Below are 72,089 nucleotides of genomic sequence, written 5' to 3'. Positions count from 1 at the left end.
CATAATTTTTCATCATTCAAGTTATTAACAGTCTCTATCATCTCAACAAACTTAGCTAACTGAACAAATTTTAAATTTAAATGACTAGATTAATCTTAGATGTATTTAGAATATTTAAAATCATAAAAATAATTAGATGTTCAATAAATTTCATGTGACAATGCACAATTAAAACCAACCTAGATACATCTTAACCCCGAATCTATCAAGCACCAAGAGGGATCAAATCTCTCGAGGTGAAAACCTTTCCTTAGGTTTTGCACTCAAAAAAGAGGTGTGCACCTCGAGAGATTTGATCCCTCTTGGTGCTTGATAGATCCGGGATTAAGATAAATCTTTATAAGCCAACCCTTTTCTCAACATCCTTCATGTAATAGTAGTGTATTATAACATAATAAAGTGTTGAGGAGGATTTTTGGTTTGTTGTGTTGTGGATTGATTGTGTTCTACTATAACCCATTATGCATCTATGCTAATGTCCAATTTTTGCAGCTTCATATATACCTATTGGACATATGGTCTAAATTTTCTAAGGACTTGTTATTTTATTATAGCATCATGCAAGGCTACAACTTAGTCGGCTACAACTTGGTCATCTGCAACTTGCATCTACACAAACTTCCTTGTTTGTTCTATCAAGACTAGAGCTACTTATGATTCTTCCTCGAATGTAAGGAAACAAGTTAACAACTCAAAACCTAAAGACATCTAGAAGGAGAAAAATTTACCTCGTTATGAACAACTAGTGGGTAATTCTATTTGGTGTAATTTTCCTTAAATACCAATAATGAGTCAACTAACATTCACAATAACAACTATTCTCTCTCTATCAATTAACTACTAAATTTTTTCTACTTTTCAAAAAAATAAATAAAATGAAACATTAACTAATAATTAACACATAAATTTTAATATACTTAATTAATATTACTAATTACAATGTGTCACATTGTCCATCGACCTATTGCATTTCCAAAGATTATAAATTTAAATATACATTTTCATATTATCATATTACTTAATACTTATGATATTGATTAATATATTATAGAATACTTAATCTTGCAAATGATCAACTTTGTTGATCTAAGTCTTTTGGTTGTGAAGCTAGTTCATTTTATGATTTCACTTGCAAAAATATGAAAAACCATGAAAGGATATTCATTAAAATCAAATATATTTTAAATATATTTACTAAAATCAAATATATTTAAATTTATAAAAGTGCATTAATAAATAAATACTCATTAAAATTAAACATGTTTTGAATTTATAAATTTTAATGATATTTTTATATATATTATTAGAAAAATATTGATATTAAATATAGTGAGAAATATTTAGGTTATTGTTAGTGAGGATCCACAAGTAGCAAGCTACCTAATAAACCATTTTATTTTGGAAATCTAACCAATATACTATAAGTGAAAGGTTCTAAATATCATATTCGCATTATCAACACTTATGCTCCATATTCTGGTCGGAAGGACTTTTGGGATCACATCGACAATAGTGGGATTTTGGATCTGAATTCTTTGATTCTGGCAGGGGGTTTGAACATGACAATGGGACTGGATGAGATTTTGGGAGAAAAGGCCATGGCGGATGCTCTAGAAACATATATAATGGGGATTTTGAATTCATATTCACTTAGAGACATCACTCCCTATCTGATCGTTCCCACCTGGTGGAACGAACACTCTAGGTCTAAAGGCATATCCAAAAGATTGGACAAATTCTTTGTCAAGGAGGCTCTGGCTCGCAGTCTAAAGGACATTTAATCACAGGTCATTACCTATTCTTTTTTTTTTTTTTTTTTTTTTTTTTTTTTTTTTTCTGATCACCTCCTAATTATTTTTTCGTGGAAGGGGGATATTGGGCGACGAGAATTTAAATTTAACCATTCATGGTTGAAATTAAAAGATTTAGAAGAGCATGTAGAGACATATGGAATATGCCACTATCTCCCTGGTCATGGGATTGTGTGGATTTTATATGCCTCAAACTGAGAGCACTAAAGAAGGAGCTTCGTAATTAGGTAAAGAAAAAAAGACAGAGAATACACAGGCGTTGATAGACATCGAAGATGTTCTGCACTATCTAAATGACCATAGTGACCCTTTATTTTTCTCTGACCAACACAAAGCGAAAATTATGGAATTAAAAGCAAGGAAGAGACATTTTTTCTTAATGCGGGAATAAGAATGGCGTATGAAAATAAGGGCTATATGGGTGGTTGCAGGAGATAAGAATACAATTTTTTTCCATAATCATGTGTCCAAAAGGAGGAAGGACAATGCCATCAGGGGTACTAGGGATGATGGTCATTATATATCCTCACAACCAGACATCGAATGGGAAGTTGTTAGTTACTTTAGTAGTCTTTTCAAAGAAAGAAGACAAGTCTTCCATCTCAGATGGAGTTCATACACCATATGCCTCATATGTTTTTTGTAGAAGACAATGAGCTATTGGGGAGGCTGATATCGAAGGATGAGATGTCTATGGTTTTACGCACATAATCCAAGGAAAAATTCTAGGTCCTGATGGTCGGGGGGTAGAATTGTTCATACATTTCCTGGAGTTGATGATTCTAGACCTCTTGGTAGTAGTAGAGGAATCTCGGACTCAATGCTACGTCTCTGGTGCCATCAACGCAACATGTATAACACTTATCCCCAAGAAGCATAATCCCTCTTCTTTTGCATATTATAGGCCCATATCACTTTGTAATTTTATTTATAAAATTATATCTAAATTAATTGCTAATAGGCTTAAAAAGTATTTTTCCATGCACATTTCACGGAACAACTTGGCTTCCTAGAAGGGAAACATATACAGGATGTCATTGCAATTACATGAGAATGCATACACTCCATTAAGGTTTGAAAGATGAAGGAATGCATGATGAATATCGACTTGGTCAAAGCCTTCGATAGTGTTGATTGGGAATTCATGTGGATGATGCTCCACAAGATTGGGCTTGGAATCCAGAATATTGGATGGATAATGGCATGTGTCACTACCACAAATTTTGCAGTTATCCTCAGTGGTTTCCCTTTGTCATTTTTTAAGGTTTCTAGGGTTTTGGGACAAGGATGTGTGTTGTCCCCCCTCCTCTTTCTACTTGTCATAGATGGATTGAGTAGGAATATGGTTGATGCAAGGTTCAAAGGTTTGATTAAGGGAGTGCGGCTGACGAGACACATCTCCATCACACACTTGATGTTCATGGATGATTTACTTTTAGGTGGTGAGGCAAATACAGAATAATGGTTACAACTACACTCGATACTCTCCCACTTTGGGGAGGCTTCTTCTAGGCTATTTATGAACAAGCGGAAAATAGTGTTGATCACGGGTGATAGGGAGGACTTGGTGATCAAGGAGATATGCAACAAATTTGAGATATCATGCATTCATATTGATGAAGATTTTGTTTACCTTGGCTTCAAATTAAAACCAAACAATTATGGAATCAGGGACTGGGACTAGTTGATCTATAATTTCTGCAAGAAGTTGGCAATATGGTCATATATATGGTTATCTATAGGCGGGCAACTGATATTGATCAAATTTGTGCTACAAAGTATCTCATTATTTTGGATGCATTTATTAATGCTACCAATGGAGATCATCCACATATTAGATTCCATCCTGGCTATATTTCTATGGTCTGACCATAATTAGTTGGGTAAATACACTTGGTAAGACGTCATCAATATCTAGACTGGTGGAAGTTGTAGGATGGGGGATTTTAGATACAAAAACTTTTAACAAGGAACTGATAATCAAGAATCTATGGAGGGTGTTATCCAGTAACAACATTTGGACATAAATTATTAGTTTGAAATGTATGAATTTTCAAGATTATGACCTATAGATCAAGGAAGGAGCGATTATAAAGTAGCGTTATTCATTCATCTAGTTGAGTATGATGAAACACAAACATTGGCTTCTTTTGAGCCTTCATTGGGGAATTGGAAATGGATCTCAGATCGAGGTTGGTCTAGATGCGCACAAAGGATTTGTGGGAAACCATACATTAGCAGTTCCTCTTCTCCACCACCTTCATGAAAAGGGTATCTTCTTCCTTAATCAAATTTACACAGCTCACAATTGTTTTACCATTTTTCATTCTTGGCTCAGGGCAGACGAGATTGGATTAACTGGTATATTAGAAGTGGAGTGGGAGAATTACATCACACAACTATGTGTTATGGGTATCTCTATCTCCGACCAGGAAGATAAACTGTTGTGGGATGATCAGGTTAAAAAGGGGTAGTTAGTGGCGATGGAGATATATCATAGACTTTATTTGGTCCTAGATGACACCAAAAATAGGTCCTGGTTTCAAAAATATTGGTATTAGGAGATAACCCAGAAGTTAAAATGGTTTTGTTGGTTGTCTCTACACGAAAAAATTCTCACATGGGAGAAACTTCTTTGCAGGGGTTTCATTGGTCCTGGCATTTCCCCTATGTGTATGGATGATGTTGAGGACATGAGACACTTATTTCTAATTTGTCCCTTCGCATCAACAGTTTGGACTGGGATTTTAGATACTTTAAATGTTGATTCAATTTGGATGCAGAGTTTGCAGGAGGAATTTCTTGACCACTGGTTCGGCACAGAAAAATAACATTTCACTTTGCCTTTCTACATAATCTTGGGCATTTGGAGGTGCATGAATTCCAAGATATTTTATCATAAAGTGGATGATGTTAGGAATATAGTGATAAAGATCATGGAAATGATTATGAAGAGATTAGTCTGAGGAAGAAGAAACAGATCAAGAGATCGATTAGACTATGGTACATTTGGAGGAAATTCCAAGTTGGATTCTTTGACGGTGCATGTTCTCAAAGGAAGTGTGGATATGGTGCTTTCATTGTTATAGAGCCTGACAGATACTACCATTTTTGGTAGGAGGTTGGAATTGGTACCAATATTTGTGCATAAATCATTTCTTTATGGGGCATACTAATCTATGCCAAATGGTTGGCTATTGATGTTTTACATGTGCATGGAGATTCAAAGGGCGTCATACACTGGGTCTTCGAGCATTCTCAGTTTCAACCACCATTGCTTTCTAATTGGATGTGTTGCATGCATACTCTAGAAAATACTTTCCACAAAATATACTTCATGAACATCTATAGGGAGCATAATCAGGTTGCAAACTTCCTATAAAAGAGAGGTGTAGTGAAGCATCTAGGTGATATGAAATTAAAAACTTGAAGGTTTCTTGAAAAAGTTTGCAAGCTAGTTTATTCCTTGTGGCCAATGGATCAATTTACAAAAGCACATAAACTTAAATATTTTAGTTAAATTTTGTAGAAATAACCAGAGAAAAATAGACCGAAAGTAGCATCACACAAACAACAATTTTATGATGGATTTTACCCCTCCTGGGCTACGTCTCCGAGTCCATCTTCCAATGTTGGCAATTTCTATTATATGCTAAAAATGTAAATTATATCAACATACAATGCTCAAATCACAAAAATAATGTTGCGATTGTGTCTAGAACACCCAAAAACCCCTGTGCAGTCTCTTATTGGGCTAAAAAATAAGTTAGGCCTCTTTCTCCATTTCTTTGCAATATGTCCTGCAAATGGGTAAAACTGGCTAACCAAGCAATGATCTCATCCTTTTGTAGGTCCGCTGAGCTAAATTTTCGCGTGTTTTTGGAGCAACTTCAGCCGCAATAGGTTCAAATTTTTGGATGCATAATCGTGCCAAAATTTTTTTCTCCTGTTCCTCTGGCCTTAGTCATATGGTTAACTATATGGTTGGCAGTTGGGCACGGGAGGGTGACTCGTGCCCCCCCCACTCGAATATCTGCGAATGGTCACAATGGAGGCCATGTGGCTAAGGGCTGGGCCATGTGCCCGCCCCTCCGGTCGGGGCCCTCTGCCTGTGGTTCCGCCCGCAGGTTGTGGGAGTTAATATGACCCGGGGGCTAGAATAATCGCCCGCCCCCACCTCCAATGTCGATTGGTTGGATGGGTGTCGAAAAACCAGGGCTAGGGCCATGTGCCCCGCCCCCTCTGCAAATGTTCCAACCACTTGTAATTAAATATAATCGCCAACCTTGATGTAATAAGAACCAAACGTGTGTCTTGGCAGTAAGACTGGGGTTCGACCATTTTAACTTCTTAGGTATCTCCTACTACCAAGATTTTTTAAACGAGGACCTATTTTTGGTGTCATCTAGGACCAAATAAAGTTTATGATATATCTCCATCGCCACTAACTGCCTCTTTTTAACCTGATCGTCCCACAACAATTTATCTTCCTGGTCGGAGATAGAGATACCTCAGAAGGAAAAAAGTCTAGGCCCAAATGGTCGGGGGGTAGAATTGTTCATACATTTCCTGGAGTTGATGATTCTGGACCTCTTGGTAGTAGTAGAGGAATCTAGGACTCAATGCTACATCTCTGGTGTCGTCAACGCCATTTATAACACTTATCCCCAAGAATCAGAATCCATCTTCTTTTGCATATTATAGGCCCATATCACTTTGTAATTCTATTTATAAGATTATATCTAAATTAATTGCTAACAGGCTTAAAAAGTATTTTTCCATGCACATTTCGCAAAAACAACTTGGCTTCCTAGAAGGGAGACATACACAGGACGTCATTGCAATTGCACAGTAATGCGTACACTCCATTAAGGTTCGAAATATGAAGGCATGCATGATGAATATCGACTTGGTCAAAGCCTTCGAAAATGTTGATTGGGAATTCATGTGGATGATACTCCACAAGATTGGGCTTGGAATCCAGAATATTGGATGGATAATGGCATGTGTCACCACCACAAATTTTTTAGTTATCATTAATGGTTTCCCTTTGTCATTTTTAAGGCTTCCAGGGGGTTGGGACAAGGATGTGTGTTGTCCCCCCTCCTTTTTCTACTTGTCATAGATAGATTGAGTAGGAATATGGTTGATGCAAGGTTTAGAGGTTTGATTAAGGGAGTGCGGCTAACGAGACACATCTCCATCACACACTTGATGTTCATGGATGATTTACTTTTAGGTGGTGAGGCAAATACTGAATAATGGTTACAACTACACTCGATACTCTCCTCCTTTGGGGAGGCTCCTAAGCTCTTTATGAACAAGTAGAAAATAGTGTTGATTACGGGTGATAGGGAGGACTTGCTGATCAAGGAAATATGCAACACTTTTAGATAACTTCCATTCATATTGATGAAGATTTTGTTTACCTTGGCTTCAAATTAAAACCAAACAATTATGGAATCAGGGACTGGGACTGGTTGATATATAATTTCTGCAAGAAGTTGGCAGTATGGTCATATATATGGTTATCTATATGCGAACAACTGATATTGATCAAATCTATGCTATTAAGTATCTCATTATTTTGGATGCATTTATTCATGCTACCAATGGAGATCATCCACAAATTAGATGTTATCTTGGTTAGATTTCTATGGTCCGACCATAATCAGTTGGGGAAAATACACTTGGTAAGTATGTCACCAATATCTAGACCTATGGAAGTTGTAGGATGGGGAATTTTGGATACAAAAACTTTGACAGGGAACTGATAATCAAGAATCTATGAAGGGCATTGTTCGGTAACAACATTTGGACATAAATTATTAGTTGGAAATATATGAATTTTCAGGATTATGACATATAGATCAAGGAAGGAGCGATTATAAAGCAACGTTATTCATTCATCCACTGGAGTATGATGAAACATAAGCATTGGCTTCTTGGGAGCCTTCATTGGGGAATTGGGAATGGATCTCAGATTGAGGTTGGTATGGATGCCCACAAAGGATTTGTGGGAAACCATATATTATCAATTCCTCTTCTCCGCCACCTCCATGAAAAGGGTATCTTCTTCCTTAATCAAATTTACACTGCTCACAATTGTTTTACCATTTTTCATTCTTGGCTCAGGGCAGACGAGATTGGATTAACTGGTATATTAGAAGTGGAGTGGAAGAATTACATCACACAACTATGTGTTATGGGTATCTCTATCTTCGACCAGGAAGATAAACTGTTGTGGGATGATCAGGTTAAAAAGGGGTAGCTAGTGGCGATGGAGATATATCATAGAATTTATTTGGTCCCAAATAACACCAAAAATAGGTCCTAGTTTCAAAAATCTTGGTATTAGTTAGCTATACATGTTTCACACTTGTCAAAGCATGTAGTGGTGCTGCAATGAGTGAGAAGTTAGTTATAAATTTTCTCCAGTATTGGGCTTCTCCCAAAAATCTCCTAAGATCTATTACATTGTTTGGTTTAGGCCAATTCACAATGACTTCAACATTTTAGGGATCAATCTTCAATTCACCCCCTCCTACAATATGACCCAAATTAAACAAAGAGGTTTTCCCAAATTCACAATTAGACATCTTCAAATACAATTTCTCTTTCTTTAAGATATCTAAAACTTGGTTCACATGCTTGACATGCTCTTCGCGAGTCTTACTGAAAATCAAAATAACATCTAAGTAGACTATGACAACATCATCAAGGAATGGTCTCAACACATCATTCGTAACTCTCATGAATGTTCCAGGTGCATTGCAGAACCCAAACGACATAACTAACCATTCAAACAAACCTCGTTTTATCTTGAATGCAGTCTTCCAAAAATCACCTTTAGTAATCCTTATCTGGTGATAACCGCTTCTCAAATCTAACTTAGTGAAATAGACAACATCCTTTAATTGATCTAGAAAACCATCAATACAAGGAAGAGGATAGCGATTCTTTACCTTGATTCAAAGCTATAAAATCCACACACATGCACCATATACCATCCTTCTTTGGAACCAAGACAATAGGAGACTCACAAAGAGATGTGCAAGGCCTGATGACCCTTTTGTCAAGTAGCTCTTGAATTTGCTTCTTGATTTATGCATTCTCCAAAACTGACATTTTGTACATGCCAATATTTGGAAGAGGTACATCCTGCTGCAATTGAATCTTATGTTGGATTCCTCTTTTAGGAGGCAACCCTTCAGGTTCTTGAAATATCTTTTCATAAGTGTTAACAGATTCAAACAAGTCATGGTTGAGTTTGAATCACATCCTTGGAAAGCTTCAGATTCAGCAGTATCTTTAGGTTTGATCATCAACAATATAAAATTATTACTAGCATTTATAAGCCTTTTCATTTGACCAACACTTACAAGAGATAAGTTCATCTTCTTGCGATGTGCTCTAACAATATACTTAATTCCATCTTTAAAAATACCGTATTTGTTCTCATGACTATAGAATATGGATTTTCGGTCATACAAATATGGACTCCCTAAAACAATTCTGCATATGTCAAGGGGTACAACATCAAGCTCTACCTCATCAATAAAGGCTGCAATGATAGTGAATTTAAGTTTACATTTTCTTTTCACTTGTAATTTGGCACTTTCACATACCCAACCCAAAAGGTAAGGTTTAGGATGAGGTGTAGTTCTAAGTTTAGTTTCTTGACAATAGCTTCAGAAATAAGGTTGAATTTGGATCCACTATCAAACAATATATCAACTTTTGTATGTTTTGTAATGACCCTGATATGGAAAAGCTCAATTATTTCTTTATCATTTTGAGACTCAATAGGCTTATTAGAAGAACTACTGCTCGCAATATCAGCTTTACCTTTCATTCCCATGGTTGTGATTTTGATTTCATCACCTGAATCAAATCCTATATCTTGTTGATTAGTTGCAACATTGTTTTGTTTCCCCTTGTTGTTAAACTTATTTGGTCTCATTTATGGATGTAGTTTTCAACAATGGTCTTCATCATGGCCTTTTTTGAACAATATTTATAGGTAAGTTTCTCTCCCTCTTTCTTGACTGTAGAATTATTTTTTCTTTTGCCTTTAAACTTCCCCTATTGTCTCTAGATTTGGATGGCTTCTTGCTAGTCTCTTGAGGAACATTCTTTCCTCTTGCTTCTATATGAGTTGCTTGAACACATACTTCATCTAGATTGGTGGGAATAAACATAAGAATCGTATGCCTCAAATAACTATGTAATATACATATGTATTTAAGGAGAGTGTCTTGTGAAGGAAAATCTACACCAAAGAGTAAAGTTTTTCTTCTAAATTCGTGTGTGTACTTTGAACACTCTAACCTTTAGCTTGTCTAAAAAAAATTCAATCCATAATTTTTTTTTGCATCTAAGTTAATGGATAAAATTGTCTTCTTAATGTAGCTACAAAATCATTCCAATAAGAGATAATTTTACCACTTTTCTTCAAATCTTCTTGAGTTTTTTCCTCCCACTAGATGAGAGGTCCACTTTCCAAATGAAGAGAAGCAAGTTGGATTTTTGTAGCATCATCCTTAATCCTTTGAATCCTGCAATAGACTTCAATTTGACGAACCCAATTATCCAACTTTTTAGCATTTACTTCCCCATTGTACATAGGCAATTCAAACTTGACATCAAGCTTTAACAAATGAGACTTAGCATGTCCTTTTGGAGATCTAGGAGGAGTATGTGTAGGTGTTGAAAGAGGTGAAGAAGGAGATGAGGATGAAGGTGAAGATGGAGGTGAAGGAGGAGGTGGAGGTGGATACTTGCTCCCATCACCGTTATTTCCTTTTGGATGGTTTGAACTCTCTCCTTTCAAACTTGTTGTCCTTTCATTGTACAATGCTTTTACCATCTCTAACATATCATATAAAGTCTTTCTGAATACTCTCTCATCCTCAGACATCAACTCCTGTCCTTTGTCATGTGCCATGACTAGTGGAGTTCTTGGAGTTTTTGACCTCCTTGAACCAACTTGAGGATTTGGTTCTTCAAGAAAAAACAATCAAACCTTCAAAATAACCATGCTCTTATACCAAACTGATCTGAAATTAAAAACTTGAAGGTTTCTTGAAAAATTTTGCAAGCTAGTTTATGTCTTGTGGGAAATGGATCAGTTTGCAAAAACACATAAACTTAAAGATGTTAGTTAATTTTTGCATCAATAACCAAATAAAAATAGACCATAAGCAGCATCACACAAAAAACAATTTGATGACGGAGTTCGCCCCTTCTGGGCTACTCTTCGGGTCTAACTTCAAATGTTGGTCATTTCTATTATATGCTCAAAATGTAAATTACATCAACATATAATACTCAAATCACAAAAATAACATTGCCATTGTGCCCAGAACACCCAAAAACCCCTATGTAGGCTCTTCTTAGGCTCAAAAAGACTGAAAAATAACCAATTTAGGCTTCTTTCTCCATTTCTCTATTATTTGTCCTGAAAATTGGCAAAATTGGCTAACCAAGAAACGATCTCTTCCTTTGGAAGGTCCGCCGAGTGACATTTTCGCGTGTTTTCGGCATAATTTCTGTCGCAATGGGTGCAAATTTTCGAACGCATAACTACGCCAATAAGGCTTGCTCCTACTCCTCTGGTCTCAATCATATGGTTAACAATATGGATGGGATTTGGGTGTGGCAGGGTGCCACACGCCCGCTCCCGCGCGAATCTCTGCCAACTGTCACATTGGAGGCCATGTGGCCAAGTGTTGGGCCACGCACCGGCCCCTCTAGTCTGGGCCCTCCACCTGTGATTCCGCCTGCAGGTTGTGGGAGTTAATATGACTTGAGGGCTGGGTTAACCACCCGCGCCCACCTCCTTGACGCTTGGTTGTATGGGTGCTGAAAAACTAGGGGTTAGGGCTGTGTGCCCCATCCCCTTTGCCAATGTTCCAACCACTTGTAATTAAATATAACAACCAACTTTAATGTAATAAGAACGAAATGTGTGGCTTGGCGATAAGGCTGTTGATTAGTTAACGAGAGTTCGTGGGTTCAATCTCAGCGAGGTCACACGAATTACCCATTAAAAAACTCGCACAGTTCCCGAGGGCCACGTGGTGCCTCTTGATTGGACCACCTAACACCAAGGAACCAATAAAATGCGTAAACACTGCCTATATGACCTACCACGTGTCAACGCATGATTGGTTCACCTGTCCTCCATACAACCCAGTGATTTGTTGATGTCAATGTCCCGTCACCTGTACGACATGCCCAATGAACCCTAGAAGTTGATTTTTTAGTTATTTGCAAAAAACTTCAAAACGTGATAACTTTCACATATGATGTCGAATTGAGGCAATTCAAGTGTCATTGGAATCAAAACAACAAGATCTACGATTTGGCATTGGTTTCGATTGATTTTAAACAGTTTAATTTTTTGCATACTTTTTATCCCCTAGACCACAAAAAATGATCTACTTTGTTACATTTGTCCATGACTCTTTATTAAATACAAATTGCATTAATATCATTTAGGGGCACTTGGCATACTCGTTAGGTTTTTATTTTGAATTTTTATGAGCCTAATTAGTACAACTTTATGGGATTGTCTTCTATAATATATAGTTAACATATATCTCGTGGATTGATATTTGTATGTTGTTAAAGTTTGAATAACAAATATTATATTTTGATAGTTTTTAGATAGAAAAAATATATATAGACAATATATTTTGAATTTTTATGAGACTAATTAGTACAACTTTATGTGATGGTCTTCTATAATATATAGTTAAAGACATATCTCATAGATGGATATTTGTATGTTATTAAAATTTGACTAATAAGTATTATATTTTGATAGTTTTTAAATAGAAAAAAATACATAGACAATAAGAAAATATGGATGGTGTTTTAACTCATTCTAATGCATAAAGTTCAAGATCAAGAGAGTTCACTGAAGAAAAACTATACTAATGAAGTCAAATTTCAGGAATTTATACTAAAGTTACACTCAGGATACTCCAACACTAACCATACCATGTCACAACTAGATCATTGTCTAGATGCACTGATCTTTCTAGAAGCACCGTTTATGCAGTATCTGTGGCATTCACGCTTGATCGGTAGGGATCCACATATGAGCAATTGACACATCAGCATTGTTAATTCATATGCTCCGAGCTTTGGACTTGGAAAAAGTGGAGAGATTATTCTCTGGATGCACCGCGAATATAATTGATATATTGTCTCGTTCTACTTTGACCTGACAAATCGTGATAATGCCCATAAACAACTATGCATCTTAATCATTCACAACGCGCTTATTCTCAGTTATCTGCAGGAGAGAACGTGGAAAAGGCTTCTACACACGGCGCTGAATTTATCTCGATTTATGATATTCAGAATATCCTAAAATAGGAGGTCACTCTGGTTTATCCATTCTTGAATTTTGACCTCACTCTGGTAAGTTGAAATATTTTCAAAATCTACAATCCACATAAAAATAGCACATACAGATAAGAATAAGTTGTAAAAATATATTGTAATATATATATATATTTTACTTTTTATAGAATTATAAATTTAAATTGTGAATTTTTTATAATTTGATGGATAAATTTTTCAAAATATTAAATTTATATATAAAATTAAAAAATTATATTTAAACAATAAAAAAATAAAATTTCACCCAACAAAATTCACAAATCTTAACTAAAAATTCCAAAATATATAATATTGCAACCACATTAATAAAAATGACTCACATGGTACCTAAAATGAAAAAATAAAAACATACTTCGAAAGAATTTTGAACAATATTAACTAGTTTCTTAGCAGTCTGATTCAAATTATTTTTTGAACTTTTGTCAAGTCGATAAGGAGCATGTATAACGTTCTCTTCGGTGCCAAGACATCGCTTTGTTCATATTTTATAGGTATATACAATAAAAATAGTTTGGACAATTTTATTATAATGGAAAAATAATAATTTGTTAATATTTAATTGAAAAAATAATAATTTTTGAACCATTTTATTATAATTGAAAAAATAATAATTTTAAACATTTAATTGGATAAAAATTTGAAACTCATTTGAGGCTTGGTGTCATCTGTCGTAGTCTCACCATGTGGAAAAGTGTCTTACTAATTTTTGCAATGATTTCTAAAAATTGTTATAATTATACATGTTTCACTATTTTTTTACAATATTTTTGGAAACTTACTATGAATACATGTCTCACAAAAACTCGAAAACGGTCTTACTCATTTTTGCAATGATTTCTAAAAATTGTTATAATTATACATGTTTCACTAAATTTTTACAATATTTTTGGAAACTTACAAAAACTGTCAACAAATTTTATCGATATATACAATAAAAACAGTTTGGACCATTTTATTATAATTGAAATATTAATAATTTGTTAACATTTAATTGGACAAAAAATTTGAAATTGTTTGGACCATTTTGTTATAATTGAAAAAATAATAATTTATTAACATCCAATTGGACAAAAATTTGAAACTCTTATTTCAGGCTTGGTGCCATGTCCTAGTCACACCATGTCGGAAACTGTCTTACAAATTTTTTGCAATGATTTCTAAAAATTGTTATAATTAATACATGTTTCACTAATTTTTTACAATATTTTTAGAAACAGTTACAATGAATACATATCTCACAAAAACTCTCAACATATTTTATCGGTAAATACAATAAAAACAGTTTGGACCATTTTATTATAATTGAAAATATAATTTTGAAACTATTATTTCATGCTTGGTGCCATCTACCCTAGTCTCACCATGTGGAAAATTGTCTTACTAATTTTTTGCAATGATTTCTAAAAATTGTTATAATTAATACATGTGTCACTAATTTTTTACAATATTTTTGGAAACAGTTATAATGAATACATGTCTCGCAAAAACTCTCAACATATTTTATCGTTATATACAACTAGCACAACCACATTTACCAACGTGATTGATAAACGCCGTATATGAAACATATATACAACCACATTTTCCAATGTGGTTGATATAAGCCTATCGGCTTATATCAACCACATTAATAATTATTATCCGTATTTAAGATTATTAATAACTATATAAATATTAACAACCAGATTATTTATATATTTTATTATATTAATATTATAATAATAATATAAACTCATAATATATATTAATTAAGGATAAGAATAGCTCATAATAATATATTATCATTATATTATTAAAATAATATAATAATATAAAATTATAATAAAAATAATAGAAATTATATTGTATAATAATAATAATAATATATATTATAATATTATATTATTATTATGATGATGATGGTGGCGGTTAACGTTCACTGAGACCAAACTTTAGTCTATCGGACTTCAAGAAACGAATTAGTTTGATTTAAGATTATATTATTATAATAATATACAAATATAATAATAATTATTATTATAATATAATCAATATTATTATAATAATAACAATAAAGACTAATTATTTATTATTTATAATAATTAATAACTATACAAATAATAGCAACTATATTCTTATATATTTATATATTTATGATTATTATATTAATATTATTATAATAACATAAACTCATAATAATATTAGTATTATTAATTATTATTATTATTATTATTATTCGTAGGCTTTAGTTTTTTTAATATTTATCTTAGGGTTTGTATACATTGGGTTAATTGTTATCGGTATTTAGGATTATTAATAACTATATAAATATTAACAACAAGACTATTTATATATATTATTATATAAATATTATAATAATAATACAAACTCCTATATATATTAATTAATAATAAGAATAGCTCATAATAATATTAAATTATCATTATATTATTAAAATAATATAATAATATCAAATTAAAAAAAAAATAATAACAATTAGATTGTATAATAATAATAATAATAATTATAATAATATATGATTATAATATTACATTATTATTATATTATTATAATAATATACAAATATAATTATTATTATAATAATAATATAATCAATATTATTATAATAATAACAATAAAGACCAATTATTTATTATTTATGATAATTAATAACTATACAAATAATAGCAACTATTTTCTTATATATTTATGATTATTATATTAATATTATTATAATAACATAAACTCATAATAATAATATTATTATTATTATTTTAGGATTTAGTATTTTTAATAACTATATAAATATTAACAACCAGATTAATTATATATATTATTATATAAATATTATATTAATGTTATAATAATAATATAAACTCTTAATATATATTAATTAATAATAAGAATAGCTCATAATAATATTAGATTATCATTATATTATTAAAATAATATAATAATATAAAACTATAAAAAAAAATAATAACAATTATATTGTATAATAATAATAATAATATCATTGGATTATAATATTATAATAATATGATATTATTATAATAATAAAGACCAATTATTTATGATAATTAATAACTATACAAATAATAGCAACTATATATTTATATATTTATGGTTATTATATGAATATTATTATAATAATATAAACTCATAATAATAATAATAATAATAATATTATTATTATTATGATTATGATTATGATTAGGCTTTAGTATTTTTAATATTTATCTTAGGGTTTGTATACATTGGGTTTATAATATTAGTCCCTTTTGTTTATTATTACCTAAGGGTTTAATACTAAAATCCCAAGGGATTATGAACCAACAGGAATAATATTAAACAAAAAGGACTAATATTATAAACCCAAGGAACTAATAAACCCAACTCTTTAATATTATAAACCTAAGGAATTAGTGAACCCAATGGATAAATATTAAAAACCTAAGGGATCAAGAAGCACAAGGAATTGATATTACTGATGCAGGAGCATCTGACCCCCCTTAATCAAAAGAGGAATCCAAAGCGGAGAAGAGGACGACGTGGACCATTGGAGTTAAACAGGGGACAAATCTGTTTAAAGCATACTAAATGATGGAATGGATAAAGTCTCTTAAGACTTTATTAAATGTAACCTGCCACATATGTACGCATATAGAGAGATTTAGGGGTTGTTAGAGGATTGATCGGATCCTTTCAGTGATCTGATCCAATATTCCTGTAAATGATGAACCTGCGTGTTCTATATATATCGTGAGACAGTGATAGATAGATATAGTGCAATTGTAAAAGATTTGTAAGCCGAGAGAGTGTTCACAATGTAGTCGAGAGGAAGCTTGTTTCTAAGGCTGAAATGCCTTAGGGTGTAACTCAATTCTGTGTATAATATAATACATGTGTGTTTGTGGATTTCTGCGTATCTGTGTAATTATACTTTTTGAGTGATTCTGTAAATATATGCATTGAGGACTTAAATCCCGTTTGTAGAGTGTTGATCGACCATCGATCATTGGAGGATCAATGGCGATCCAATATTAAGTAAATACATCGATATATGAGTGTTTTGTGTTAATGGAGTATGGGAGAAAACCATGTTTATAAAGCAGAGTCCATCAAAAGCAAGCGAATCAAGCTAAGGAAGAATAGATGAGAGAACGCACAGGAGCCGTTGTGTAAGGGCCACGAGCTACAGGCTATATAATGAGCTCGCATGGAGGCAACGAGTTGAGGAGCAGCAGCACAGTAGGAGGAAATGCGCAAAAAAAAACTAAGTGTTGGTGGTCGTTTAGGTATATAGGCAGTGGGCGGTCCCGGCAGACCGACAGGCGGGCGAGGCAAAACGTGGAGACATGACACTTGGGTCGACCGGTGGGCAAGCCGACTCGTTCAAGAGATGAAACAGAGGTATGGTGGGTCGGCTAACATGAGTTGCAACGATTCATGGAGGGGGCGAGCCATATATATGGATGGCGTGGAGAGGTCATTTAACAATCAAGGAAAAACGCACAAGTTCAGAGCGTTCAAGGAAGGATGAAGGGAAGAAGTGCGAGCTGGTTTGAAATATGGGTGAAGGTGCAGGCAGATGAGTGCAGGGCCGAAGCACCTGAGCCGAAACAGGTTGTTCGAAGGCGTTCATGCAGGAGGTCATTCGAGGGCGTTCGTTCAGAAAGTCGTTCGAGGGCGTCGTGTAGGAAAGTCATTCGAGGGCGTCATTCAGGAAGTCATTCAAGGGTGTTCGTGCAGAATCGTTCGAGGGCATTCAGGCAGGGTCGTTCAAGGGCGCGGCAAGGCATCTGGGCGAACAGTCGTTTGGGAGGTCGTTCGAGGGCACGACAGGGCATCCGACCGAACGACCCGAGTTGGTGAATGGCGGTTCGGGTGAAGTCTTGAATGGGTGTGCACGGTGAACAACTCGCCGGTGGAGACTTGGTGATTTGGGTGTTCGGTGGGAGCGCCCGATGAGTTGGACGAGTTGGACGAGTTAGACGAGTTGAACAAAACACGTTCGGGTGAACGTGCGGAGGCAAACGAGGAGTTGGGCGAGAGTCATTCGGGCAACCGTGTGGGCATGCCGACGAGTTGGTTGAAACGCATTGTGCCGGCTGATGTAAAAATATTCTAATTATAAATCTGGGTTTTCCTCAGGATTGTAACTTATATACATACATACATACATACATACATATATATATATATATATATATATATATATATATATATATATATATATATATATGTATATTATTACGGGTAGACTCATTACAGGGAGTTGCCCCTCCCAGTTATACTGTTGTGCATTTATGTTAATGTTGATGAATGTTTAACTACTGTTTTATAATGAATGAAAGTACTTGGTAAAAGAGAAAAATAAACTAAGTATAGAAGTAAGGTGTAGTCCATGACCGTGAGTATTGGTGAAAAGAAAAGGGTCGGTGGTGCCGCACCTCCTATAGTGCGGTTGGAAGAGTACCGCCAGTGTAGGGGCGTGACAGTTGGTATCAGAGTTGATGAACGATGGGAAGCTGATCCCACTGCACTAACGTGACAGGTGGTATCAAAGCTTATCGAGACAAGAAGCTGAATACTTGACATTCGTGATAGGTGATTCAGATTTGCAGAAAGGAAGTGTAATACTTCGTGACAAGTTTAACAGAGGTGAAGCATTGTGCTTGGGCCAATACATGGCAGGTTTGGAAGAATGTGAAGGGAAGCTCTTGCTGACCTTATACAGGTTGAAGCGGATGAAAGAAGAGAACCCACAGATTCGAGATAAACTTGAAGTCTTGGAAAGGAATGTTGAAGATGAACTTCTTTGACTTGGTTGGGCAATGGAGTAGGATGTAGCTGCAGATTGCGATGATGAAGAAGAGGAAGTCGTGATGGTTGAGAATGTTGCAGATGTGACAACGATGGAGGATGAACTTGAAATTGACCAAGTTGGACCAGGATCATGCAGTTTGTAGACATTGATGGATGAGGGGGAGCCTCATGATGAAGTAAGTACTATTGATACTTGTGTTTGAGTTAAGCTTTTGGTAGATGAACCATATGCAGGGAAGAGCAAAATCAGTTTGTCGATGCAAGGGAGGATCTTACCATGGATGTCTACGATGAGAGCTTGTATGGAAGAGTGGTTGTTTGTGACCTTATGGTAGAAGGTACAAGGGCCTGTGACAAGGGAGGAACATGATGATCATTGCAGAGGAATGGGTCATGCTTTAGCCACATGGATAATTGGCTAAGTGCCCAACATGACTCATGGACATATTAGAGGAGGGCACACACTTGAGTATGATGATACTTGGGTGGACTTCTCATGGCCGAGACTAAGAGGAAGTCTTGGTGGAACCTTCAGTGGGGAGCCATGGTGGAATGGACTCATGTGATGATGATATGGGTTGGGTGACCGAGTTCACTAGACCGATTTGCAGGCTTGGATGAGGATGACTGATTGTTGTGATGGGTCTACCTAGTTGGACAACATGGGCAACTTGTGTCATGGACATCAGGCTGGAAACATGGAGCATGGCAGTCTTATGCAAGGACGTTATGCAGGAGCACTTGTAGAGGTGTCACTTATGGGCGTCCAATGAGGAGTGCCAAAGCAGGGATGTTATGCAGGTGGATTTGTTGATGTGACATGGAGATGTTTTACTTATGAGCCGATGGAGAGGTTGTGCACTCTTGTACAACAAGGCCATGGACTTGGTTGAAATTGTGAGCAGACTATGGAGCATTCCTACTACATGGAAAGCTGAGGCATCTTGCAAAGACCTTTGGGCCGAGACATGTATGCTTGTTGGGATGATGGTTGGAGATGACTCATGGAGCTCATGATGACATGAGGTTGTGACTTTTGAGGACTTCATATTATGGTGGACTTAGAGGATCTAATGCATTGAGAAGCTGAGGTCAGGGACTTTGATGCAGGATGGGGTGCATACTTTTGAGTACATGTATGGGTGTGCTTGAGAGAGTGACTTGATGAGGAGGATCGATATGAGACACTTTGGAGTGATGGAGTTGCAGTGATGATGATGCCTTGGTGGAAACACTTGGGCATGGGTTGAGCCGAGACTTAACCACTTTTGACACATGGGAGCTAGTTGATCTATGATCATGGGCAACACATGGGAGATGAGACATGTGTATACTTGTTTCCTTGGCAGACTTGAGGGATGGCACATTGCAGATATGATGGAGGTTGGTTCATCAACTTTGATGTGGCACATCGAGAGTCGGGTTTGATGAGAGGATCTCTTCACGTTGAGGAGATGGATTTTGTACATATGGATGATGATGTTGGGATAGATGCAGCTAACTTCATACAACACATTGATACCAAACATCATGGTGTTACACTAAAAAATGTCACCATGACTATTTACAGTTAGTATGGCTCTATCAACAGTCATGCTATCCTCTTAGGCAAGTCTTATGCCTCTGCTCTCCATGTCAAACTCCAAAAAGAGAGAAAGTCTTTATAAATGTATTTATCTCTGGGTACGCAGGTTCTCTAAACCTTACCTGCGGGTACGCACCCAATGTTCACAAAAGCTGCGTCTTTGGACGCTCTGTATGTAAAGGGGCAGGTGCGTCCCCCTGTAAAGGTCAAAATGCGCAAGTTTCATCTTGAAAAAGTTACTTGTGGTCATTTCTAGAGAATTCTAGAAGGTTGTTCGACGTGTATTGAGCGCCTCCAGATGGTTCATGCACCCCTACCAAAGAGGAACTTATCCCATCAATAAGGGATCTATCCCATCCAAAGAGGGGATTATCCCATTGATGGTGGACCTAATTAACTTCCTCTTGAGCACTATAAATACAGGCATTGGGCCAGAAGGAGAGGAGGTTGGAAGCTAAACATTTCTAAGGGTAGATGTTGCAGGAATTAGGACTCCCATTTAGAAGCTTGTGAGGAGAGATTGCCATCTTTGCTTGTTCTATTTGGAAGTGGGTGAGCTTTGTCAAAGTAAAGGAGAACTCTTGATGGACCCTGGGAGGGACTTGCACAACACCAAGGCTCAGGTTGTATTTGTTTCTTTTGTTACCTATTAATGCAAATGAGTCCATTCTTCTCAATAACTTGTTATTTATGAGTTGTTTCATGTACTCCTTGGTCTATGTGTTAAATATGTTTTATTTTATGAGATTATCAAGTGCTATTTAATCGTTTGATTGTTAGTGAATGCAGGTTTCAAAGTGAAGGAGGAGCTCATCCGGATCAGCGAAGCTGGACTGCTACAACAGCATTGGACTACAGGTAGGATCTAAACACTTGATTTCTTATATAGTAAATGCATGTTTAGAGAAGGATTGCTCTTGTTTGTCTTGTTTGTCACTAGAGAGTCTTAGGCTCCTAGGGAGGTTGGTTGTGTCCGCACAATCGACTCTTTCCACCTGACACATGGACATCATGTTGCAGACGAGATGGAGACTACTTCATGGACCTGAGCATGGATTACTTGGATGGAGATGGATTCTTGATTGAGTTAATGCTGTGGCGGGAGTCTGAGAAATGACTGATGATGGCATACGAATGTGCATTCTTATGATTTGAGCGTGACAGTTGGACTGATCACCTGACTAGTTCAAATCATGGGGGTCGACAATGTGCAGAGATGTGTTAGCATTGTGTTGGAGTATCATGACAGCAGTTCACACGATGACGATACATGATGAGGTCGACATGATATGTTGTAGTAAGCATGTAGCTTGAGATGGAGGGACCAGCCTTCCATAGTGGGAGCAGCATGTGTGGATTGCAACAAAGGTGGTTGATGATCATGGATTGAGGAGACTTTCTGATGTATGACATACCGGTGGGTTATATGACATTGGTATGGTTATCTTGGTGATAGATGGTTGCTGGGATGAGAGATTGTCGAGGACGACAATGATTTCAAGTGGGGGAGAATGTAAGGGCCACGAGCTGCAGGCTATACAACGAGCTCGCACGGAGGCGACGAGTTGAGGAGCAGCAGCACGGTGGGAGGAAACGCGCAAAAAAAGACTAAGTGTTGGTGGTCGTTTGGGTATATAGGCTGTGGGCGGTCCCGGCGGGCCGACGGGCGGGCGAGGCCAAACGTGGAGACATGACACTTGGGTCGGCCGATGGGCGAGCTGACCCGTTCAAGAGATGAAACGGAGGTATGGTGGGTCGGCCAACATGAAGTCACAACGATTCATGGAGGGGGCAAGCCATATATATGGATGGCGTGGAGAGGTCATTCAACAATCAAGGAAAAACGCACAAGTTCAGAGCGTTCAAGGAAGGATGAAGGGAAGAAGTGTGAGCTGGTCTGAAATCTGGGCGAAGGTGCAGGCGGACGAGTGGAGGACCGAAGCACCCAAGCCGAAACAGGTCGTTCAAAGGCGTTCGTGCAGGAGGTCGTTCAAGGGCATTCGTTCAGAAAGTCGTTCGAGGGCGTCGTGCAAGAAAGTCGTTCGAGGGCGTTGTTCAGGAAGTCGTTCGAGGTCGTTCGAGGGTGTTCGTGCAGAATCATTCAAGGGCGTTCGGGCAGGGTCGTTTGAGGGCATGGTAGGGCGTCCGAGCAAACGGTCATTCGGGAGGTCGTTCGAGGGCGCGGCAGGGTGTCCAGCCGAACAACCCAAGTTGGTGAACGGCGGTCCGAGTGAAGCCTTGAACGGGCGTGCACGGTGAACAAATCGCCGATGGAGACTTGGCGAGTTGGGTGTTCGGTGGGAGCACCCGACGAGTTGGACGAGTTGAACGAAATGCATTCGAGTGAACGTGCGGAGGAAAACGAGGAGTTGGGCGAGAGTCATTTGGGCGACCGTGTGGGCATTCCGACGAGCTGGCTAAAATGCGTTGTGCCGGCGAATGTAAAAATATTCTAAGTGTAAATCTGGGGTTTCCTTAGAATTGTAACTTTTATACACACACACACACACACACACACACACACACACACACACACATATATATATATTATTACGGGCAGACTCATTACAGGGAGTTGCCCCTCCCAGTTATACTGTTGTGCATTTATGTTAATGTTGATGAATGTTTAACTGTTGTTTTATAATGAATGAAAGTACTTGGTAAAAGAGAAAAATAAACTAAGTATAGAAGTAAGGCATAGTCCATGACCGTGAGTATTGGTGAAAAGAAAAGGGTCGGTGGTGCCGCACCTCCTATAGTGCAGTTGGAAGAGTACCACCAATGTAGGGGCGTGACACGTCAGATTTGTGAGATCAACAATCCAGATCAAGTCTCATGGGGCAGAACCTTTATATCGCATCGGCAAAATCCCTTAGGTGATATCGGAACCGGTCCTTAAAGAAATGCGATTGCGATTATGCGATGAAGCGACAACCATCGGATCGAGAGTCAGAATCGACGGTTGCGATCTAATCGCTTATCGCAAATTGGAGAGGTCAAGGGCTAGTGGACAAAGGACCGCCAATGTGCCGATATGCGATTTAGCGCTGACCATCAGATCCGAAGGAATAATGGACGGCAGAGATCAGTTGATCAGAGATCGGAGAAGGCAGAGGTCGGAGAGCGTTGTATAAAGGAGTGGAGGAGCAGACCCGCCGATATTTATATATGCGGGTGTAATCCTTTTGAAGTCCGGCCAAGTGTTCAGAGTGGAGTTTCTTGTGTTTCCCGTGTATTCCTTTGTTTTGCAATAAAGTGTTATGGTCTCGGTTTTTAAAGAAAAAGTCGAATAAGTGTATGGTCCTGGGTTCTGAGGCTTAAGCGCTATAAGAACGCTTCCGATATGTATTGTGGGCCATAACCCATAGGCCTCAAGATCGAATATTGATATGAAAGGGGTTTTGGCCTTACCCCAAAATCGCTTTTCATCAAGTGGTATCAAAGCAGGGAAAGGATTTCCTGTGAGAAGGGAGAAGAGTGCAAGCAGAAGGAGAAGGAGGTACAGTTGTGGTGAAGACCGAAGAGTTTATGGTCTTACTGTCGTGCAGAGAACGACAGCGGAAGGTGAGAAGACTTGCAGCAACCTAGAGCAAGGAGTGATCAATTCGTTCCAGAGAAGAGAACTAGAAGGATGCCAAAAGATTGAGTGAGGAGAGCTTGGTGAGGTATTGTGTAGCAGAGGAAGACTGTTACTACAGAGGTTGGTTGCAGCTCACAAAAGATCATGAAGGCAGTTCCACTGAGAAGTGGGTAGAATTGCTAAGGACAAGGAGAACCATATGACCAGGAGGTCATAAATTTTTGTGCCTCGGGAGTCTAATGCAAGAGCATCTGACCCCCCTTAATCAAAAGAGGAATCCAAAGCAGAGAAGAGGACGATGTGGACCATCGGAGCTGAATAGGGGACAAATCTGTTTAAAACAGAGTAAATGATGGAATGGATAAAGTCTCTCAAGACTTTATTAAATGTAATCTGCCACATATGTACGCATATAGAGAGATTTAGGGGTTGTTAGAGGATTGATCAGATCCTTTCAGTGATCCGATCCAATATTCCTGTAAACGATGAACCTGCGTGTTCTATATATATCGTGAGACAATGATAGATAGATATAGTGTGATTGTAAAAGATTTGTAAGCCGAGAGAGTGTTCACAATGTAGTCGAGAGGAAGCTTGTTTCTAAGGCTGAAATGCCTTAGGGTGTAACTCAATTTTGTGTATAATATAATACATGTGTGTTTGTGGATTTCTGCATATCTGTGTAATTATACTTTTCGAGTGATTCTGTAAATATATGCATTAAGGACTTAAATCCCGTTTGTAGAGTGTTGATCGACCATCGATCACTGTAGGATTGATGGCGATCCAATATTAAGTAAATACATCGATATATGAGTGTTCTGTGTGTTAACGGAGTATGGCAGAAAACCATGTTTATAATGCAGAGTCCATTAAAAGAAAGCGAATCAAGCTAAGGAAGAATAGATGAGAGAATGCACAGGAGCCGTCGGATCTGTGAGATCAATGGTCCAAATCAAGTCTCATGGGGCAGAACCTTTATATCGCATTGGCGAAAATCCCTTGGGCGATATCGGAACCAGTCCTTAAAGAAATGCAATTGCGATTATGCGATGAAGCGACAACCGTCGAATCGAGAGTCAGAATCGACAGTTGCGATCTAATCGCTTATCGCAAATCAGAGAGGTCAAGGGCTGGCAGACAGAGGACCGCCGATGTGCCGATATGCGATTTAGCACTGACCGTCAGATCCGAAGGAATAATGGACGACAGAGATCAGCCGATCAGAGATCGGAGATCGGAGAAGGCAGAGGTCAGAGAGCGCTGTATAAAGGAGTGGAGGAGTGGACCTGCCGATATTTATATATGCAGGTGTAATCCTTTTGAAGTCCGGCCAAGTGTTTGGAGCGGAGTTTCTTGTGTTTCCCGTGTATTCCTTTGTTTTGCGATAAAGTGTTATGGTCCCGGTTTTTAAAGAAAAAGCCAAATAAGTGTATGGTCCCAGTTTAAAGGCTTAGAGCCTCAAATACGCTTCCGATAGGGTTTGTGGGCCATAACCCACAGGCCTCAAGATCGAATATTGATATGAAAGGGGTTTTGGCCTTACCCCAAAATCGCTTTTCATCAATTACAAACACAAGATAAACATAAAGATGACCATGATTGATATTATAAACCCAAGTTAATAATAAACCCAAAGGATTAATACTAAAACCCCAAGGGATTATGAACCGAAGGAAATAATGTTAAACCCAACATTGGTAAACCCTAATATAAATATTAGAAAGACTAAAATAAACATGGTTTATTTTCATGGTGAGAGAATCCTTGTCACAATGTGACATTCAACCATGGTTGTCTATGATTGACAATGGTTGACCATTATCGATATTGTAAACCTAAGGGAGTAATAAACCCAAGGCATTGATATTATAAACTCCAAGGAATAATAAAACTAAGTGATTAATACGAAAACCCCAAGGGATTATGAACCCAAGGGAATAATATTAAACTCATAGGACTAATATTATAAACCCAACATTTTTAAACCCAAATATAAACACTACAAACACTAAAATAAACATGGTTTATTTTCACGGTGAGTTAATCTTTGTCAAAATGTGACATTCAACCAAGGGACTAATATTATAAAACCAACATTGGTAAACCCAAATATAAATACTACAAATACTAAAATAAACATGGTTTATTTTGACGGTGAGACAATTCTTGTCACAATGTGACATTCAACCATGGTTGACGATGTTTGGCTATGATTGACAATGGTTTACCATGATTTATATTATCAACCAAAGGGAATAATAAACCCAAGGGATTGATATTATAAACCAAAATGAATAATAAACCCAAGGGATAAATACTAAAACCCAAGGGATTATGAAGCCAAGGGAATAATATTAAACCCATGGGACTAATATTATAAACTTCACATCAAGTAAAGGCAAATATCAATACTACAAACACTAAAATAAACATAGTTTATTTTGATGGTGAGACAATCCTTGTCACAATGCGACATTCAAACATGGTTCACCATGTTTGGCTACGATTTATATTATAAACCTAAGGGAATAAAAAAACCCAAATTTTGATATTATAAACCCAAATGAATAATAAACCGAAGGGAGTAATACTAAAACCCCAAGGGAACAATATTAAGCCCAAGGGACTAATATTATAAACCCAATATTCGTAAACCCAAATATAAATATTACAAACACTAAAATAAACATGTTTTATTTTCACGGTGAAGCAATCTTTGTCAAAATGTGACATTCAGCATGGGACTAATATTATAAACCCAACATTGGTAAACCCAAATATAAATACTACAAACACTAAAATAAACATGGTTTATTTTGATGGTGAGACAATTCTTGTCACAATACGACATTCAACCATGTTTGGCTATGATTGACAATGGTTTACAATGATTGATATTATAAATCAAAGGGAATAATAAACCCAAGGGATTGATATTATAAACCCAAATGAACAATAAACCCAAGGGATTATGAACCCAATGGAATAATATTAAACCCAAGGGCCTAATACTATAGACCCAAGAATCGTAAACCCAAATGTAAATTTTACAAAGACCAAAATAAACATGATTTATTTTCATTGTGAGACAATATTTGTCAAAATGGGACATTCAACCATGAGACTAATATGGTAAACCCAAATATAAATATTACAAACACTAAAATAAACATGGTTTATTTTCATGGTCAGACAATCTTTGTCAAAATGCGACATTCAACCATGGGACTAATATTATAAACCCAAATTTGGTAAACCCAAATATAAAGACTACAAACACTAAAATAAACATGATTTATTTTGACGGTGAGACTCCTTATCACAATGTGAGAATCAACCATGGTTGATCATGATTGATATTATAAACCTAAGGGAATAATAAACCCAAGGGATTGATATTATAAACCCAAAGGAATAATAAAACTAAGGGATTAATACTAAAAGCCCAAGAGATTATGAACCGAAGGGAATAATATTAAACCCATAGGACTAATATTGTAAACCCAATATTGATAAACCCAAATATAAATACTACGAACACTAAAATAAACATGGTTTATTTTGATGGTGAGACAATCCTTGTCACAATGCAACATTAAAACATGGTTGACCATGGTTGGCTATAATTGACAATGGTTGACCATGATTGATATTATAAACCTAAGGGAATAGTAAACCCAATTTATGTTCATTATAAACCCAAATGAATAATAAACCCAAGGGATTAATACTAAACCCCAAGGGATTATGAACCCAAGGGAATAATATTAAACCCAAGGGATTAATACTAAAACCCCAAGGGATTATGAACCCAAGGGAATAATATTAAGCCCAAGGGACTAATATTATAAACCCAACATTTGTAAACCCAAATATAAATATTACAAAGACTAAAATAAACATGATTTATTCATGGTGAGACAATCCTTGTGACAATGTGACATTCAACCATGGTTGACCATGATTGATATTATAAACATGAGGTAATAATAAACCCAAGGGATTGATATTATAAACCCAAATGAATAATAAACCCAAGGGATTAATACTAAAACCCCAAGGGATTATGAACCCAAGGGAATAATATTAAACCCAAGGGACTAATATTATAAACCCAACATTCGTAAACCCAAATATAAATATTACAAACACTAAAATAAACATCATTTATTTTCATGGTTAGAAAATCCTTGTGACAATGTGACATTCAAGCATGGTTGACCATGGTTGGCTATGATTGACAATGGTTTACCATGATCGATATTATAAACCTAAGGGAATAATAAACCCAAGGGATTAATATGAGAAACCGAAAGGAATAATAAAACGAAGGGATTAGTACTAAAACCCCAAGGGGTTATGAACCCAAGGGAATAATATTAAACCCAAGGGACTAATATTATAAACCCAACATATATAAACCCTAAGACAAATATTATAAACATTGAAATAAACATGATGGACCATCATTGATTTTCATATTGAGACAATCCTTATGAAAATTCCATGTTGGACCATGGTCGACATCATAATAAACCATGTTTGACTCAGGAATAATAAACCCAAGCGATTGATATTATAAACCCAAGGGATTAATACTAAAACCCCAAGGGGTTGTGAACCAAAGGGAATACCATTAAACAAAAGGGACTAATAATATAAACCCAAGGGAATAATAAACCCAAGGGATTGATATAATAAACCTAAAGGAATAATAAACCCAAGGGATTATTATTTATTTTCATGGTGAGATAATCCTTGTCACAATGTGACATTCAAGCATGGTTGGCAATGATTGACAATGATTTACCAGGATCGATATTATAAACCCAAGGGAATAATAAACCCAAGGGATTAATATGAGAAACCCAAAGGAATAACAAAATGAAGGGATTAATACTAAGACCCCAAGGGATTATGAACCCAAGGGAATAATATTAAATCCAAGGGACTAATATTATAAACATTAAAATAAACATAATCGACCACCATTGATTTACATATTAAGACAATTCCTATCACAATTCCATGTTGGGCCATGGTCAACATTATAATAAACCATGTTTGACTCGGGAATAATAAACCCAAGCAATTGATATTATAAACCCAAGGGATTAATACTAAAACCCCAAGGGATTATGAACTAAGGCAATATTATTAAACAAAAGGGACTAATAATATAAACCCAAGGGAATAATGAACCCAAGGGATTGATATAATAAACCCAAAGGAATAATAAACCCAAGGGATTAACACTAAAACCTCAAGGGATTATGAACCCAAGGAATTATTAATATTAAAAAGTTGAAGAATGAAGAAAACCAATAATTTGATATTATAAACCATTGAGAATTAAATGGCAAGGGATTAATAGGAATTAATTATTTAAACCCAACGGATTGATCAACCCACGTGACTATGAATATTATAAACCTAATGGATCAATAAACCCTAGGGATTGTTAATATTATGAAAGTAGCATGTCAATAAATTGAAGTAATAAACATTGTAAATCTAAGGGACTAATATTAAACCTTAGGACTATTATTTAAACCTTAATATTGGGGATTAATAAAACAAAGGGAATAAATGATAAACCGAAGGAATTATTAATATTACAAACTTAAAGAACAAATAAACCTAATCATTTAATATTATAAACTCAAGGAAATAGTAAACCGAACCTAAGCCCTAAATCCATGGTATCAATATATAAACATAAATAATGCTATAACACAAAAAAAAAAACAAAAAAAACCAAAACCAATATAAGAACCACATTGCAAACCATAAAGCACTAAAACATGTTAAATCATCATTACATTAATAATAACACATTTATATCCCTACATTATAAACAATAAATAGAATTTAAGCCATAAATACATTGATATCAATACATGAATGTATTAATAGTATAAATCTCAAGAATATTGATATAAACACCTAGAACATGAAATCCCAACAATAATATTATAAATGTAAACAGTATTTTCATTTATGAAAGACTTGAACAAAGTGAAGGGATCTACACAAAAGACCACAACAATCAGAAATGCAAGAGAATGATATAAAATAGTAACACTCCCATTGGAGCAAAGCAACATAAATGAAAAAAACACATCTAACTTGCACACATTGGATTTAAAGAAGAACAGCATAATAGGACATTTTAAGACCATAGATATACAATTTTGTACATAAAAACAACATTAGTGTCTAAATAATCAATTTAACCATCATTGCAACCACAGAAAGAACATTGATTCTTAACATATATTTTTTGTTTTCTTTACATCAAATAATTCCACTACAAAATTGAAGTTCAAACAAAGTTTCAAAAGTCATCTATGGAGCGGCCTCTTCCAAAACACCAATTCATAGTGATATGGACTTCAATCGCTCTTCTTCCTTCTTCCTAATTGTAACATATGCGCTATCTTTCATCTTGACATAACATTGGAAAGAAAAAGGCGGTGCAATGCATAAACCATCTATTGATTTCACTCTTGATATGGCTGTGAAGGTAAGGCCTTGCTGCTCTTTATTCCCGATATCAACTGACGCTCATTCTAAAGTCAATCCCTATGACTTGTGGATTGTAAGAGCCCATGCCATCTTCAAAGGAATTTTTTTTCGATTTCCTCTTATCACTGGGGTGATAGGGACAATGTTTGGATTGCTTGCATCAAATGGAACACCAACATACTTATCAAAAACAACAATTGTGAACATTGGAAGTTGAGGTGGCTTAGAGGTAGGCGGATAGAATATATCCTTAACAAAACCAAGTGCACCATTCACCAAGCCAGCTTCAACCCATAAATTACATGTCAACATAACACGCTGACCACGACACAACAAAACTTCACGGTCCAATTGATCATCATCAACACCACTGATTTCTGAACGCCTTGAATGCTCAGCAACACATCGTGCAATTGGAGAATTTAATGATTTTAACATATGCCTATTATGGAAGGAGACCAAATTATTTGTTGGAAACATGTGAACTGCTGCATTAAATAAATCTCTTTCTCTAGGATGCAACCTCATATCAGCCCGTGACATAAGAAACTCCCAATCTTCAAGAACAGGTTCTACGTTTCTTATGTTATTGAGGACTCTACGAAAACAAGATTGTTTCTCATTATTCCCTTGTTGGCGAAAGATTGTGTCAAGAGTGACAACAATGTTGAATTTGTTCCACAAGACTTTCCCTGTTGTATTACCTACATACAAAGGCTTATCTCTGATAAGAGGCAGTTGGCCAAGGTCACCCACAAGGATGATGGATCTGCCACCAAAAGGACAATTATTTTTCTCTGGAAATGCTTCTCATAATCGAGCATCTATTTGCATAAACAACCTTCATCCTAGAAATCTCATTTCATCAATCAATATATATCTAACATGTCACATTTCTTCTTGGAATACTGCAAGTGACTACCCCTGTAGTTCCTACATATCTTTAATTGGAATTTTTAGAGCTGAGTGTATTGTTTTTGCATGTATATTAAAAGCAACTATTCCTGTTGGGGCAAGAATGAGTAAAGGGCTTCTTCCATTAGCTGACGAATTAGAAAGAGCTTCAAAAATACAATGGATAAGGAAAGACTTCCCAGTGCCCGCAATGCCCTGAATAAAAATAAGAAGAGATTCACGAATCTCATATTCAGCAAAGTGCCTTAAGACAATTTCAAAAGCAAGTCATTGTTTTTCCGACAAAGAATCTGGAGATGCAAATGTTCTGTTTGAAAGGTCAACAATATCACCCGTTGATTTTGCATTCCTTATAAAATTAATAGCTTCTTCTGCAACATCATCAGAGATATTTGTACTTTCCCAGTCAAAGGATATATCAAAGTCCCTTCGACCAAGGGTGTGAAGATCATAAACATTCACATCATTTGGTGGAACCAAACGAGAGAAAATCTGCCATTCTTGAAAATCATCTTCAAGATTCATTTCCTGGTTAGAAAAATCACCATCTTCTTCATCTTCAATATTCTCTATAATTGATGGATGTTGATCAACATGCCATGCTCGATATTGAAAATTCCTCCAACTTTCAATAATAATTTTAGCTGAAAGGCCAATTTCTGCAGGAATGTCACGAAATGGCTTGTACAATAGCAATTATGTCCAGCAAAAGGTTTCAAATTCCTCTGAAGCCTCACCAGGAATAGAATAAAACCATGGCCAAACCTGAACAATAGCATGAATATATCTAGGCTTACATGGATCTTGTTTACGCTTGCTATCAAATGTCCAAGATGTTATTGTTTCTATCAAAGATAGATGTTCAAGGAAAAAAGGTATCTTCTGATAATGTTGAACAAAAGTATTCTCAAATGAACATTGCAAGCCATCCCTTGATATTTTCCTAAAAACCTTTCTTCCAACATTTAAGGAAACAAATTTCCGACTACAAACAACAAGAGGTAGCTTAAGCAACATATGGCATGTTTCTTGTGCTCCAATGTCATGGTCAACAATCGTTTCTGTAAGAAACTTTCTATATTCACATAAAGCATGATCCTTAGAGCCAATAGAATTTGAAATTCTAGTTAACATATGATGATAACTTTCAGACCTTTTTTCTGCTTTCGATGCATACTTAGCAATGTATTTCAACACAGCATAGCGAGAAAGCATTGATTGGCAATCATGATTTGCACGCCACATTGTTAGAAGGTCAATGTTATGTACATTAAAACTGTCATCATTTCTTGTTGGCTCATATTTTTTTCTTCCTTGATCATCTATGAACAATCTTGATTCATCACAAAGATCCCATGGAGCATTGTATCGACATGTTAGAATAGTGCCCTTTTTGCGCAAACAAGAATCCACAGTACACTTTGTGTGCCTTTTGTTAGGTCCCTATACTACTAGTGTAACCCCTTATTGTTATTAGTACAACCCCCTTATTATATTGTTGTGCCCATGTAGTCGCCATATTGTTATTATTGTGCCCCATAGAAGCCCACTATTGTTATTATTGCGCCCTTACATTATTATTGTTATGTCGGCTCTAATTATATTATGACCCCTTAGACTCCTATATATAGAAAGGAGGTCTTTTCATTTGTATCATCCAAGAATTTTTCATTTGTGTAATGTAAAGGAGGTTGCCCCCTCGAAGAGGCTTAATTCTAAGGCATTTATCTCTTTCTTCTATCTTTTTATGAGCTGGTTTCATAACATTTGGTATAGGTCATTGTGGAATTTTCGCTATAACTTTTTTTCTGTGACGTTTCAGAAGCAAAAAAAAAAAAAAACCCATTTGAAAAGAAATCGTACTGAACCTCGGGTCCAAATTTTAGAGCTTGTCGCGCTATATTTTTGGAGATATGATCTGAGGAAGTTAGGGTTTTTGCAAGCTCCAGAATTTAAGCTAAAACAGGTCATCGTGGGATTTTCACTATAACGCTTTCGCTACAAAGTTTCAGAAGCTAAAACAAAAACCCATTTGAGAAGAAATCGGTTTGAACCTCGGCTCCAAATTTAGATTCTGTCTCTCTATATTTTCGAAGATATAGTCTAAGGAAGATAGGGTTTTTGCAAACCCACGAATTACATTCCAAACAAGTCACCGTGGGAAAATTGTCATAACTGTCTCTCTAAGCATCAGATTGAAATTTCGTACGACGTTACAGGAAGAGGATGGACTGTAGTTTCTTATATATATTTTTTAGATCCAAAGGTCAAAACAGTGACACGTGGCACGTTGTACAAGTTCGCTCTACTGAACCATTCTATAATGAGGTCACCATGGGAGATTTGGCATAACTCTTCCTTGGAGAATCCAATTTGGATCATACTAGTGGCATTGGAAAGAGGACGTGGAGGGCTAATGCAGGTCATGATTTCAGAATTGGAAGATCTGAAATTACAGAGTTACAGTCGTTTCAAGATCGAGCTCCTAAAATCAAGAAATAGCGAGATGAGGAGGTTTGATGGCAAGGATCTGCTAAATTGGATACTACAGATGGAGAAACATTTTTTTTTTTTTAACACGGTCGAATACTGTTATATTATAAAAAACTTCAGCAGAGGGACAAGTCCCATTACAAATACTAGAGGAAGCAAAGTGGAATTGATCCAAAATGGGCGCACAGTCCCTTGATCCAATTCACTAAGCTTGGTTTTTAAGACTTGGAAGGAAAACCAGCTATATTGCCGTATGAACTGACCTAGGAGCAAACAATGTTTACAATACATAAGACATTTTCACTAGAACTGATTAACCGAATCATCAGGCAGCTTCTCTTTTTTATTGTTGTTCTTGGTTGAGGCCTCCCCTTGCATGCTTTGGTTCATAGATCTAATGTGGCTGATGGATTCTTCCAAGTGATTGCATTTCTCTTTGAGGCCTTTGATTTCCGCCTTCTGTTTTTCGAGTTTTTTCTTCTTTGATTTGTTCTCTGTCTGAACTTCTTCTTTGAGTTCGTTAAAATGCTTGATGAAGCGGGCAATCATGAAGCAGTGCGCCTTGCAGAGGGTGCAACTGCTATTGGTGACGACACGGTCCAAAGGATTTTCTGACATTGTTGACGGGTCTTGAGTAATCTTGGAAATCTTGAGGCAGAGCTTGATTAACTTGCTACAGAGAGGAGAGTGAAGGTTAACAAAGATTCTGGAGGAAGAAGGAAAGCATATCAGGGAGTTGATGGCAGAGGGGCAGTTCAGGGGAGAGAGGATAATACGTGGAGCTCCAGAGATAAGAGGGGGCTAGAATCAGAGAATCGAAAAAAGAGGGAGGAAGCAGCTTCTGAATGGGGAGAAAGGAATAGATGAGAGAGCGTGGGGATGGTAATAGAGATAATGAGGAACAGAGGTCTGCGAAACAGAGGCCAGCGAAGATGAGAGAGTGTGAGCATGGTAATAGAGATAATGAGGAATAGAGATCTGCGAAACAGAGGCCAGCAAAGTTGAATGGAGCTGGATCACAAAAACAGAACGGGTGTTAGAGAAAAGAACGAAAATACAATCCCGACAGACGGAAACTATACCTCGCAGAGCTGACTTTGAGGAGCTTCTTCGACTGAAGAGCACCAGGGGCAATCTGGAGAAGGGACGACGGGAGCACGAGCCTTTGTCGAGAGAGCAGAATGCAACCGCAACACTGAACTGGCTGAACCAATGCACCATGGGCTGTTTATAAGCCCACTCAAACTTCAGAGCCTCTGAATGCGGATCAGACTACTCTGAGATGTTCCTGTCCCAGATGTCAATTCAAATATTTCTTAAGCAGCCTCTGAGGATTGCGAAATGATTTTTGCCTAACTTTTGATTGATCTTTTCACGAGACTCTTCCCAATCCATTGTCCAGTACAGGTTTTCCATTAGCCTGAGGATTTCCTTGACAGTGCTTGGGATGTGGGAATGGATACAGTCAGTGAAGAGGGAATCGGATGTCCAGTTGCATGGACTGAAGAGAGAGGCGGAATTTTTGATGAGATGACTATTCAAGCCTTGGATCATGAGCCCGACTATGGGGAGGGGCATCTTATGGGATTGATTTATCATATATGTTGTTTTTCTCATGGACCTGCCCTATGGGTCTGGTCACTGCACTATTGGCTAGAGAATCTGCCTTGGTATTATGATTCCTCATGACATGTTTGAATTGAATGATCCCCAACTTTTTAGAGTTTTCCATAATCCTGTGCTTGATTCTGTTGAGGGCCTGGTTTTTGAAGTCGCCCCTTGATTCCATAGTTGCTATCATAATTGCTGAGTCGCCAATTATGACTGGATTTTTGGCTTGAAGATTTTTCAGGATGCAGGTACCTAGTAAAAGGTTATAGGCCTCTGCCATGTTGTTTGTCATATTTCCCAATCCCCATTCATAAGTGATGATGACTTGTCCATTTTGATCTGTGATTATTCCCCCTGCTCCTGCTTGTCCGAGGTTGTTTTTGGAAGCGCCATCAAACTGAAGAGTGAAAGTCTTTTGTTCTTGAATCCACTGTTCTATTTCATTTTGAGTTCCCCTGAGTTTCCATTTTTTTTTTCCCTTACCTGACTTTGTTGGAGATTGTTTATTCTTTGAGTAGACCAACGGGAATTTATTATACCATTCTTCCTCTTCTTTCTGCCAGTTGGTGTGGTCGGTTTTTGTTACAGTGTTGGCACTTATCATTTCTGCGACTAGGCCCAGAGTTTTGGCCAAAGTGAGAGCTGGGTTTGGCTTTTGGTTTTTGAAGATGCAGCTGTTCCTGGAGAGCCAAATTTTCCAACAGAGAGCAGAAGGAATGCATCTCCATATTTGAGTAATTATGGCTTTGCCTTTTCTTGCATGGGGGTAGCCTTTTTCCCAATTTCTGTTAAGAGTTGTGAGCTGATCGAAGTTTTCTCTAGGAGACCTCAAAGGGCTGATAATTTGGTGCCAACAGTGTTGGGAAAAGGGGCAATCGAGGAATAAATGTTGATTGCTCTCCTCCTCCGAACAGTAGAGAACCCGCGTACAGATATAAAGATAGTTACTTATACCTTTGCTGCAATTTCCAACTTGATTCAGATCGAGCCAAGCATCACAAACCCATAACCAGCATACTGGATCTTCACCCTTTTGCCAGACATACCCTTCTTGCTCATTTTCCCTTGAACTAATGATCTTCTCCATATATAGGTTTAGGCTTCTCTCAATACCATGGTCCAAAACCATGTAGAAACAATACCTTGGATCAACACTTCGGACCAAATACCACGGATCAATACCAAAATACCATGGACCAAATACCACGGACCAATATCATTGTTGGAAATAATACTGAGAGGGGGGGTGAATCAGTATTAGCAAATCAATAATCTTTTCATTTTCATACTCAAATTCATATACACTACTTCCGTTAAGGAACCCGCGCATCTACGCAACTGTGATTAATGCAACTAGCGTACATCCAGTAAACTTATGATTCAGTTAGTTCATCTTCAGTGAATGCATCAGAACATTATTAACCATATGAACAGTAAACAAGTGCAGTAAAACAAAACAGATCATCACACATAAGAAGCACACATGAACACCATGATATAAGGTGGAAACCCAATGTGGGTGAAAACCACCTGCTGCAATTCATTTCTATCTTCCTTTAATAAGAAACTTCTTTTTACAATAGTTCTGTACTGGTGCAGTCTTATACCAGTACGCAGGCTGCTACCTGCAGAAGGCTACAACCTTCTCTCGTTCTCCAGACTCTCCTGGAAGGGAGCTACAACCCCCTTAGCTCTTGTACTAGCTGAAGTACTAGTACGTAGGTGTTGGCCTACAGAAGGCTACAACCTTCTCTTTTCTTCTAGGGACCACGTTTCATAAATTTTCAGACTGGATCCATAAATACAAAACAATCACCACTGTAAGACAATCATCAACTATACCTGAATCATCAATCACTAAATCACCCAATACTGAATCACTGAAACCCTGTCATCAGAACACAGTTACCAGAACACAGACCAGAGCCCAGAACTCTGCAACAACCACTAGAACCAACAGCAACCTGAAACATCAAATCTCATAATGCATACGCTACTTGACTATGTCAAAACTGCGTGTACACGCGCTTTCACCAGAGAGAACCCGCGTACAGATCTAAAGATAGTTACTTATACCTTCGCTGCCATTTCCAACTTGATTCAGATCGAGCCAAGCATCACAAACCCATAGCCAGCATACTAGATCTTAACCCTTTTGCCAGACATACCCTTCTTGCTCATTTTCCCTTGAACTAATGATCTTCTCCTTATATAGGTTTAGGCTTATCTCAATACCATGGTCCAAAACCATGTAGAAACAATACCTTGGACCCAATACCACGGATCAATACCAAAATACCATGGACCAAATACCACGGACAAAAACTTAGTTTTCCAACATGTACACGCCTTTCCTTCTATGAACCTGCGTGTGTACGCATACGTGCCTTTTGTTCTTCTCACCCATGTGTATATGCGCTTTCATCAAGGTTAACCTGCATATATCTCTCTCTTGACCTGCTGTACTAAGATCTGTCCTCTGATTGAGTTGCCATCACCTGTATCATACCTCTGAGTGAGCTGCCATCAAGGACAACACTTGAATCATAATTCCAACAATCTCCCACTTTGGACTTGATGGCAACCACCACACCAAGTCACTCTCCCCCTTTGACATCAAGGGCAAGGGGCAGACCAAAAAGTTCTCTCCCTCTACTGTCCATTCTCCCCCTGAGTACCTGTTGAAATCTCTGATTGGGCTCCCCCTTTGTATATGCCAAGATGTATCAATCCGTCCATGCTCCCCCTGAGCACATGCAAGGTCTTTATAACAAATACCAACAATCCATTCAAGATCATGATAGTCATTAGCCACTATCATACACCATATATGATATGTACCATAAGCATCAACATCCAGTCCTGTAACCATTCTTTTGATCAACCAACAAGATGTATCATTTAGCCACATAATCATCATCACCAAAGACTTCTAACCATAATGCCAACAATGCATTATTTGAAGTATATGCTCCCCCTGAGCCTGTTCCAACCATTATATATCATGACCGAACCATTTCCTGAGTCTGTTTTGGTCCCTTTTCTTCTGAACTCCATATACGCGACTCTGCAGCCTCTAGATCACGTATATACGCGACTTATCTTCATTATATCAGCGTATGAAAGATGGAATACTAAAGGTCTTCACTTTCAGTTTCCCCTGTGTCTGTTATGTCTGCTAACTGAGTTATGTCACACCTTTCTGTCTCTAATTTTGTCTTCTTCAATTTCTGGAATTGTGATGATGTATAGTCCACTTGCTTTGAATTTTGAAATTTGCTCCTGCATTCCCTTGCTTTATGTCCAATATTGTTGCATGTATAACATCTTACATGTTTCATGTTCCTTCTATTGCAATCAATTGCTTTGTGTCCAAACGCATTGCAGGCAAAACAATATCCTCTGAAATACCTAGAATGTGATGATCTTGTGTGATGGTCTTGAACCATTCTACTTCTACATCTGGCTGCAACATGTCCAAGATTATGACATACATAACATTCAACATTATTCAATGGAGGAAATAATCGTCTATCACTTCCATAGTTAGGAGTAAAGGATTTTCTTTGAGGAATTTCTTTCCTTGGCTGTTGATGAGTTTGTCCTCTCATCTCTTTATTGAGTATTTCAGAATTCTCATTAGATTTCCTTGCCTCACCTTGTGAGCTAGATTCACCTTTAACAGATTCATAAAAGCCAAGACCAGTTTTGATAGTAGGGGACCTTTGACTACCAAGAATGTCATCCAAAATCTTAGTACTATCTTGAAATCGTAACAGTTTATCCTTTTCTTCTAATTTACCTTTTAAGATATTTACCTCAACCTGATGTTGTTCTTCCTTTTCCAGATAGTGCTTCCTTATGTTTTCTTCAGCTTTTCTTCCTTCTTCCACTTGTTGCCTTAATTCAATCACTTCATGTTCTTGTTCTTCAAGAGCTTCTTCATTCTGCTTCTTTGATTCTTTAAGATCTTCTTTTAGAGAGAGGATCTTCGATTCCAGTCTCTGAATTGTTATGCTCTGATCTTTTACTATATCCTGCAATTGCTCCCTTACTCTGGTTACTGACTCCACCTGTTCTTTTAATCTGGTAACTTCTTCTGGTTCTATGTTCTTATTTTCATATGCCATGAGAAGTCTAATGTCTTCATCACTATTGGATGTGTCATTACTTTTATCATGGACATAATAACTTCTGTCAGATATCTTTCCTTTGTTCTGAGGGCATCTAGCAGCGTAGTGACCAACTCTACCACATGAGAAGCATTTGAAAGGTAGCTTACCTTTGAACCTTCCAGATCCCCGTTCAAGATTCTTGACAAAATTTACCTCTTCTTCTCCTTCTGAAATGTATCCTGATTCATTTGCTGACACTTCGAATGCAGCTTCTCTCATATCTGATGGTCCTCCTTTTCTCATCTCAAAAGCAGTTAAGATTCCGTGAAGCTGTGACATAGTGATTTTCCGCGGATCCTCCTTTTCTTCTATAGCTGAAACTTTGGAATCAAATTTAGCAGATATGGATCTTAAAACCTTTTCAACTAAGACCACTTCCTTAAATTGTTCACCCAGATTCCTCATACAATTGACAATTTCATCTATACGCAGAAAGTAATTAGCTATGCTTTCATTACTATGCATTTTAAGATTTTCATACCATATTCTGAGAGTTTGAAGCTTTGCCCGTTTTACCTGTTCATCTCCTTCGTAGCTTAGAATGATCTTGTCCCAAATTTCTTTGGCTGATTTGAAATGCATGACCTTCATAAATTTTGATTGTGACAAACTTCCCAATAAGACAGTAACAGCTTTGGCATTGAGTTCATATTGCTTTCTCTCTATTGTATCTGTAGGAATTGCTGATGGATATGTGTATCCACCTTCCACGATGCCCCAAACATCCATTCCAAGCGATTGTAGATATGCTGTGGTTCTTATCTTCCAGTGGACAAAGTTGCTCCCATCAAAAATTGGTGGCCTGATCGATGCCTCTTTCTCGTAGCTGCCCATGATGATAGATCTTCCTTCAAGCGGTCAAGCTTCTTCTGAAGAACCTGCTCTGATACCAATTGTTGGAAATAATACTGAGGGGGGGGTGAATCAGTATTAGCAAATCAATAATCTTTTCATTTTCATACTCAGATTCATATACGCTACTTCAGTTAAGGATACCCGCGTATATACGCAACTGTGATTAATGCAACTAGCGTACATCCAGTAAACTTATGATTCAGTTAGTTCATCTTCAGTGAATGCATCAGAACATTATTAACCATATGAACAGTAAACAAGTGCAGTAAAACAGAACAAATCATCACACATAAGAAGCACACATGAACACCATGATATAAGGTGGAAACCCAATGTGGGTGAAAACCACCTGCTACAATTTGTTTCTATCTTCCTTTAATAAGAAACTTCTTTTTACAACAGTTCTGTACTGGTGCAGTCTTATACCGGTACACAGGCTGCTACCTGCAAAAGGCTACAACCTTCTCTCGTTCTCCAGACTCTCCTGGAAGGGAGCTACAACCCCCTTAGCTCTTGTACTAGCTGAAGTACTAGTACGTAGGTGTTGGCCTACAGAAGGCTACAACCTTCTCTTTTCTTCCAGGGACCACGTTTCATAAATTTTCAGACTGGATCCATAAATACAAAACAATCACCACTGTAAGACAATCATCAACTATACCTGAATCATCAATCACTAAATCACCCAATATTGAATCACTGAAACCCTGTCATCAGAACACGGACCAGAGCCCAGAACTCTGCAACAACCACTAGAACCAACAGCAACCTGAAACATCAAATCTCATAACGCATATGCTACTTGACTGTGTCAAAACCGCGTGTACATGCGCTTTCACCAGAGAGAACCCGCATACAGATCTAAAGATAGTTACTTATACCTTCACTGCCATTTCCAACTTGATTCAAATCGAGCCAAGCATCACAAACCCATAACCAGCATATTAGATCTTCACCCTTTTTCCAGACATACCCTTCTTGCTCATTTTCCCTTGAACTAATGATCTTCTCCTTATATAGGTTTAGGCTTATCTCAATACCATGGTCCAAAACCATGTAGAAACAATGCCTTGGACCCAATACTTGGGATCAACACTTCGGACCAAATACCACGGATCAATACCAAAATACCATGGACCAAATACCACGGACCAAAACTTAGTTTTCCAACATGTACGCGCCTTTCCTTCTGTGAACCTACATGTGTACGCATACGCGCCTTTTTTTCTTCTCACCCGCGTGTATACGCGCTTTCATCAAGGTTAACCTGCATATATCTCTCTCTTGACCTGTTATACTAAGATCTGTCCTCTGATTGAGTTGCCATCACCTGTATCATACCTCTGAGTGAGTTGCCATCAAGGACAACACTTGAATCATAATTCCAACAATCGAGGAATAAATGTTGATAGCTCTCCTCCTCCGAACAGTAGAGGCAGCACATTGAAGGACCTTGAATCCTTTTTTTTTTAGATTTTCAGCAGTGAGGATCTTCCCTTTTAGGAGGGTCCACGCAATTTTTTTTATCTTTGGGAGGCATTCATTCTTCCAAACTGATGTCTGAAGGTTCCAATTATCTAGATTGTTGCTAGATTGGAGGAGTTGATACCCATCTTTCACTGTGAAATTTCCTCCACTTGGGTCCCAAACGAAACTGTCTTGAGCGGATTTATTTGTTGGGGCAACTCCCATTAGCGTTCTCTTCAGATCTGCCCACTGATTTTTGAGATGATTTGGGAGAGGGAGGTCCCTCCAAGCAGACCAATTATTGTGGTCCCAAACTGAGATGTCATATAAGGAATGAATGCTTTTAGCCTCCATCCATAATTTCAGGGGTCTGAACTGCTGGAGATGATTTCTTGGCTCCGAACCCATTATTCTATCTGTCCAAAGATTTATATCTTTTCCATTTCCAGGGGACTTTGAGATATGGTTTTTGATTTGGGGAATGACTTTTTTGATAAGTCTCCATGCAGGAGTGCATGGTCTTTCCACGATCAAATCAGTGAGTACCTTGGAGTGCTGCCCATTAAGGTATTTTTTTTTAGAGCCTCAACCCACCAGCTGCCTTTTTCCATTAGCATTCTCCACACAAGTTTGAAGCCCATCGCTTTATTAGTTAGGCTTGGGATTTTGATGGATATGCCACCTTTTTCGAAGGGGAGGATCACCTATTCCCATCGGACCAAACTAAATTTTTTTGTATCTTGTTTCCCTCCCTGCCAGAGAAAGCCTCTCATAATTAGCTCCAATTGTTTGTGAATGCTTGCTGGAGCCAAAGTAACAACATACTGATAAATAGGGAGGGCTGAAAGAAGAGCTTTAATGAGGATGGTCCTGCCCGCTAGGTTTAACCACGATAGCCCCCAACTTTGGAGAAGCCCTCTCATTTTTTCAATCTGCTTGTTCCAAATCTCGGACTTGACAACTTCCTTTGCCAAAGGAAGGCCAAGATAGGAAAAGTGGCTCCAGTTTCTTTGGACTGGGATGTCCATGATTAGAGAGATTCTTTGCATTACTTGAAGCAAGACATTCCAAGTGTATATTCTGCACTTTTTGTTGTTAAGCAGTCCCCCTGAGACAGCCAGGAAAGTGTCCAGGATTCTCTTGAATCTCCTTGCAATTAAGCTTGAGGCTCCTCCTATTAAGAGAGTGTCATCGGCAAAGAGCGAGTGATTTATTTCTTTTATTCCTCTCGTTGTCCTTATGCCTGTTATATCCTTTTGTTTCCTTAGATTTTCCATAGGTATGCTTAAGGTTTCCTCCATGATGATGAAAGGAAGGGTGAGAGGGGTTAGCCTTGTCTTAGTCCTCTGGAACTTCGGAAGTAGCGACTATGCCTTCCATTGATTAGGGGAGCTATCCAAGGATTTGAAATGCGTTCCATAGTGATGTTTATAAATTTGTTAGATATTCCGAACTTCTAGAGAACAGCTGCTAAAAATTGGAGATTGACCCTATCGAAGGCGTTTGCCATGTCAAGTCTTATGATCATACCTCCTTCATTTCTATGCGAACTGTTGTGTATTGCTTCTTGGACCAGGATGACATTATCCGTTATTTGTCTTTTAGGGACAAATCCTCCTTGGTTCTCTGAAATGAGAGTGGGCAAGATATTTTTCAATCTATTTGCCAATATTTTGGTAACGATTTTGTAGGAGACATTGCAGAGGGAAATGGGTCTGAAGCGATCAAAGGAGAGGGGGTTTGGTTCCTTGGGGATAAGCGCCAAATGGGAAGTTTTTGTATTTTCTCTCATCTTGGTTTTTTTGAAAATATTTTTGACCATCCTGATGAAATCTTTCTTTATTATATCCCAATGAGTCCTGTAAAAAGCAATTGTGAAGCCATCAGGCCCGGGAGCCTTGTCCGGCTACATACTACACACAGCTTCTCTAATTTCTTCCTCCGAGACTTCCTGTTCCAACTCGCTGTTTTGCTGCTCATTGATTTTACATTCTACTGGTAGGAGGAAGTCCATGCTGTCCAGAGGCTGATAGTCAGCAGTTAAGAGAGATTTGAAGTAGTTGTGGGCTGCTTCTTTGATTTCCTCTTGCTCTCTTAATTCTTTACCCTCAGCAGTGATTTTGTCTATTTGATTTCCAACTCTTCTGAGCTTGAGATTATTATGGAAGAAAGATGTGTTTTTATCTCCTGCGTTGAGCCAGAGGCACCTCGATTTTTGTCTCAGCTCCTCTTCCTCAGCTCTGTTCTGCCTATATAATTCCCTGAAGATTTCGTTTTCCTGAGTTTTCTCTTCCTTTGATGTTTGTTGAGCCTCCTTTTCCTGATTCCATTTTTCCAATTTCTTGTGTAGCTCGATTTTCTTATTTTTCTCTATTGTTGCATTCTCTTTTGCCCACTTTTTGATTGCTGATCTTAGGAGTTTTAATTTGGATTCCCAAACATAGTGGGGGGATCCAATGACTTCCATCTCCCAACTTTCTTTGATGATCTTGCGGAAATCCTCCTTGTTGTCCCAAATTTTATTGTATTTGAATGGGATTGGGCCGAGATTTCCTATTCTATCTAGGATCAAGACCACTGGCTTATGATCTGAAGCTGTGGCATGGACGATCTTGCTTTTTATTGAGGAGAATCTTGTTGCTATACTTTCATGGATTAAGATCCTGTCAAGTCTTTCTTTGATATTGTGTGCTCCTGCTCTCTTATTGCTCCATGTAAATTTTCCATTGCATGGTGGAATGTCGATGAGTTTATGGGATTCTATTATTTCTTCCAGAGCATCTCTTGATGGATCAGCAAGATATTTTCCTCCTATTTTTCTTCAATGTTTCTTATTAAGTTCAAGTCACCACCCAGAACTGCCTTCCTATTTTGACATGCCTGCAACTCTGATTTGATAGAATCCCAACAGTATGCTTTGTCCCTGTAATGATTTGGAGCATAAATGTTGAGCACGGTAAATTCTTCATTTGTGATTTTATTTTTGAGGTCCATTCTGACCCACCAGTAAGTTGATTTTTGACTGATAAGGTCCCATTTTCTCTTGTTCCACAATGTGCCTATTCCTCCTGAGGCACCCAGTGAGTCTGTTGTTGTTCCTTCAAAGCTTTTGTATCTTTTTGTAAATTTTTGAAAGTCTTGGTTGGACATTTTGGTCTCTTGGATTAGGAAGAAATCTGGCTACTCTTGGCTGATTATATCCCGGGCTATGTTGGATTTTAGAGAGGAGCCCAGGCCCCTGCTATTCCAAGAGACCAAAATCATTACTTACTGGATTTTTGGTGAGCCCCGCTCTTCTCCTTTATCTTTTCCCCGCTTCCTCTTTGCTTGGCCAAAAAAGAGTCCATCAGTTGTTGAGTGCTTGTGGCCATTTCTTTAGTTGTAGTTTTGTCTCTTATTTCTTTATTTGATTTCCTACCTGCTTTTTTTGGTGGCTCTGAGTTGTAGCTTGCTTCTTTGACTTTGTTTCTAGTTAGGATACGGTCTATGGTGGGAGGAGGTGAGGGGAGTATCTGAGAAGGGGAGTGAATGACTGCTAGAGTAGAGGCTGGAGGTGGAGAAAGGGGGGAGAATGGATCTTTGTCCTCTAGGGATTCGAAGGGGTTTGAAGTAGAGGGTAAAGGCTGAGTCGAAATGGGAGGGGGGAGGAGGGGGCAGCTTGGAATTCTGGTGGAGGCTTTGGTTTAGGGCCTGACTGTTTGGGGTTTGATTTCTTTTTTTTGACTTGTTCCCATGTGTCTTCACTAGCTTCAACATTTTCATTCATTTCATTTTCCTTTATTTTACTACACCTATTAGCAAAATGACCATATCCATGGCATACCTTACATTTGAACGGGATTTGTTCGCAGTCCAGCTGCTGAATATGGGTCCAATGGTCCACTTTGATCTTGATTGCTTCCAGAAGGCCCTTTCCTAAGTCAAATTCAACACAGATCCTTGCACAGGCATGCATGTTATCCTTTGGTTCGCATATGTCGATGCATTTTCCAACAGCATTCCCAATGGCTTTAACTGATTCATCTCCCCAGCAATGTAGAGGGATATGGGGCAAGCGAACCCAAACCAGGACTACATTAAGTATATCCATTTCAAGGTTGAAGTCAGGGGACCATCTGTTCAGGTAAAGACCTCTCGAATCAATGAAGTAGGGACCATTTCTGAAGATGAGATTCCGGTCTTCTTTGGTTTCAAAGAGGAAAGTATAGTAACCCCTTCCACAAAATCTTATGACGTTTCTTCCTTGGATGTTCACATTCCAGTTGCGTTCCACCCATTTCTGAATAACTCTGGGAGAGGGCCATAGGCCAGTAAATTGTCCAACCAGACCTCTCTCTACTAGAGAGATCGCTGCCTTCCTTGGGAGACTAGGAGGAAGGGAGATTTATGGGATGTCAGCCAATTTCTTAACGAACGTTGAAGTTGTAGGTTTGTTTCTAGTGGTTGCATTTTCAAAAATGAGAGAGGAAAAAATCTCAGCCTGGTCTTCATTGTCTTGCATCTGGGAGGGATCATTCCCAGCCATGAAAAGGTCAGGAGGAAGCCAGTCGCAGCTCTGGCCGAAGGATGGGGGTGGGGTCCGATTGCGGGGGAGTCGTGGAGGAAGGCAGGAGGCCCAGCAGCAGGGGCTGCCAGGTGGGAGGCCTGCGGAGGGCCGCAGGAGGCAAGGTTACAGAGGCGCGAGAGCTCCTATTCAAAAATTGTGCCAAAAGAATGGGTTATAGATGGAGAAATATTTTGATCTACATGGTGTACCACTGTTACAAAAGGTATGTATTGCATCTAATTATTTAGAACCAAATCAATTTTTATGGTATAAAGGGCTTTGTTCTCGTAAACAACTTGTTACGTGGTCAATTTTCACGAAGGAAATGATAGCACATTATGAGGATACGAAGAGCAACACCTTCTTTAGAGCAACACCACAACAATTAGAAGAAAAAAGAGAAAAAGGGCTTTGTTACAAAGTGGAAAGAAAAATTATGGCAATAAGGAAGCCTACCCCTCACAACTATAAATATGGAAATGCTTTTTCTTCTAGCCTTCCACAACCTACAAGGGTTACACCAAAACAATTGGAAGAAAAAAGAGAAAAAGGGCTTTGTTACAATTGTGATAACAAATACATTAAAGGTCATAAGTGTGCTGAGAAGAAATTATTTTACATTGATTGTGGAGAGGAAGAAGAAAAGGATCAAGAAACGTCAAAATAAGAGTATATACACTAGGAACCAACCCCAGAGAAAGAAGAAATGAATCCAACCATATCTTGTAAAACATTGGAAAGAACTACCACTTCTAAAACTCTCAAGATAGAAGGACATATCAAGAAGAAAAAGGTTCAAGAAGTGAAAGATCACATCAAGAAAGAAGAAATGAATCCGACCATATCTTGTAATGCATTGGATGGAATTACCACTCCTCAAACCATCAATATAGAAGGACATATCAAGAAGAAAAATGTTCAAGAATTGAAAGATCACATCGAGTCTCAAGAAATCAATCCGACCATATCTTGTAATGCATTGGAAGAAATTACCACCCCTCAAACTATCAAGATAGAAGGACATATCAAGAAGAAAAAGGTAAGAGTGTTGATTGATTCAAGCAGTACCCATAATTTTATTGATTGTAAGATAGCCAAGGAATTGAATTGCTTCCTATATCCAGCATCGAAGTGTCAAGTGATGGTTGCAAGTGGAGGAACCATAAATTGCTCTCGAAAGTGCCATCATATCAATCTATCCATGGGAGAATATGTATTGAATAGCCCAATGCTTTCCATTCCAATGGGTGGTGCTGACGTTTTATTAGGAGTCCAATGGCTACAATCTTTGGGTACGATAACTTTTAATTTTCAAGAACTTTTCTTGAAATTTTTTTGGGAAGGAAAGGAAGTTGAATTGAGGGGTATTGAAGGAAAACCTGGAAAGATACTCAACTCTAACAGCATGACAAAGCTTCTAAATAAATAACAATAGGGTGTAATTGCACAATTATGTTCACTAGAGGATCCCACATCGAAATCATGTATTTCTCCAGATCTCCAAAACGTTTTGGACAATCATTCCAAGGTATTTGAGACTCCCAAAGGCCTCCCACCTATTTGTGATCATGATCATGCTATTCATATGATTCCACAAAGTGTTCCTCCAATCATCAGGCCTTACATATATCCATATGCCCAAAGGAGTGGGAACTCATTCAAAAGTTGCAGAAGATCCTAGTTCAAACAATATTGCGAGAACTTGACAAGGAAGGAAAAATCATATTGGAACCTGAAGCAGTCACAGAACTGAGAAATCGAAAGCTACGAAATAGATCAATTTCAGAGTATCTCATCAAGTGGAAGAACTTACCCGTTGAAGATTCCACATGGGAGGACAAGAATTTATATAGAAGCATCAAGAACTACTCAAGCGTTGAGGACAACACTTTTTGAAGAAGAGGGGCATGTTAGGTCCCTATACTACTAGTGTAACCCCTTATTGTTATTAGTACGACCCCTTATTATATTGTTGTGCCCATGTAGTCTCCATATTGTTATTATTGTGCCCCATAGAAGCCCACTATTATTATTATTGTGCCCTTACATTATTATTGTTATGTCGTCTTTGATTATATTATGACCCCTTAGACTCCTATATATAGAAAGGAGGTCTTGTCATTTGTATCATCCAAGGATTATTCATTTGTGTAATGTAAAGGAGGTTGCCCCCTCGAAGAGGCTTAATTCTAAGACGTTTATCTCTTTCTTCTATCTTTTTGTGAGTTGGTTTCATAACACCTTTGGACACGGTTTAAAAATTCTTCGTAAGCATTATGAGGATTAGAAGAGAAAATCTTACCAGTATTCAATAGGCAAGGGTCATCATTAAGGCTTCATGGAACCATTATGTTGCGACGACGTATGTCACACGGATTCCATGTAGTTACATATTTGTCGAAGAATATCTTTGCAAGTTGTACATCAGAACTATTTGACCAATCAAGTATTTCCATGTCAGGAGCACCTTCTAACCATAGGAAACCATGGATATGTGCTGAACCTCTATGTTGCCACTCATATCTGAAATAAATGAAGATATAGTTACTACAAACAATATAAATAGAATCATAATAAAAGTTGAAAAAGTATAGAAAAAAAAATCGAACACAAACCTGTACCAAAAGTCTTTAGCTTTAAGATATTTTTGGATAACTTCCTCTCGAAAAATATTGAATCTGTGGTGTATAAATGTCACAACAATATGTTGGAAATAATACTGAGAGGGGGGGGTGAATTAGTATTATCACATTAATAAAACTTTTTCATTTCCATAATCAGATTCATATATGCTACTTCCACAACTTCTTATGATTAAGTTAATTGATCTTCAATGAGTGCATTAGAACATTATCAACCATATTATCAGTTAACAGATGCAGTAACATAGAGTAGATCATCACACATAAGGCACACACATGAACACCATGATATAAGGTGGAAACTGGTGAGCTCCAGTATTGTAGAAATAATGCTACAACTCCTGGGGCTTCCTGTCTCTTAATTTTATCAACCCGGTAGTTCGTACAAACTTGGAAGCGGCGGTGCTATATGCACAAGTACTAGCTCTTGTCGCAGCTGTCACTTGGTCAGCTGGCACAAGTCCGCTAGGGCTCAAGCCAACTTCTATAGGCTCTCAGAAGAAGCTTGCTAATTGATGGACGAAAGCTAATCTCAAAGGAAAGCTACTTTACTTGACAAAAATGAACTGAAAGCAAATCAAAGCATGTAAACCTAGGAAACCCTAATTTAACTAGTCTAACCTCTATAATGCAAAGAATGTAAATGCAACTTCTACCAATGCTTTCATTACCTCTAATAAGTGAAAATGCATGGACCTAAACTATTTGCATCATGAAAGTTATGTTTTTGTATTTTTCCTTTAAGTGAATGGAATGATTGTGATCTTGTGCTAACTAGGGTTTGGTTGTGCAGATGGGATGGAGAAGGAAGGAAAGCGTGGGACAGGTTGGGGAGGCTAGGAGAGGTCCCTAGGGATCCTTTGCATCCATCCACAGAGGTTCCTCGCATTCAGATGCTCAGCAACCGAGAGAGTGGCCTCCTACAGGATGGCTGTGGAGGATCCTACAGGATACTCTGTTTTCTACAGGATGTTTACAAATGGCTACAGGATGACCTACCGTGAGTGTTTGGAGTGATGGAGGAGTAATGGAATGGTAGGGGGAGATGTGTAAGGCAGGAATAAGGCTGGTGATGGCTTTAGAAGTGAAGGAATAGGATGGGAAATGAGTGTAGGGAGTAGGTTGGAAGATAAAGGGCTATGTCAACGAAAGTTGAAGGAGATGGAGCTAGGTGGGAAATGAGAGGTTTGGAGGGTAAATGAGTGAGAAAGAGGTTAAATAGAACTTGAGGAGGTGATGAATATGATAGAGATGCCCTGCACAATGCTCATTTAAACGAACCAATGAATTCTTGCAACCAAACCAAGTCCTAGCTAACTTAATCTAATTGTCAATGAAATAAATGAACAGCAGCTTTGTTTGGAAAGAGAACCATGTACTTCACGTGAGAAAGAGCATTCCAAAAGATCTAAATGCATAACAAACTCCTACCAATCGATTCTAAGCATAAAAAGCTACGTTACCCATCAAAACCAACTACCATAACAAAGCAAGATCTAAAGAGCAGATTTTATTATGAGAATGCAGCAAAGACACATAAATATAAACAAGGGAGGTACTGGGCGCTTGAGATGGGCCCAACCCCAAGAGCTACAGCCTCCCATGAACGATTTAGAGCTGGTGCAAAGCTGGATCCATCTTTATTAATCAAGAAATGAAAAGTACATCAAAACTGTCCATAAGGAGAGCTTGAGAATGAGCTGAAAGCAAAGCTAATCCATGGCCTAAAATTCGAACTACAAGCTAGCTAACTAATGGCTAAAACAAAATGACTAACTAGCTACAAAAATGACTACCAACTAGCTTCCAAAAATGACCAACCACTAGCTAACCAAAATGAGGCCCCAAGCCTTCTTATTTATACAATTTGAGGACCCAACAGTCCTCCTAAAAGTTAGGGACTTGGCTGCCCAAGACTTGGAGTTAACAGCAGTCCAACTTGACTTGCTTGGCTGCCCTTGTGCTCATTAATTTGGTGGCCTTTGAACTCCGAGCTGATGGTGGAGAATTCGAGGTAAGGGTCCATAAATGAGGGGGACACCTTCCTACAAATCCTCTAGCTTGTTCTCCCACGAATTTGGCTGCCAAGTGCTCATTAAGACCTTCAATTTTGTCTCCAAGTTGACCAACAAGGCTACACAAAGCACCCATTAGACTTGTTGGCATAATGACTAACCAAATTCACTCTATTAACATAAAAATAATCAAAAACATGCAATAAACAAATGAGAATGGTGGATTAAGTCAAATTAGGAAGTTGAATAAGCCCAAATAATTGTACATTGTTGGGGCTCATCATCACCCCCCTACTGAAAGTGTTGCTCATCCTCTGAGCAACCAAATCTCTCCCCTTGTCTTTGATGGCCCTGGTGACATCCTTGGCTAGCATCTTGGCTGATTTCTCCTTTGGCTTCCCGCTTTTCAAACTTTCCTGTAGAAACTGTTCGCTGGCTTCCTGTAGAAACAGTCTCTGTCTTCCTGTAGAAACAGTCTGCTAGCTGAGTTTTGGCTTCCTGTAGAAACAAACAGCACCACTATATCCTGCCAGATGGGCTGTGTCAGCCTTCATCTTCTCCTCCTTTCTGCTCTTCTTCCTTACTGTCTGCTGCTTTTCTTAGTGAATCCTCAGCCTTGTTATGAGTGCACAAGTTTATGCAATCATATGGAAGAAATGGTGCCCTCTTCTCTGTCAAAGACAATTTACCAGCATTTTGTGTGAAAGCAAATATACCATCAAAATATCACCTCTCAGCTCCAAAGTAAGACCTTCACAGAAATCACCAAAGATGAACATCTTGCCAACAATTCCTCAAATGCTAAGTTGGACCAGTTAGCAGAATGAAGCCATCACCAAATCACCCCACTTTTCAAAGGCTATGGTAAGCAAGTTATTGTGCTTAAGCATATTAGTAAATGGAATAAGTAGCAATATACGAACACACCCAAGTCCCAAGTTGAAAACACCTTCCTCTTTTATAAATTTCACAAACATCAGTGAAATAAGGAGACACAAGACAATCAATCAGAACCAAGCCAAAATAGTGTTTTCAGGACTTCCTGTAGAAAGTCTTGTAGCTGATTTCTGGCTTCCTGTAGAAGCCGTTTTTTACACTTCCTGATTTGGCTTGCATGGCTGGGGGTGTCTCCTTCTTTAATTTTGCTGTGGTTGCCTTGGTTTTGTCTTCACTTGGTTGGCCTTTTTCAGTCTTCTCTGCTCGTGCTTGCAACCACTTCCCCTTTGGCGTTTGTGTTTTTACTTCACCCATAGCAGCTTGTCATTTTTCTTGCTTCTCTTCTAGCTTTTCTTGTTCCTTTACCTGTGGCTTTTCCTTTGGTGGTCTGTTTGGTTATATTGCTGCTGCTGCTCCAAAACTTGACGGTTAAAATGAAATATGGCTCTCACAAACAGAGTGCAGAGCTTAATTTTCACACCCACCATCATACATATAACCGTCTAAAATTCACATTTTTCACACAGGTTAGCCCTGACAGTGATTTATCTTTTCTACAAGAGAAAAAATGTTGTAACAGGAACTATGGAGGAGAATATTGATGTAGAACCAACGAAGAAATTTCATGAAACCACAAGTAAACTGCTATTTTGACCCACAGACAGATTTCTTTCATACTTTCTTACTCAAAAATAGTTTTAATTCACCACCTTTCAGATGTATCATGCATGGAGGAGTGTTTTTTCGAGCCTACCACTTTCGGGCTTCCCGATTTGTCGGGAAAAAAAAATCCAAGCTTTTCTGCTCTAGGAGGCTCTGCTGTACTTTCCTGTAGAACGTCTTCCTGTAGGCGGCTCTCGTTTCCTGTAGAACGAAACAGTGCTCCCTGTAGAATGCCGATAAGCTGAAGGGTCTTGAAAAATGGCCGAGAAAGATCGGTGGAGGATATAAAGTTAATAGATTGTGGAAACTTCAGTTGAGGACGTGGAAAGTGCAGATGGACAGCAGTTCATGAGTTTCAGCCAAGCCGTCTTTAATTTCTCCGTGATTTGTGATGTGGTGGCAAAAACATGTGCGCTAGATTTTTCAAACTGCAGTGATACATGTCTTCTTCTCTCTGTTAATTAATTGACATCCTGTTCATTGGAGTTAAACTTTCTATCACTGTTTTTTTTTTTTTTTTTTTTTTTTTAATTTTTACGAGAGTCCATTGTCCACGTGCACTGCGTGGCTGCCGGCGGAGTTCTGAAGCAGACAATCAACTGAGCCTTGCTAATCCGTGGCTTAATTCCTCATCCCATTCGTTCATGCAGTTCCCAATTAAATCTATGCAATAGAGGAATGAGATTAGTCACATACCTGCAAGTTAAACGGCTGATTGTGAAGCGTGTTGCTGCATGCATGTGTTGATCTTCATTTGCTGCATGTATGGTGGCTTGACGGATGATTTATGGCTGTTTTTTTCTTGTGCAGGTGCCCTCTGGACGGATCTACGCTGCACGCGTTCATTTCCACGTTCAACTCTGCCCGTTCAAGCTGCTGCTGCTGCCTGGTCACCAACCCAGAACTTCTTTTTGCCATTTCTCCCAAACGGTAGATCAGTTTGATATGAAACTTGGTGAGCATGTTACTACCATCATTATGCATCTCCCATATCAAATTCGTGATCAATGGATGCATGGATTTTGAGAAAAATGGAAAATGGCTGAAGAATTCAGAGGTCGATTTCTCGGAAACCGTGCATCGGAATTGGCTGAAACTGCTTGGGTAGGTTACCATCACTCACATGCATATCCCCATGAAACAGGTTTTGAAACGGATGCACGGTTATGGAGAAAATGCAAAAATGGCTGATGGTGATGGAGGCTGATTTCTTGGAAACCGTGCACCGGAATTGCATGAAACTGCTCAGGCATGTTGTCATCAACCTTGTACAATTCCCCATAAAACGGTTTGTCAAATGGATGCATGGTTTTCAAGTTATGGCAAAAACAAATTTGGTTCTATGGATTTTTGCCTCAAGGCTTTTTGCATGTGCTTGCATGGGATGACAAAATGAATTTTGTTTGTGATGCAGGTATGGAGATGATGGAGGAGGAGTTGGGAGATGGCATGAGGGCTTCTGAACACTTGAGGAAGCTACCATGCTCGCCAAACCACTTTTTGAAATGCATGCCTAGTTTCCCACAATTTCTACAGGAAGATCCTGTAGAAGCACAATGAGAAGCACAAGGAGGTAAAAAAATGATGGATGAAGGCAAGGGATGGACACACAAGTGCTTGCAGGCCTAACCAATAGACTCCCACCATCAGATTCACTGTTGAAATTGGATTTGGCTCGTCCAAAGGTTCTACAGGATGTTTCCTGTAGAAATACAGAGCTTTCCTGTAGAAGACACAGTTTTGAGGAAAGAAGCATAATGACATGAAAAAATGATGGAAAAGGGGTGAGGAATGGAAACATGGATGTGGGTAGGCCTCATGGACATATTCCAAGCCTTCAGGTCCTCCTCGGAGATCAATTTGGCTTTTTTGTAAGCTTCCTGTAGAAGATACGAAACTTCCTGTAGAAGGCACAAAAACTCCTTTGTCTTTGATCTGAGTGCTCCTCCTGTCATGACACGTCCTCCTTTAACCTGCAATGTCATTGCTGCAACATGAACTTATTCAATGGAGATTAGCTTTATTTTTCCTTTTTCTTTTTCTCTTTTTTTTTTGAAAAACAACTAGGGCGCCTCATGGAGGTTTTCACCCTAATTGCCTGCCTTGGGCGCCTCCAAGGGAGGTTTTCACCCAAAGATCTTTTTCTCTTTTCTCTTTTTTTTTTCAACCCATTGACCGCCTCATGGAGGTTTTCAATCAATGAGCCAACCTAAGGCGCCTCCGAGGAGGTTTTCACCTTAGATTTCTATTTTCTTTTTTCATTTTTTTCTTTTTCTTTTTTTTCTACCCTACCCTACTTGAAAAACAAAAACATTTTCAAGTATAAGAATACTTCCAATGGAGCCATGTGCACATCGAGATTAGAGAAAAAATGATGTGAAGGCTCAAGATGCATGCTTTGACAGGTATCCAGATCTCAGAGACCACATGATCTGGCTTTGGAGGGATCAAACAAAACTGAGGAAGAAAGTACCGCTGCAACTTAGTGACCTTCTGAAACCATATCTCAATATAGCTTTGATATCCTTGGTCATCTTGCTGATTTGGATCATTCTTCATGTCACTTTCTATCATGACTTTCTCATCTTCCTCTTTTTGCTGATCTTTCTCTTGAGTACATGGAGGATTTAATGGTAACCATGAGGGATCTTTCTTTATCTCTGCTTCTGATGTCTTATCTTTATCAAGTGCAGCCCATGGTTCTTTGATCTCCTCTTTTGAATCTTCTTTTGCTGGATGTGATCCTTCAATGCTTTCAAGATGATCTCTTTTTTGCAATGCTTTTCCTGAGCTTTGGTGAACATCATTGAGCTCAAGAGGAGTCATTTGCACATGTTGTGCCTCAGCTTTGCAATTGGGTTGAGCTGCTCCATGGTAGGGTTTTGGAAATGGTGGTAAGGGTGGTTGAGTGGAGGTGTGAAATGGAGATGGAGATGGATGGCATTGTGGTTGGGTAGGCATTTGGGGTTGCCTTGGTGGAGGAGGAGGCGATGGTTGTGGATGAGCAGGTGGTGGAGGACAATGAGCGGGATGAGAGTTGTACTGGGGCCTCCACTCCTGATAAGGTGCATTCCACTGAGGCTGTGGCTGAGCATAAAAGTGAAATGAATGAGCAACTGGTTGGGCATAATATGGATCTGTGAAGGAACAAGGAGAATGTGACCAAGGAGGAGGTGTAGACCAGGAAGGATGAGCAGGGGGACCCCAAGAAGGCATGAAAGTGGCTTGATAGGGTCATAATAGGTCTCGGATTTCCCTTGTAGTTCCTGCTGGTAGGGTATGGGTCCATGTGGCCTCCTTTGGTTCATATAACAGAGTGATTCAGTGGCTCTCTTGGCTCTTTGATATGTAGCTTTGATTCTGGGCAAGGAAGGGCACTGATCTGTAGGATGGTATTCCTCACATATGAAACACACTTCTAGGGAGTGCATTGGACATTCGTTCCTAGGATGCTTTTTAAGGCACCTAGGACAAAAAATGACCAAAGCCCTCTTGGCTTCCTCTTGCTTCTTCTGGATCCGCAAGGTATCCAGTTGCATGGCAAGAAACTGCCTCATATCACTCTTGAAATCTTCGATTTGATTTTCAAATTCATCTTTGGACAAGATGTTGCTCCCAACATCTCTACCTGTAGCCATTTGCTCCAGAGGAATGTTTCTTTCTTCTTCTCCCCTAGAGGTTCTTCAGATATGTCTTGATGTCCACCCAGGGGTTCTTTAATCACAGCCATCGAAGAAGAACGTTGGCTGTGTGAAGCAGTGGGGGTGTTGTGCAATCATTTTTCTAACTTATCTCTACTCCTACAAGGCATGAAATAGATTGAACTGCAACTAACTATCTTGCGAAATTGAAATGAAAGCAGGAAAGGACTAATCTATTTTTCTCAAATGAAATTGCAAGAATGAAATGCTAGTCTACGCTTGCAGAATTGAAATGCGGAATTGAAAGGCTATTCTAGGGAAGCAGGAAATGCTAATCTATGAAAGCAGGAAATGCTAATCTATGAAAGCAAGAAATGCTAATCTACTTTTGCATAAATGAAATTGCATAATGGAAATGAAATAAACTACTTAGCAGAAGGTTGTAGTAGAAAATAGAAGAATAGCAACAATCACCAATACTCTGCCGCTTCCCCGGCAACGGCGCCAAAAAGATGGTGAGCTCCAGTATTGTAGCAATAATGCTACAACTCCTGGGGCTTCCTGTCTCTTAATTTTATCAACCCGGTAGTTCGTACAAACTTGGAAGCGGCGGTGCTATATGCACAAGTACTAGCTCTTGTCGCAGCTGTCACTTGGTCAGCTGGCACAAGTCCGCTAGGGCTCAAGCCAACTTCTATAGGCTCTCAGAAGAAGCTTGCTAATTGATGGACGAAAGCTAATCTCAAAGGAAAGCTACTTTACTTGACAAAAATGAACTGAAAGCAAATCAAAGCATGTAAACCTAGGAAACCCTAATTTAACTAGTCTAACCTCTATAATGCAAAGAATGTAAATGCAACTTCTACCAATGCTGTCATTACCTCTAATAAGTGAAAATGCATGGACCTAAACTATTTGCATCATGAAAGTTATGTTTTTGTATTTTTCCTTTAAGTGAATGGAATGATTGTGATCTTGTGCTAACTAGGGTTTGGTTGTGCAGATGGGATGGAGAAGGAAGGAAAGTGTGGGACAGGTTGGGGAGGCTAGGAGAGGTCCCTAGGGATCCTTAGCATCCATCCACAGAGGTTCCTCGCATTCAGATGCTCAGCAACCGAGAGAGTGGCCTCCTACAGGATGGCTGTGGAGGATCCTACAGGATACTCTGTTTTCTACAGGATGTTTACAAATGGCTACAGGATGACCTACCGTGAGTGTTTGGAGTGATGGAGGAGTAATGGAATGGTAGGGGGAGATGTGTAAGGCAGGAATAAGGCTGGTGATGGCTTTAGAAGTGAAGGAATAGGATGGGAAATGAGTGTAGGGAGTAGGTTGGAAGATAAAGGGCTATGTCAACGAAAGTTGAAGGAGATGGAGCTAGGTGGAAAATGAGAGGTTTGGAGGGTAAATGAGTGAGAAAGAGGTTAAATAGAACTTGATGAGGTGATGAAGATGATAGAGATGCCCTGCACAATGCTCATTTAAACGAACCAATGAATTCTTGCAACCAAACCAAGTCCTAGCTAACTTAATCTAATTGTCAATGAAATAAATGAACAGCAGCTTTGTTTGGAAAGAGAACCATGTACTTCACGTGAGAAAGAGCATTCCAAAAGATCTAAATGCATAACAAACTCCTACCAATCGATTCTAAGCATAAAAAGCTAAGTTACCCATCAAAACCAACTACCATAACAAAGCAAGATCTAAAGAGCAGATTTTATTATGAGAATGCAGCAAAGACACATAAATATAAACAAGGGAGGTACTGGGCGCTTGAGATGGGCCCAACCCCAAGAGCTACAGCCTCCCATGAACGATTTAGAGCTGGTGCAAAGCTGGATCCATCTTTATTAATAAATAAATGAAAAGTACATCAAAACTGTCCATAAGGAGAGCTTGAGAATGAGCTGAAAGCAAAGCTAATCCATGGCCTAAAATTCGAACTACAAGCTAGCTAACTAATGGCTAAAACAAAATGACTAACTAGCTACAAAAATGACTACCAACTAGCTTCCAAAAATGACCAACCACTAGCTAACCAAAATGAGGCCCCAAGCCTTCTTATTTATACAATTTGAGGACCCAACAGTCCTCCTAAAAGTTAGGGACTTGGCTGCCCAAGACTTGGAGTTAACAGCAGTCCAACTTGACTTGCTTGGCTGCCCTTGTGCTCATTAATTTGGTGGCCTTTGAACTCCGAGCTGATGGTGGAGAATTCGGGGTAAGGGTCCATAAATGAGGGGGACACCTTCCTGCAAATCCTCTAGCTTGTTCTCCCACGAATTTGGCTGCCAAGTGCTCATTAAGACCTTCAATTTTGTCTCCAAGTTGACCAAAAAGGCTACACAAAGCACCCATTAGACTTGTTGGCATAATGACTAACCAAATTCACTCTATTAACATAAAAATAATCAAAAACATGCAATAAACAAATGAGAATGATGGATTAAGCCAAATTAGGAGGTTGAATGAGCCCAAATAATTGTACATTTTTGGGGCTCATCGGAAACCCAATGCGGGAGAAAACCACCTGCTGCAAGTCATCTCAATCTTCTTCTTAATAAGAAAATCCTTTTACAATAGTTTGTACTGGTGCAGTCTTATACCAGTACGGGAGCTACAACCCCCTTTGCTTTTGTACTAACCGATCCATTTACTAGTACGCAGGCTGCTACCTGCTACAATGCTCCAAATATTTCCTTTAGCTCTTGTACTAGCTTAGATACTAGTACGTAGGTGCTGGCCTACAATCTTTTCTCCTCCAGGTACCACGTTTCATCAATTTTCAGACTAGATACACTGAAGCACAACACATAATTTGAAAGGCCACATTTCATCCAATTTTCATACTGGACCCAACAACAACATTGAAGCTCATAATCAAACAACCTTCTGAATCACCCAATCACTAGATCAATACATATACAATGAGAGTTATCAACCAGATCTATTCCACCAGATCATATAAGGATAAGTCATTATGAACCCGATCCATTCATCTATCAATACTGAAGCTAATCATAATCATTCACTCAATCACTGCTGTTATCAGAACATAATACCAGACATCACTTCAAAACCCAGAACACAACAATAATAAACAGGGGCAGCTAAATAGATTTCATGAAAAGTCCGCAGCTTCACCCATAGACCACCTGCGTACATCCGCACTGTTTCCAACTGCGTTCCTGCGTACCCACGCACTGTGCCTCACGGACTTCCTGCGTACCTGCGCTCTGTGTCCAATGAACTGCCTGCGCACCTCCGCATCTGAAACTCTTCTCGGCCTGCGTATCTGCGCACCTGCAGCGCTTCTGCGCCTGCGTATCTCCGCACTTTTCTTTCACTATACTTGCGTACCTGCAGGTATAGATAATTTCAAGACTTCAAGAATAACCCAGACTATGAGATCTACAGATCTGAACATGCGCCGAGGAGATATCAATGCATTAGTAGATCTGACTTGTAATTCTCATGTTTCTCCTTGATATTGATTCAACTCTCTCTCACAAACCGATTACAAGAATTTCAGATCTAGCTTCTCTTAAGATCTTCTAATTTCACAAGTGTCTAGCCAAATGATCTCCTTTGCTTTATATAGGCAAGCTCTTCCTAAAATCATGGATCAATACCATAGATAACCAAAACAATGGGTCCAAAAACATGGGGCTCAATAATAATAATAATATAAAACAATACCACTGACCAAACCATAGGATCAAATGCGTCGGGCTAAATACTATGGTCCACCATTGGATTCCCACGTGAGAATACTTTTTCACTGCATGAAAGTGCGTGAACTAGGGTCCGCACCTTTTACATGGGATACCTGCATGTATGTACGCACTTTATCTAAGACATGCCTGTGTGTCCGCACCTTTTGTACGGTGTACCTGCGTACCCCTTATTTTCTTCAATATTTGAGAGCTGATCATCAATCTTTGCTACTGACTGGTTGTACTGTGATCCATCACCTGTATAAGTTGCCATCAAGGACAACACTTTAGCCATAATGCCAACAATCTCCCCCTTTGGACTTGATTGCAAAGCTTACTTGTGAACTGTCATCTGATCCCTTTGAACTGTCCTACATCCATGTATTTTGTCATATCTGATATCTCTTCTGTGGATTCATCTGAATGTATACAAGTGAGATGATCTTCTATGAGAGGGTTGCCATCAAGTACAACACATGCATCATAATGCCAACAATCTCCCCCTTTGGACTTGATGGCAACAACACCAAATCACTCTCCCCCTTTGACATCAAGGGCAAAGGGTTTTGCTCCCCCTAAGAACATGCTCCTCTTGACTATAAAACAGATCTGCTGAAATCTTTGAATGAGCTCCCCCTTTGTATATGCCATGGTGCACCAATCTGATCATGCTCTTTCTGAGAACAAGCTGAAATGTCTGTTCTGCTATAGTACTGTTCATGCTCAAGCTCCCCCTGACTGTAAGCAAGGTCTGCAAAAAGATGTTCTACAAGAAGAACATGACTCTATATATCATAAAAGACCTTCCTATCACCAAAGACTCATACATACATCTATCTCCCATCACAATGGTGATATACCAAAAGTTTACATATGATAACATAAAAGAATAACATCATTCATCCCAGGCATAGTGGGGAAACCAACATAGGCCATTACATGACCTGAAGAGATCTCATCAAATGACTATAATAGATACACTATTACATCATGAGACTTGATATGACTTTTACATCGAATGATATACATGACAAACATCATGATAAACATCAGCAACAACATTGAATGATCTGCTCCATAGCATTTGTCACCAGCAACTTGTATTAGTGCAAGAATCATCAAGGTATGTCCGCATCAACTCATCCTTTAGAACAGAATCATTCTCATTCTAACATATGTGAGAAACACCATAGCCATCCAGATCTGCATGAACCAAGTATCATCAATTGGGAGTATATGCACCAATCCACATGTGTACGAGACAACCTATATAAGTAAGAACTCATCATGTCTCCAATCATTCATGAGTCTAGCCAACAATCCTCATCCAAATATGTGCCAAGAACAATAGGAATCCGAGGACTATTAACCATAATGCCAACAATGCATTAAGAGCATATGCTCCCCCTAAACTTGTGCCTTCTGTCAGATCTTATCAACAAGAAAAGTCAGCCAATAAATGCCTTAAGACAGATCCGCAGTTTCTCATTATATGGCCTGCGTGGCTCCGCACTTCACCTTCCGCTCCTCTGCGTATCCCCGCACTTGACTTTCTGTGTTTCTGCGTATACCCGCAGAGAGCCTTTTACTACAGTGCGTACCTACGCACCTGTTTCTTCAATCACGCCGCGTACTACTACTGTGGCCACGCACCCTCAGATGCTATCGCGCCGCGTATCTACGCACCTGCGGCTTCTGTAGCGCCGCGTACTTTCACTGTGCCTCCGCACCTGAACCTCTATCGCTCTGCGTACCTACGCACTGGGACTGTGCCTTCGCTGCGTATCCTCGCACTTTCACTGTGTATCACCTGCGTTCCTCCGCAAAGGAACTTCCGCTCTGCTGCGTACGCCCGCACTTTCACAGAGAATCATCTGCGTACCTCTGATTAGGACCCAATTAAATGGTCCTCCAAGGTTCCTCTGACAGTCAGATACACAGATCTGATCTTGTGCTCGAGAGATCATACTTCATAGACTCACTTCCAACTTCGCTTTCCCTACTGCCTTTCTTCAAACAATCATATACGCGATTGTGCAATATCCAACTCGCGTATATACGCGACTTCCCTTTATGGAGTTTGCATATGAGATTCAGGACACTGAAGTTTTGTACTTTCAGCTCCCTCTGATTCTGGTATGTCTGTACGTTGTGTTGTGCCGCCTTTTTCTGACTGTACTTCCTTTTTCCTCCATATCTTCAAGCGTGATGATGTTTTCTTCTTTTGGTGTGATGTTTGTGCTTTGTTCCTGCATTCCTTTGCTATATGTCCAAGCTTGTTACATGCATAACATCTTACATGTTTCATATTCCTTTTGTAGAAATCAACAACTTTGTGACCATACATATTGCAAGCAAAGCAATATCCATTAAAGTACTTTGAATGTGATGATTTTTCTGCATAATGGTCTTGAACCCTTCTTCTCCTACATCTAGCTGCAACATGTCCAAGATTATGACATACATAACATTCAACATTATTCATAGGAGGAGTAAAGGATTTTCTTTGAGGAATATCTTTCCTTGGTTGATGATGAGATTGATCTTTCATTTCTTCGTTGATCACTTTAGATTTCTCTTTAGAGTTCCTTGCCTCACCTTGTGAACTAGATTCACCTTCAACAGATTCATGGAAACCAAGACCAGTCTTTATAGCAGGAGACCTTTGACTACTAAGAATATCATCCAAGACTTTAGAACTATCTTGAAATCGTAAAAGCTTATCCTTTTCTTCTAATTTACCTTTCAGGATATTTACCTCAACCTGAAGTTGTTCTTCCTTTTCAAGAGATTGCTTTTTCAAATCTTCTTCAGCTTTCCTTCCTTCTTCCATTTTTTCCCTTAGTTTGAGAATCTCCTTTTCTTGTTCTTCATTCAGATCCTACTGCATTTGACGAACTCTGAAGGCACATTCCAACTGGGATTTTAAGCTGATGACTTCATTGTCTTGTTTTTCAATTGCTTGGTGTAGATCTTCATTCTGCTTCTTTGATTCTTCAAGTTCTTCCTTTAGTGAGAGGATCGTGGCTTCAAGACTTTCATAATAACTGGATCGATCTATGAGCTCCTTGATTGTTGTGTTCTTTTCAATGACTTCATTTCTTAGAGATGTTGCTTCAACCTGCAACTTTTGATACTTTTCCTTGCATAACTCTCGATGAGCTTTTTGTCTAGTAACAGCTTCTTTGAGGGCACCACTCTTTATGTTCAGAAGTTTTTCTTGTTCACTAATTTTGTTTGTCAGCCTGTTAAATTCTGCCTCTATTTGATATCTTTCTTGCTCACCCATAAGAGCAAATTCAGTAGTCTCACTATCACTTTCATCTTTTCCAAAAGGAAAGATAGCTGGAACATCGAAGGATAGCAAATTCATACCTAAATGGTCATCTTCATTCTGAACTGATTCTGAATCTGGTTCTAAATCTGAAGAGCTTCTTATACCTAATCCCCAATCGATTCTCCCACTGTCATAGTTCCTCTGAGATGTCTTCTTCTTCTTATGAGCTTTCTTCTTAAGCTTCTTTCCCATTGTTCCACGGATCTCCTTCAAGCGATCAAGCTTCTACCAAAAGGACCTGCTCTGATACCAATTGTTGGAAATAATACTGAGAGGGGGGGGTGAATCAGTATTATCACATTAATAAAACTTTTTCATTTCCATAATCAGATTCATATATGCTACTTCCACAACTTCTTATGATTAAGTTAATTGATCTTCAATGAGTGCATTAGAACATTATCAACCATATTATCAGTTAACAGATGCAGTAACATAGAGTAGATCATCACACATAAGGCACACACATGAACACCATGATATAAGGTGGAAACCCAATGCGGGAGAAAACCACCTGCTGCAAGTCATCTCAATCTTCTTCTTAATAAGAAAATCCTTTTACAATAGTTTGTATTGGTGCAGACTTATACCAGTACGGGAGCTACAACCCCCTTTGCTCTTGTAATAGCCGATCCATTTACTAGTACACAGGCTGCTACCTGCTACAATGCTCCAAAGATTTCCTTTAGCTCTTGTACTAGCTTAGATACTAGTACGTAGGTGCTGGCCTACAATCTTTTCTCCTCTAGGTACCATGTTTCATCAATTTTCAGACTGGATACACTGAAGCACAACACATAATTTGAAAGGCCACATTTTATCCAATTTTCATACTGGACCCAACAACAACATTGAAGCTCATAATCAAACAACCTTCTAAATCACCCAATCACTAGATCAATACATATACAATGAGAGTTATCAACCAGATCTAGTCCACCAGATCATATAAGGATAAGTCATTATGAACCTGATCCATTCATCTATCAATACTGAAGCTAATCATAATCATTCACTCAATCACTGCTGTTATTAGAAAATAATACCAGACATCACTTCAAAACCCAGAACACAACAATAATAAACAGGGGCAGCTAAATAGATTTCATGAAAAGTCTGCAGCTTCACCCATAGACCACCTGCGTACATCCGCACTGTTTCCAACTGCGTTCCTGCGTACCCACGCACTGTGCCTCACGGACTTCCTGCGTACCTGCGCTCTGTGTCCAATGAACTGCCTGCGCACCTCCGCATCTGCAGCGCTTCTGGGCCTGCGTATCTGCGCACCTGCAGCGCTTCTGTGCCTGCGTATCTCCGCACTTTTCTTTCATTGTACTTGCGTACCTGCGGGTATAGATAATTTTAAGACTTCAAGAATAACCCAGACTGTCAGATCTACAGATCTGAACATGCGCCGAGGAGATATCAACCCATTAGTAGATCCGACTTGTAATTCTCATGTTTCTCCTTGATATTGATTCAACTCTCTCTCACAAACTGATTACAAGAATTTCAAATCTAGCTTCTCTTAAGATCTTCTAATTTCACAAGTGTCTAGCCAAATGATCTCCTTTGCTTTATATAGGCAAGCTCTTCCTAAAATCATGGATCAATGCCATAGATAGCCAAAACAAGGGGCCCAAAAACATGGGGCTCAATAATAATAATAATAATATAAAACAATACCACTGACCAAACCATAGGATCAAATGTGTTGGGCTAAATACTATGGTCCACCATTGGATTCCCACGTGAGAATAATTTTTCATTGCATGAAAGTGCGTGAACTAGGGTCCGCACCTTTTACAAGGGATACCTGCGTGTATGTACGCACTTTATCTAAGACATGCCTGCGTGTCCGCACCTTTTGTACGGTGTACCCGCGTACCCCTTATTTTCTTCAATATTTGAGAGCTGATCATCAATCTCTGCTACTGACTGGTTGTACTGTGATCCATCACCTGTATAATTTGCCATCAAGGACAACACTTTAGCCATAATGCCAACAATCTCCCCCTTTGGACTTGATGGCACAGCTTACTTGTGAACTGTCATCTGATCCCTTTGAACTGTCCTACATCCATGTATTCTGTCATATCTGATATCTCTTCTATGGATTCATCTGAATGTATACAAGTGAGATGATCTTCTATGAGAGGGTTGCCATCAAGTACAACACATGCATCATAATGCCAACACAATATGAGGGTACTGGATAACATTCTCAATTTTCATACGATGCTCATTTTAAGAACGAGAATGTGAATGTATGGGCATGAGGTTATGTAACTCTGGCCACTTTGTGTCAGCTGCAACCAAAGTAAAAAAATAAAGATGGACCATCCTAACTGAGTAATCATGTCTGTCAATTCATATCGACACTTAGTCCAGTATGCCCTTGTACCTCTCAGAGAAGAACCAAAATACATAAGATGCTCAACCAACTTATTATCTGGTAAATCAAATAGTTGGTGACGCAACTCCTCAACTGTTGTAGGTGAGTTATCATATAAATGTTTCTTTGCAAAAACTACAGCAGTTGCTTGGCTCTGATGCCGCATTATCATGTTTAATAGGTAATATCGAAAGCAAGGATGGATTCCAAATATCTGATCATAGTACCTAAGAAGATGCAATGCATACTCATGAAGTTCAACACTACAAATACGTGGTTGCAACCAATCAGCATCACCAGTGGGGAACAATGTTGGGAATGCCATATCTAATAACCCCTCTGTATTATATTCATTCACTAGAGAGGTTCCAATATTGGGCCAATCCATGTCTTGAACATGTGAAGAATCAACATTATCAAGAAATGCTCTAATTTCTTCCACTTCTCTTCGTTCATTTGGTAGGCGAGCAACAAAGGAAGAAGGATGAGAGGGAAAATGCTCAGCATGAAACTCTTCATTATTAGTTTCATTGATCTTAGATTCTTCAATATCACAATCAACAAATTTAAGCCTGGAGGAGACATCTGTTGATCTTTCGGGCAGAGCATTCACTGAATCATAATCAATTACAACATCTCGATAATATTGATCATGTTGGATTTTGAAAAGTAATGCAGCCATCACTCAAGATCTTTTGACATAACATTCATAATATTTAGACTGAGAGCCATGTCTCCTCACAATTAGAAAGTCAATATCTTCAACATGTCAGGGAAGGCTTTGTACAATTGTAGAAATATCTTGAGGAAAGCTAATTGTATGACCACTATACTTATATTGCCCACCTCGAGCATGTGTCACTTGCAAAATAGGATTCACACGTGCTATTAGCATTTCTTCAACTTGAGTAAGAACTCTTAAAATATGAGGTTGCTCACCATGATCCATGTTATTATATCGACAAAAACGATGGGCTCCTCTTTCACTCTTACATCGTCTGCAAACAAGTCCTTCAGAATGTCTCACAATAAGGATTTCGGGATATGATTCTTGGCAAATGTGGCACATTTGGACAACTGACATGCCATCTATCTTTGCTCGAAACCTTTTATGCACTGCAATCGTGTTTTCATCAAAATGAATATGATCTCTATTCATCGAACCATGTTGAAAACCATTTGGATGAGTAAAATCTCTTCTAACATTTACTTCATCTTCAAGAACATGAGATTCCCTTCGCAAATTTGAAGCATGTGGAATGGATCTATGAGAATGTCTTTCCAAATTTATGGTGTGCATTTTGAAAAACTGAGAGGATGTAAAGGTCTCTTTGTCATAAAAGACTTTAAAATTTAATTTCCAACTAATTATAAATGAAGAAAATGAAAAAGAATCAAATGCATTCAAAATTTACATTTGTGTCTTCATGTGGATGAGGGTTATGACATGGTTGCTCTTGGATTCTAAGATCAGTGGATGGAACATTTTTGGATGTAGTTTCTTTGCCTCTATTCAAATGAGTTGTTTCCTGTTTCAAAAAAATAAAATATGTTATAAAACTAAATGTCCAAAAAAGAAAGATTCAAAAATTGAAAATAAATCAAATACATTGAACATCTACATTAGTTTTACAATTTGATGTTTTGGATTCCAATTCTCCAACCTAATGAGATGAGATCATGGTTTCTCCATGAAAGGTTACAAAACACAATTTCCAGGCAACTGTAAATGAAAAAATGAGAAAAATATCAAATGCACTCAACATTTACATTTGTTTGGCAATGTGGATGAACGCTATGAGATGGTTCCTCTTCACTTCTAACATCATTAGATGGAACATCTACGAAGTTAATTTGTATGCCTCTATTGAAATGACTTGTGTCCTATTCAAAGAGAATAAAATACACCATAAAATTCAATGTCTAAGCAATTAGAAATTTAAAAAATGAAAAGCAAATCAAAAACATTGAAAATTTACATTAGTCTGGCAATTTGATCGTCGAGGAGAATGCACAGGAAGATTATGACATGCTTCATCTTCACTTCTCAGATTAGTAGATGGAACACTTTGGGAGTTAATTTCTAGACCTCTATTAAAACAAGTTGTATCCTATCCGAAGAGAATAAAATAACATAAGTTTAGTAAACAAAACTTTGTAAATATAGGAATGTAGTAGAACAACCACTATTGCAGTGAAAATCAAAATATAATTGTGTTACCTCCATTGTGCCACGTGAAATGCTATCAGGGATGACTGATTCTCTTGGTGGGACCACATTACTTTGAGAAGCGGGATTTGAAGGTCTTTTGTTTCGAGCAACTGGATCCAAATTATCAAACAAATGGCCAAGTAAACTATCATCCAAATCATCACACAAAATGTCATCATTACCTCTACCATGGATGTTTTGCAACCTTTGGCCATCAAAACATGCAATTGGACACACAGAAGGGTTAGGGCGGACATTTGCATCCACAATATCAATATTAAGTTCTTCCCGATTGCAAGATGTTTCCCCAACATTATGAACATTTTCAGAAGAGCATTGAACAACAACATTATGCTGAGGAGGAGCATATCCTGATAATGAACTATCAACAGGAAATGTTCTTTCCATTATATCGTCCATAGTGTGATACTTATGAGGAATTATAGAATCATTTTGAAGAGTGGCTTCACTCATTTTTTTGTTATATGTAGCTCTCCTACGCTCATTTATGGCATCCTTATTTTGTTGATACCGCAAACGACGACTTTCATTAGACCTCTCACGTGATTGTGGTGACAAATTTCTTTTTCTTGTATGCTTGCTTGTGCCTTCAGATGACATGTCTACAATGAATAATAAAATATTCATTATGGAATCATAAACATGGAACATAAAAAGTGTATATGTTAATATCTACATGATTATGATTATGTGGTATATGGAGGTTAAATTAATAAATATTAGGAAATTTAAATAATAAAAAATGTAATATGTTTTATGTTTGTGAGATTTTTCAACATAATTATATATATTTATAACTTTTTTTAATTATTTGAATTTCTTAATATTTATTAAAATAGTATTTCTTACTTAATAATGTAATTTTTAACGATACACTAATCATAATAGTTATAATTTAAATGTTCTTAACCATTAAGAAAATGTGTTTTCTAAAACAATTAATTCTATATGTCTCCATTGTTTTAAAAAAATAATGATATATAACTTGATCTTAATGGGTTGTCTAACAACCCATTAAAAAAAATGTTTAAACCATTCTCAAAACAATGGTGCCACATAGTTAATTTATAGTGAACAATTAATTAGGTTAATTATGAGTAATTTAAATATATTTACAAATAATATAAACTTATTCATAAAGTAATATGAATATAAAGACAATATTGATATGCAAAAAACACTCAAAACAAACTACAAAATTACATTTGATAAACCATCTCTACCTAATCTTATGCTATTGATTTAAGTAGATCAAGTGCAACTTCCACACACATTTTTTTTTTAAATATGAACAATGGATGTCATAAATCTATATATTATTTCATTTTCATGCTTCGTAATAGAAAAACACAGAGTTAATCGAAATCGAACATAAACATATAACATTGTTTGAGAATCAATGACAAAAACCAATACAAATAATATGTATAACATAAATCATAAAAATTATAATTATACAAACAAAGAAAAATGCATAACATCGAGAAACATTTACATGTAAATAAGAAAACTTTAGGGGAAACAATATTAAATATTTTACATCACAAAGATCGATACAAACATAATTTTAAAGTATTACCATAAAGACACATAATATGCATAGAGGAAAAAATGGAAATATTTTCCACAACCATAGAGAGTATATAAAATGGAAATACTTATAAGAACTCCTAAGAATACTAATATCCTAATAATCCATCACCATATCCAATGGTGGAATCTCATCAACAGAATCCATAGGGTCAGCAATTGCAAAAACATCTCCATACTTAATCGAATCATTCCAATCCTCCAATGTTGGGTACCAAAACCGAGACATCTGCTCATTAGTTGAATTATCAATATCTATTGGAAAACAGATGCGAGTTACCATGTCATATAATAGGAAAGGAACTTCACTACAGTTGCACATAAGAACCAGACCATGGATTGTTCGGAACAGAAGATAGCTAGGACATTTTCTATTTATATCTGCAGAAATTTCTTCCAACAACTTCCATCTGAAACCCCAATCATCTTCAAAGTAGTCAATTCTTCATTCAACACATGGTTGACCAAATTGGAAATGATCTAATTCTTCAATTGACCATACAGAAGTGGAGCCATCATTGACAAGGCATATCAATTGATTCATGTATATTGCTAACGACATACAACGTATGTCACTGATTAGAACAAATGAAAAACCCCACTCATTTTTTATTACATCAAACTAGTAGATTGTATACCCGTACCGAGGATAATCTTCATACTCCTTGTCGAGATATAGCCAAAACAATTTACTTTTATAAAACACTACATTCTTAGGGGGTGAAGTGCCACCAAATGGAACAACAGCCCTTTGCCATACCCTATCAAGACTACTACAAACATAAAATTCAGACTGCATTCTATCATAGATATGTTTTAGAACAACCCAGTCATATTTTCTGCTGCTTACATTTTCCAATAATGAAAAGAATCCCGAGTCTCCAATTCGTATTGGCCCTATGTTTTTAAATGCCTTTGTAAATGGATTCGTTACAAAATAGTTGTGTGTTTGGGAGCATTCTGTTGGTAAGGATAAAACCACCATTGGTCCAACAATACACTCTACTCTGTATCTTGAATCTATGAATCCCAAATGAAATTGATATATGTGGCCATTCTGATTAAGGTATTGAGCAGCAAAACAATTGTCTTCACTATTGAGGAAAGGAACGAGAAATCCAAATTCATTCATAGAGACATTCTTGCAACGTAAAAAGAAAGAAGGGTTTTGCAAAGCATTCTTCCATTTTTTACAAACAGTGCCAAACTTTATCACAACCGATAAAGGGAGCCACAGGAAGACAAGTTCAAGAACTTCGAATGGAAGACAACTCCAAATAGCTGGATCCATGATGAAATAGTGAAATCACCTAACAGTAAAAAAAAAAAGGCATTTGATATCAACAAAACAATTTAATGTTGAATAAAATTAAAAGTAACATAAATACATAATTTACCATACACAATTTTCCATTTTGTTAAGGATAAGAAATGTTAATGGTTGTGTAAGAGTGAAATTTGAACCAATAAAAAATAGTTGGTGAACAACTTGGTTTTTTTTCTAGATTCAAGATCACATGGCTACCTGTTTTGTATAGTAGTGAATTTATTTTAGTTGTATGTTTTAATTATGTATGTAATGTGAATGACCTAAATAATTTCTAGTTGGAATTTGACAACAACAAAAAAATTGACTCAATCATAATGAATCCAAAAATATCAAATTAAAATTACATTATTAAATTTCTAAAACAACATATTAGTATATATTAATTTTTTTCATATTTAGAATTAATCTAAAATCATTTTACTTATTTATTAATAAAACAATAGATTGTTAATATGATAAGATAATCCTTGTAATGGACTGCATTAATATCACAACCTAAGCATTCCAATGGACTACGTTAATATCTACAAGATTATGATTATGTGGTATATGGAGGTTAAATTGATAAATATTAGGAAATTTAAATAATAAAAAATGTAATATGTTTTATGTTGGTGAGATTTTTCAACATAATTATATATATTTATAACTTTTTTTAATTATTTGAATTTCTTAATATTTATTAAAATACTATTTCTTACTTAACAATGTAATTTTTAACGATACACTAATCATAATAGTTATAATTTAAATGTTCTTAACCATTAAGAAAATGTGTTTTCTAAAACAATTAATT

Source organism: Pinus tabuliformis, chromosome 2_1 (genome assembly GCF_031772625.1).
Source record: "Pinus tabuliformis cultivar Carrire ecotype Pingquan chromosome 2_1, CPIR1, whole genome shotgun sequence".
NCBI classification, from domain to species: domain Eukaryota; kingdom Viridiplantae; phylum Streptophyta; class Pinopsida; order Pinales; family Pinaceae; genus Pinus; species Pinus tabuliformis.
This window is presented reverse-complemented; position numbering follows the sequence as displayed.